Source organism: Myodes glareolus, chromosome 9 (assembly GCF_982192425.1).
Source record: "Myodes glareolus chromosome 9, mMyoGla1.1, whole genome shotgun sequence".
Classification (NCBI taxonomy): Eukaryota; Metazoa; Chordata; class Mammalia; order Rodentia; family Cricetidae; genus Myodes; species Myodes glareolus.
In genome coordinates, this window is record NC_142034.1 from 103584146 (window position 1) to 103655576 (window position 71431).

At 48.6% G+C, this 71431-nt stretch overlaps 1 protein-coding gene and 2 long non-coding RNA genes across 3 annotated transcripts in view; 1 reads left to right on the plus strand and 2 right to left on the minus strand.

The window, feature by feature from the left end:
* Window positions 1-19252: 19252 nt before the first annotated feature.
* On the minus strand, window positions 19253-54585 carry Litaf (lipopolysaccharide induced TNF factor). Its single transcript, XM_085694553.2, has 4 exons — window positions 54459-54585; window positions 27182-27406; window positions 23351-23507; window positions 19253-21061 (listed from the first exon to the last, which is right to left on the minus strand). The coding sequence occupies exons 2-4, from the start codon at window positions 27399-27401 to the stop codon at window positions 20953-20955; spliced, it is 486 nt and encodes a 161-aa protein (XP_085550679.1). The 5' UTR covers window positions 27402-27406; window positions 54459-54585; the 3' UTR covers window positions 19253-20952.
* LOC146892816 (uncharacterized) lies at window positions 37855-43253 on the plus strand. The gene is made up of 4 exons (XR_015003479.2): window positions 37855-37947; window positions 38606-38717; window positions 41941-42328; window positions 42860-43253. It is a non-coding gene; the product is annotated as an uncharacterized LOC146892816 (long non-coding RNA).
* Window positions 54586-68518: 13933 nt separating the features above from the next.
* The window catches only part of LOC146892815 (uncharacterized), a 5441-nt gene continuing 2528 nt past the window's right edge, over window positions 68519-71431 (minus strand). The window contains exon 2 of the long non-coding RNA XR_015003478.2: window positions 68519-71431. This exon is cut by the window's right edge and continues 1023 nt beyond it. This is a non-coding gene — a long non-coding RNA (uncharacterized LOC146892815).

Consider the following 71431-nt stretch of genomic DNA (forward strand, 5'->3'; position numbering starts at 1 on the left):
GGAAGCTTGGACTAGGGGGTCTTGCTGGGGTGCAGAGGAAACTTGAACTGGGGGGTCTTGCTGGGGTGTGAAGGGATTGCTAGCAGGAAGAATGGGTATAAGAAATGAGATGTCTGAAATTTTCTAAGCCCACCTGACAGGAAAGTGAACATTCTATTGTCCAATGTCACTGTCATAGCTTCTGATCCCCAGGATGCTTCTCTGTTTCTCACCAATTTGCTCCTAGACTTTTCCGGTCTGTTCCTTCCCCAAAAGACAAACGGGGTGTAGGGCCAAAGGCAGTTATCCACCTGGGAACCGCAAAGCAGAAGGAGAGTATGACTCGGGGCTGGGGTGACTTGCTATTGGAAACACTGCGTGGGTGGCTTGGCTGTCCTCCCACTGGTTTCTGGGAGCACAGCCAAAGCTTCTACGCGGCTGTTCTTCGCCCCACCTTGCAGCCCTTCCATGCTCCACATCACCCTTGCTCTGGCTCTGTCCCAGTGGCCTAAGACTCCTGGTCAGAGGTGTGACTCAGTGTCCGTGGGAGATGCACTCTCCTTCGCAGGCCACCTTATAGGATGTCTCCTGCCCAGCCTGTGAGTCTGCAGCTTCTGAAAGCACAGTCAGAACCAGGGCAAGGTTAGGAAGAGGCATGGGATGGTGCCCCGCCCTGTGGGCCACCCACCTGCTGAGGGAGAGGATGAGACAGAGGGGTGAGGACAGCTCTCCAGCTCCTAAGCCTCTGACTAATCTGCCCTTTGCTAGTTTGGACGCCAGTACCAATGCCCCTGAGGGTTCAAGCAGGTGGGCCAGGAGGGCCTGTGTGTCTCTACTTTTTTCATCTGCCACAGTCCAAGTCTGCTGTATCTCTGGGTTCTGTCAATTCCATCAGCTGGTACTAGCCTTCCTCCCTCCCTCTACCCTTCTCTCCACCCACCTGCCCACCCATCCACAGGGCCTCGGCTCCTGGACCATGGCTCCAGCAAAGCTACACCTTCTCTTACCAGGAGAGCCCTCCACCTATCCCACGGCCCCCGGGAGTTCACATCAGTAAAACACAAGTATGAATACTGGAGTCTGGATCCCAGAACCCACACAGAAAGTCAGGCACCGTGGTGCAGGCTGGTGATCCCAGAGAGAGGAAACAGGGTTCAGGGATTGTGGACAGCCAGTGTAACCTACTTTGTGAACTTCAGGCCAAATGCAAAATGCTAACTCAAAAAACAAGATGGATGGTAGAGAATGACACCCTACACACACACACACACACACACACACACACACACACACACACACACGCACGCACGTAGCATGCACGCACAGGGAAGTGTGTGTGTGGGGGACCATTCTCCTTTCTCATAAAATCTCAATCACAAAGCCAGCCTCCACCACCCCTCTGGCCACGCCCACTGGCTCTCACCCTCTAGCCACACTGGTGGTTGCTCTGCCTCTGTCTAAACCCTATGCCTTCTGTTCTCTGAACAGAGCCCCCTCTGCCTAGAGAAGGTTCCTCCCTGCCCTTCTCTGCTTCAGCACTTTGCCCACAAGTCTTGTTTTTAATTATTCTGATTTAGTTAACTTTGTAGCCTTCAGTTTCTGGAAAAGAACTCAGCACCCAGTAGAGAATGGAAAAGTGAATGAATGAATGAATGAATGAATGAACGAATTCCAATCAAATTATATATTCCACTAATCCCATCTTTCTGGCAGCCAGCAAAATCCGCCATCATTTAGAGACAGAGGCCTTGAGACTACAGGGATCTTTGGCTAACTCATGGCTTGTCAGCAAAGCTGAGCCCATTTCACAGGTTTGTCACCTCTCTCCTGCAGATGAGAGTAAGTAGGGGCCAGCGAGATGGCTCAGTGAGGAAGAATATGCTCCCAAGGACATATGACCTGAGTTCAAAACCCAGAAAGGGATGGTGGAAAAGCCCCAACTCTTGCAAGTTGTAATCTGACCTTCACATGTGTCCCATGGAGTGCAAGGCCAACACGTATGTACACACAAAATAAATACAATTTAAATATCTTAAAATAACTATGCTAAATTTAGGAGAGTGGCTGGATGAAAGGGACGAATAGATGGATGGAAAGGAGGAAGTAAGGAAGGACTGAAGGAAGATGGACAGGTGGATAGATACATGGATGGGTAGATGGATGAACGGGTGGGTGGGTGTATGGGTAGACAGATTAACCAAGAAAAGCCAATGAACTGTGTCAGACAGATGTTGTCATGGCCCAGAAGAAGACATGCTGATACATGACACAAGTCACCGTCATGACACAGAGGAAGACATGCTGACATGACCTATGTCACCATCATGACAGAGAAGACATGCTGACACATGACACAAGTCACCGTCATGACACAGAGGAAGACATGCTGACATGACCTATGTTGCCATCATGACAGAGAAGACATGCTGACACATGACACAAGTCACCGTCATGACACAGAGGAAGACATGCTGACATGATCTATGTCGCCATCATGACACAGAGACATGCTGACACATGACCCATGTCTCATGACACAGAAGGCATGTTGACACATGACCTATGTCACCATCATGACACAAATGACATGCTGACACATGACCCATGTCGCCATCATGACACAGAAGACATGCTGACACATGACACATGTTGCCATCGTAACACACATTGCCGTCTTGAGACAGAAGACATGCTGAGTATGATCAGATACAGCACAAGCTATGTGCCTCCCAGCCTTTATCTCAAGATGCTGGAGACACCAGGAGAGCCCCAAACCATTTCTAGATCAGCATCCTATCCCCTCATTCCACCAGTCCCTCCTCTTCCCAGGTGCTGTCCATGCCCCTCCCTCCTCCTCCCAGGTACCATCCATGCCCCTCCCACCTCCTCCCAGGTGCCATCCATGCCCCTCCCTCCTCCTCCCAGGTGCCATCCATGCCCCTCCCTCCTCCTCCCAGGTGCTATCCATGCCCCTCCCTCCTCCTCCCAGGTGCCATCCATGCCCCTTGTAGCCAGGACACATCTGCAGCCGCCTTCCTACAGTGACTTCTCCAGAAGATCACTTTCATCCTCAGCCCCCAAGGTATCAACTGTTGATCATCATACACTCCGCCCACGTGATCCCTCAGGACACACCCCACATCCTCACAGTGCGAAGCATATTTCACACCGTTTCACTTAGACCTTACAAAGACTCCACATCACAGACTGTGGAAGAGTTGCCCCATCCCTGAATATGTTGATTCATTTACCAAAATCCTCTCTACAGTAAAGCAGAATATTGGTGAGGGGAAACCCATCTCTGAAAGACACCGAGGGCAACTGATTTCCTCCCCACTTGCTTCAAGGCTTTGATAACTGGGACCCATCCACGTTAAACCATGCCCCAAGTGTAAAATCTATCCCAGATTTTAGAGAATGAAAAAATCTCAATGCTTTTCAGTACTGATCATATTTGCTAATAGTAGTTTGGCTATATGGGGTTAAGAAAATGTTTATTTGGGGAGTGGGTCGAAGGTGTGTGTGTGTATCTTGTGTGTATCTTGTTGCCTATGTGTCCTGTATTTGCACATGTGTGTGGAGGCCTGAGGTCGACATCAGGTTTATTCAATTGCTCTCCATTTTATTTTTCATCACTGAACTGCCTGGTCTACCTGACATGGGAAGTCCCTGGGGTCCTTCTGCTTCCAGTTCCCAACTGCTGGGATTACAGGTATGTGTCACCACACCCAGCCAATATGTTATAAGCATTAACATTTGTTGTTTGGAGACAGCCTAGTATGTAGCCCAGGCTGGTTCTTCTGCTTCGGCCTTATAAGTGTTGGGATTGCAGAGGTCCATCACCACACCCAGTGATTGGTTTTGTTTGTTTGGTTTTGCTTTTTTGGGTCCCAGGGGAGTAGATTTGTGGGAAGAGAACCCAAGGCTTCATGCCTGCCAGTCTAACAGTCGGCCACACCCCAAGTGCCTTTTAACGACATTATTTCAGGGACACAAAACCTAACACAGTTCTGCACAGTTGCTCAACTCCTCCTGCGCACAGCTCCATGCTTGTAGCCATGACGGACAGTGTCTCCATCTGCTTCCCTGCCACGCCACACTGCAAAGCCGGGATGAAACACCTTGAACTTCCAGAAGGGGCACATGTTCCAGGAACCCTTCCCACTCCTCAAGCACTTAAAAACAAAACACACTGTCTTTTCACAAGAATGTTTCTGAGAATGAAGCTCATTGGGTAACAAATCCATGAGAAGTAACCAAGAAGGTGAAGGCATACGCAAGGCAAAACTTCATCTGGATTCTACTTTTTTATTTTACGTGTGTGTGTGTGTGTGTGTGTGTGTGTGTGTGTGTGTACATGCGTGTGCTGCAGCACATGTAGACATCAGAGGAACCCTAGCCAGAGCCAGCTTCCTCATCTACCATGTGACCTGTGTCACCATCAGACTGTTTGGCTCAGTGGCAAGCACCTTGACCCTCTGAGTTTTCCCACCAACCTCATCTATTTATCTGGAAGCAGGGTCTTGCTACACGTAGCCTAGGCTGTCCTAGAACTTGTGCTTTTCCAGCCTCAACTGGTGTGCTCCAGCAGGCCTCGTTCACACTCACTCACTTCTGAGAAGAGGTGTGAAACGGACTGAAATCCACGTGTGTGGATCCGCCAGTTTCTACTCAGTCAGTCAGACAAGGCTTTGCTGAATCTCCAGTGAAGAGAGGGGAGCTGCTACTGCCCTATGCCCCACTAATCAGTCACCTCTGGCTTCTGGGTGCTTGAACCCTCACTGGTGTACGAGAAAGTTTAATTAATTAAAACAGAAATCTGATACGCAATTCAAGTATTAGAACATTGCCAAACATGTTAGAAACCATAGTGCTTGCCTCCTCCCTAAATCTAAAGACAAATCAAACATTTTTCAATGAAATTTTAGTGTCCCAATTGAAAAAACTTGAATGGTCTAGTGGTGGTGCACACCTGTGATCCCAGCATTTAGAAGGTGAAGGCAAGCTGATCTCTGTAAGTTCGAGGCCAGCCTGGTCTACAGAGTGAGTTCTAGAATAGCCAGTGCTACATAGAAAAAATCCTGTTTCAAAAAACAAAAACAAACAAACACCACTACCAACAAAAAGAGTTCAAGGTAACAGAACCTGACTACACAGTGGGTTTGAGGTCAGCCTGGGCTACGTGATACCTTGTCTCAAAAACCAAAAGTTGAAAAAGCACCAAATGGAAGATGTATATCAGATTTCAAAAGATGGATAAATACAGACATTTGATGCATTCTAATATTTATTTTGACAATCTCTTGAGTTTAAAAAAATATAACGAAATTAATTCCACCTGCTTTCATATTTTTTTAAAACGTAAGATTGGGAAAGTCACTGTTCCATTTGGTCCCATTGTCTTCTACCCTAGTACTATTCTGTATGCCCCAGCAGTCAAGTAAAATGCACAAAAAACAAACAAACAAACAAACAAAAAAACCCTGTTTCAGCATCCTCCAGAACTTCACCCCTGCGTGGAGAGCAACTATACCCCCCTGCACGCCACCCTCCTGCAGGGTTTGGGTCTAGTCCCTAGCTTCTGTAAACCCTACCTTACCTGCTCCAGGAAGGCAAAAGAGAGTGAGGAGAGACAGGGATTTGCCTTGAGAAGTTTAGCTCCTCTCTCCCGCAGGGAAACGAAGAGAAGCAAAGGGGTTGGTGAGAGGGACAAGGCATCTGGGGCAAACCCAACTCCTGCAGAGCAGGGTGGTTGCCCTCTCCGTGCCACCCAGACTCAGGAGAAGAAAATGCAGGAAGCTGCATGTTTACTTCCACCCCAAAGTCCCCCCTGCCTGTGCCCAGCAGGACCAGCACTAGGAGCCCTGTGGGCACCAGCATCAGCATCCTTCAAGGGTAGGGACAGGGGAGCCCACAGATCTCAGCTCAGCTCCCTCCAGACCAGGGGAGAGGGAGTGAGGTGGTGGGCATAGACCAGCCAATCAGAAGCCTGTGGAGACACTCCTAGCTCCCTGGAGTGGGGGAGGAGGGGGCTTGGGGTCACTAGGGGGAAAGCCCTGTTTTGCCTTGGGAGAAGCACTAGGAACCAGTGATGTCTCGTGCTGGCCTTATCGTGTAGCTGTGTAACTTTGTTGCTGTCTTTAACATTTATTTGTGTGTGTGTGTGTGTGTGTGTGTGTGTGTGTACACGTGTGTCACAGCATGCATGTGGAGGTCATAGGACAACTTGCAGGAGTTCCCGTGTGGCGTTCGGAGATTGAGCTCCAGCTTGACAGCAATCTCCTTTACCTGCTGAGTCATCTCACTGACCCTGTGGGGTTTTTGTTTATTTGTTTGTTTTTGTTTTGTTAGAATCTAATATATAAGAAATAAAAGTGACTGTCTCAATGCATTTAATTCAGTGGCCTTGGGGGCATCTAAGCTATTGAGCCACCATCACCACCTGATAGGCCATGGTCAGTAGATGGTTTGGCCGTACCTCTGTTAGAGGAGACAGGTGACCGTGAGGCAGATCTACAAGGCCTTGGGGACGGCAGTGTCACAGTGCTGGGAAAGCAGGCCCGCTTACATCATCTTGTACTCCCCATGCTGGCCTCAGTTTCCCTCACTCCAAGTTCTCTTCACCTGAGTCTTTTTTCCTGAGCTCCAGGTGCCAAAGCCTGGCCTCCAGGGCAAGTCCCTGTGGCAAATACCGTCTTTGTGAACTGCTCGGTTGAGGTAGGACATCTCCAGTACAGTCCCGCCACTCAAAGTGGGCAGCCCCAGGCTGGGCCAGTGACTCAGAGGGTAAAGTGCTTGGTGCATAAGCATAAAGATCTAGTTCAATTCCCAGCCCCAGCTCATACCTACAACCCAGCCCTGGGGAGGGCCAGACAGGGGGTCCAGATCGGCTGGCCAGCTGGTCTAACCCACATTAGTGAATTCAGATTTAATAAGAAACTCAGTCTCAAAAACTAAGGTAGGGGGTCTGGAAAGAGGCCAGCTCCCTGCACACATGTTGGGCAGCCCACAACTGCCCGTAACTCTTGCTTCAGGAGCTCTTCTGGCCACTGTGGTCACCCACACACATGTGGTACATGAGCACATGTGCACACACACATGCATGCACACACATGCACACCAAATAAAATCTTAAAAGGAAATGAATGACCAAAGACTTACCTGATATCCCCTGGTCTCCACATGCTCATACGTGTGCGAGCACACATGAACATACAGAGGACAATCTGCTGCGTGTTAGTGTGTACACGGAACTGTGCACCCATCACAGCAGACAATTTTGAGCTATTTTCATTACCTTGGAAGGAAGCACTGTCTGGGTCTCTGGCCTTTGCCTCCACTTTCTATTTTTACCGGCATGTCTCCCGGAGAGTTCACATAAACAGAAGAGCCTGACACGTGGTCTTGGCATTTGGCTTCTTTTTCAATCAGATGATGTCCCCAACTCAGACATCTTACTGTCCAGAACCCTGACCACAAGGCTGAAGACACAGCTTCTGGTGGGTCTATGGTACTTTCCAGGGTGACTGCAGGGAGAAGTGGGAAGTTGAGCCCCAGAAGGCTAGCCTGAGGGTGACAGGCCCAGCGTGGGCATGAAATGCATCTGCAGATGACACTCACACAGACACAGTGCTGGGCAATGATTCTCTTGGGGGCAGCTTACGAGGAGAGCTTGTGTGAGCTCCCAGAACAGAGCAACCACAACAGTGATAACGGCACTGCCTTCAGGAAGCTCTGACTGCCATCAGTGAAGCCCTCACATGGGTTATTTCCTGCTCAGCAGTTCCTCAGAGAGGGTAAGTCACTCACCCAATGTCCCACAGCCTCTGAGGTTTTTTACCCACTCTGAAGGAAGAAGCCTGTCTCTTTTAACTCTGGTGGGATTTCTGGGCCTTTCTCCACCTTCTTCCCTGGGAGACTGCATCTCAGTCTGTGGCCTGGATTCTCCCCAGTCAGGAGATTGAGCCAAAACCTTGCCATCTCTGTTGTGCGGTCTCTAGGCAACATGGCAATGTTGGCAGAGTGGGCATCCTACAACTGATGCCCAGGCCCCACTTCAGAAACAACCACCAGGGTGGCCCTGCCTCCCTTCTCCTAGCCATCGGATGCCTCACAGGGTCTGCTGTCACTCTAGGCCACTGTGGTCTGCCGGGCAGGAATCTATACCCCTGGCCTCACCTCTTCATGTCTATAGCATCCTAGGCCAAACCTTGGCCAACTGGCCCCATGGAGCTCAGGATATGGGACAGCATTTACGTAGGCCTTCCTGACAAGTGCCTCCCATGTGTCTCTCCTCTACACTCCTAGAGATAATGTGAAGTTGTTTCGGCTCTCTGCACCATGACCAGAGCCTGAATTGGGCCAGGACTATTGGAGGTCAGAAGTCCTCATCTTTCTGAGATGTTTGCTTTCTTGGTTCTGGGGACAGAACCCAGGGCCTTGCCCATGTGAGACAAGTGCTTCCACACATCTGCAGCCCTAGTCTGACACTATTTTGCATTGTTTTTAATTTTTGTGTTTCTTTTTAGTGAGTGTTTATTATTTTGTGTGTGTGTGTGTGTGTGTGTGTGTGTGTGTGTTCCTGAGTACACACAAGTGCAGCCCATGTGTGGCACAGAATCATGTGCCAAAGCCCCCGGAGCTGCAGCTATGAGCAGTTGTAAACCACCCCAGAGTAGGTCCTAGGAGCTAAACTCTGGCTCTCTGTAAGAGTAGTAGCATGCTTGACTCTCCATTGTGGAAGGTCCTTCTGTCTATGTGTTGCTTTTATTGGTTAATGAATAAAGAAACTGTCTTGGCCTATGATAGGGCAGAACCTAGGTAGGTAGGGAAAACTGGACTGAATGCTGGGAGAAGGAAGGCGGAGAGGGAGACACCATGGATCCGCCACCGGAGATAGATGTGCTGAAACTTTGCTGGTAGGCCACAATCTTGTGGTGATGCACAGATTAATGGAGATGGGTTAAATTAATATGTAATAGTTAACAAATAAGAAGCTAGAGCTAATGGGCCAAGCAGTGATTTAATTAATACAGTTTCTGTGTGATTATTTCGGTTCTGGATGTCCGGGACAGACAAAGCAGCCTTCTTCTCCAACAAGGTTTGTTGTTGCTTACTTTTCATTTTTTCTAAGACAATATCCTTGTTCATAATTTTAGGTTCACAGAAAATTAAGGAAAGCTAGGGAGGGGTTTCTCATCCATCCTGCTTCATGTCTCTAGCCTCCGTACACTACATAGCCTACACCACAGAGTTCCAGTTGCTAAGATGACTCTGCCAGTTGCTAAGATGACCTGCCGACACACACCGTTACCATCAAAATACGAGACTTACAAAGGGGCAGCTTCTGAAATGGATGTGCTGTGCAGTCCTATTGTCTCAGAAACTCAGGAGGCTGAGGCAGGAGGATCAAAAGTTCAGTACCTGCCTGGGTGATACTATGTCTCAGAAAAGCAAAAATAAACAAAAGAGGAGATGGTTTGTTGTGTATATGTTTGTTGAGATAGAGTCTTATGTAGCCTAGACTGACCCAGAAGGGCTGATCCCCCTGCCTTCCATGTTCCAAGTGCTAGGATTACAGTTGTGAATCACCGTGTACTGCTTTATGGTGCTCGGGATTGAACAGGCTCCCCTCTTGCTAGGTACATGCTCTGCCCACTGAACTACATACATCCCTAGTATTTTTTTGCAGAGATAGGCATGGACGTGCCATGGAAGAGAAAAATTCACCAGTAGGGGGCCCTCAAGCTGCTGGAGTGGGGCTGTCTGCAGAAATGCTGCCACATCTGCTATCTTTGAAATAAAGGGGACAGGGAGAAATCTGTCCCCTGTTCACCAGGAGTGGGGTTGAGATGGGGATGGGGGGTGACTCGTTTCTGTTGACTTGTTCCGTGAGCTGTCTGACATTTGAAAATCAGTTTCCTGATCTCTTTGGGCTCATGAACTTACTGGCAAAATCAAAGGGCTGGAAGTCACAAGCAAAGTGTTTCCTTCTGGGTTTCAACCGAGAATGAAGGCCAGAGAGGAGAGAGCCCCAAAGCTGTCACATGATGGTTTTAGACTTGGTGAAGCCATCAGACAACAGTGGACCAACACCCTGTTCACAGCAGGCGGCAGAGATCTGTGTGGCTAAAGCTGCCCAACTTTGGGCACAAGGCAATACAGATCAAAGCAAGCAGTCATGTGTTTCTTCACAAGCACATCTACCCTGGGCCCTGGCCATGACACTCCCAAGTGTTTACCCACAAGAAGAGAAAGCAAACACTGGGCCAGTGAGCTGGCCCAGCTGGTAAAGGTGCCTGCAATGCCCAGGACCCACATGGGGGAGAGGACAGACCCTTGAAAGTTGTTCTCTGGCCTCCACAGATTCACTGTGGTGCGTGTGTGTCTGCACGTTCACACACCCAACAAATAAGTGGGGGTGCAGGAGTTCACTTGGCATGAATGTTCGCAGTAGCTGGGGTATGTCCGTGATACTATGCAAGGACAAAAAGGTGCAAGGTCTAAGGGTCGACATCATCCACACTCTCAGGAAGGGCTCACTAGGACCCGGGTTCAACAGCTGAACTCTGAGCCCTGCAGTATTTTCCTCTATTAGGGAAGGAGATGCTTGCCAAACAGCAGCAGAATGTTGCCTGTTGACACTGTCCTCGATGCTGATGTGGGGGTGTTGGCATGACCCTTAATGACAGTCTGACACCCACAAACATGCTAACGAACCCTTACTCATTGTCAGCTGATATAATTTCCCAATCAGAGGCCAAATTCCTGATCCTGCTGCCACTAGGACCTCAGCCAGGCTGGAGGAGGGCACCACACAAAGCTGGCCCAGGAGAGCAGCAGGTAGGAAGGCAAACACATGCCTCACTGTGACACGGGCTGGAGCCCCTATGGGACACTTCCAGGTGTCCAATCATCCTGGAGTTGAGTGGCTCGCAGCAGTCACATGGGGAGGTGCCTAGGTATGGACAAGTACCAAGTGCAGGGTCCCAGACAGGAGAAAGGTCTAGAAACATCTTTCCTCCTTCCTCCCATAAGAAGGTCTCAGTAGCGACATGTGAAAAGAGTGGTTGCCCGAGACCTCAGAAAGGCACCCCAGAGATGGAGGCACCAGGCTAGTGATAGAGTTTTTCATAAGAGCATAAACTGTCGGGCTGACCCTTGACCCTGTCTGTCCCTTTCGCTCTCCCAGGCTGTGCACCCTGACTGTAAGAGGCCACCCACACCCCTGTATATGGGAAGCCTGGCCCTCCTTCCCCAGGAATGGGCTCCCCAGCTGTGCTCCTCGGGATGAGGCAGTTCAGGGCTTGCAGCCGGTCCAGGGAGAGCATTGCACGGCAGGCTGATGGCAAAGACCCACTCGCTAGTCTGGCGAACTCGTGCTTTGGAGGGCTCTCTTTCGGCTGTAGTTTGAGATGGGGTCGCATTGTAGCCCAGGCTAGCCTGGAAATGCTGATCTTTCTGCCTCTGCCTGTGAAGTGTGAGAATCATGGGTGTCCCTCACCGTGCCCCATTTCACAAGCCGGCTAATTATAACTTTCCATCTGCAATCGCACCCACATGGACTTTCCAAAGAGTACCAGGAGGACGCTAAGCTATGTAGGGCCAGGCTGCAGCTCAGTAGACAAAGTGCTTGCCTGGCGTGCATGAAGCCCTGGGTTCTGCCCCCAGCACTGAATACAGAAGGTATGGTAGTGCATGCCTGTAAACGCAGCACTGGTGAAGTGGAGGTTTAGGTTAGCCTCTGCTATGTAGAAAACCTGAGGACAATTGGAACTACTGAGACCCTCTGAAAACAAATAAACACCACCATTTGAAAGTGTATATTCATTTATTTCTGAGTAGCCCTTACGGAGAGTAGCGGGTTCTAGAAGCACAGGCTTATTAAAGATGTTGAATAGAGAAGGCCCACCCAGACTGTGGAATATGACATGCCTGTCAAAAAGAAAGGGGGCAATGTTCAAGCTATTGTTATAATTTAAAAAATGCATGCGCAAGAAAGGAGAGAGTGAGAGAGAGAGAGAGAGAGAGAGAGAGAGAGAGAGAGAGAGAAATGGGGGGCGGGGTTTGTCTCTTAAAGTGGGGGGCTTAGCGCATATGCATAGACTATGTAGTGACATAGCAACCACAGGACCCTGGGCTGGCCAGGGTTCTGCCTGAATGCAGCCTTCCAGGTGTCAGGGGACAGGACAGCATAATGCCTGAATGAATGCTAACAGCTACAACACAAATGAACCTCAAAAATATTAAGACATCCAGACACACAGAAAAGTCCAGGTATCATGTGACTGTTTCAAGAATAAGCAAGTCTACAGAGACAGGAAAGAGATTAACTGTGGGTGGAGGCACACATGACTCAAGTTCCTTCCTGAGGTGATAAAATGCTAACAACACTGTGAATACGCTCAGAACTATGCACTGCATTGAGGGGCTTGGGGCCTTGCATCTGCCATTCCAGCACTTAGGAGGTAGAAGCAGGAGATTCAGGAATTTGGGGGCAGCCTGAGCTTCATGACACTCACAAAAAAAAAGCATCAATACTTCAGGTGAATTTTGTGCAGTGTGAATTAAATTAAATTAAATTAAATCACGCTTCACAGTCTCTGTAAAGATGAATATCTTCCCAAGGCTCCAGTAGGTGACTGTTGACAGTTCTTTCCTTCCTTCCTTCCTTCCTTCCTTCTTTCCTTCCTTCCTTCCTTCCTTCCTTCCTTCCTTCCTTCCTTCCTTCCTTCCTTCCTTCCCTTCTTCTTTCCTCCCTCCCTCCCTCCCTCCCTCCTTCCTTCCTTCCTTCCTTCCTTCCTTCCTTCCTTCCTTCCTTTCTTCCTTCCTTCCTTTCCTTCTTCTTTCCTCCCTCCCTCCCTTCTTCCTTCCTTCCTTCCGTTTCTTTTTGGAGACAGGGTCTCAACATGTAGTTCTGGCTAATCTGGAACTCGCTATGGACCAGGCTGACCACAAACTCACAGAGATTCTCCTGCCTCTGCTCCTGAGTGCTAGGATTAAAGGCGTGCTGCGTACCACCGGTTCTTGGTCACTGTTCTTAGTGAGCCCCCTCTGATCTTTTCATCCTAAATCTATCCGGCATCACTTGCTCTAACCTGGCAATGTGCAAGGTTCCCAAGATGCTTACCCTGATGCTCTCTAATTCCACTTCCAGTTTACTCCTTAGGGTCTCATACTGTGACCCAGGCTGACCTGGAACTTATGCAGGGATTACGTGTTGAGCCTGAGAATGCACAAACTCTCTCTCTCTCTCTCTCTCTCTCTCTCTCTCTCTCTCTCTCTCTCTCTCTCTCTCTGTGTGTGTGTGTGTGTGTGTGTGTGTGTGTGTGTGTGTGTGTGTGTGTGAAGGGCGGCAGAGGATAAGCTTCAGTGTTGTGCCCCAGGCACTATCTACCTAATTTTTTTGAGGCAGGGTCTCTCAGTAGCCTGAAATTCCACAAGTAGGTTAGGCTGACTGACAAGCAATTCCCAGGATCTGCCTGCTTCTGTCTCCTCAGTCCTGGGGTCATAAACACACACTACCAGGATGGTTTTATTTAGAAAACATGGGTGCTGGGATCCAGACTGAGCCTCTCACCATGGACTCCTTGAAAATGTTATTTAAGTGATGGCTGAAGTCTCTTTATACTTGTCAGTGATTGTCATTTCACTTAAATACCTGTTTTCATTTCTCCTGCGTTCACTTCACCCCACTCCATTATGTTAACAGTTACAGTAAATTATAGGACTTGGCATATTTAGCACAGTTCTCAGAGAGTAGGGCAGTCTGCCCCTCTTACCCAGCTCCAGACATTCCTATCGCTGCCAAGGGACACCCACATCCAAGGAGAGTGTTGCTCTCTCTTGCCTCCCCAGTGCTGGCCTCTGGTTTGCCTGTCCTATGTGTGTGCCTTCTTTTTTTCTTTTTGACAGGGTCCCATGTAGCCCAGGCTGACCTCATGTTTTCTATACATCCAAAGGGAGCCTTGAATTATGATCTTCCTTCCTCCATCTCCTGAGGGCCCAAGTTTCAGGTGTGCACTGTGTGGTGCTAAGAATGGAACTCAGGGCTTTGCGGGTGCTGGGTAAGCTCGCTGCCATCTGCCAGCTCTGCTCAGTACATTTCAAGAGGTACATGGCCCCTTACATCTGGCTTCTCGTTGCAGCCGTGCTTTTGAGGCTTATCCACACCATGGGGTGTGGGTACTTTCTTCCTTTTTGGGCACTTACCATGCTTTTAACCACAAGTTCATACCAGCGGGAGATATCCAGTCCTAAATGTATAAGGGGCGGCTGTGGGCCCTGCACTTTGCTGGGGCTCTGGAATGATTTTGTCCCCTGGGGGGCACTGCACAATGTCTGAAGATAATATATTTTTTAACCACAGCTGGTGGGAGACTATTGGGTAGAGACCCAGGAGGCTGCTCACAGACACCCCAACATCACAGAATGAAGCTGCCACGGTGCCGACCTGTAGGCTGTGTAGCCGGGGGTGAATTTTAGACTCTGCAGTCCCTCTGCTGTGAACAGTTTCAACATTGCTTACCCAGCATGCACAGCTACTTCAAGCCCCTAGTTTTATTCATAAGTGCCACTGAAGACTGCCTTTGCTTTTGGAAGCTGAGTTCTTGGCAGGATTGACGGTGTCTCAGGATGCATTTACCAACGAGGTTGCTGTCATCATGGAGTGAGGTGGGAGTGATGACATTCTTTTCTAACACCCTTTCGTTCCATTTATGTGTTGTATCTGTAAGTCTGTGCCATAGTGCACATGTGGAGGTCAGAGGAGAACTGGCTGGAGCTGCTCTCTTCCCTCTCCCTTGTGAGTCCAGGAACCGAACTGAGGTTGTCTAGCTCAGCAGCCCTGAGCCATCTCTTGGGCCTGTGGCTTTGTTTGGATGGCACAAGAGCCTTCCCTCATATTCACTGCTGTGTCCTGGAACACAGCACATACCCAGGCAGTGCTTATAGAACGGTCCATGCCCTGTGAGCCCTAGCCCATCCCAAACAGGAGTCAGCCACGAAGGGCTGGACATCAGTTTGGTTGTTGGGTGCTTGCCTAGCATGATTGACGCTTTAGTTCCACCTCCCACACCCATAAACCTGGCAAAGAGGTGCACACCTGTGTCCCAGCACTGTCCCAGCACTAGGGAGGTGAGGCGGGAAGGTGAGAAGTTCAAAGTCATTCTTGGCTACAGAGCCACATGGCTGTTCGTGGGCTACAGGACTGTTCCCTGTGAAGGAATCAGGCCCAAGCAGGACTTCTGTCATCACACATGCTGGCGCTAGCTCAGCTCTTCCGCTGTTGGGAAGGCTTGGATGATCATATTTAGGCATCTTCACTTCTAACAACAAAAACAATACAATGAAAGCGTTTCTGTGGCCGCTAGCCCACACTGATCATGGGAAACCGAGACAGGAGCCAAGTTGCTATTAAGAAACCACATTGTTATACATTGCTATTAAGTCTCCATGCCTTACAAGAATAAGTTTTTGTTCCCTAAGCCTAACTATCCTGCAATGTTTTCCAACCTACCACGAATCTGTGACCCCATGATGTGTGCCCACGCCTTTGCCTTGTTAAACTCTTGAACATCTATGATAACTCCCCTTCCACACGGTACGCTCTGCACTCATCTGCCCCACAGGCAGCCCTAAGTCCTGAGCTCCCCACTCTTCGGTCCAGCTGCCAACGGCCAAGTATCTCAACAGTTATTCTATCAACCCTAACCCTTCCCCATAAAAGGGACCTCAAAAGCCAATGAGGAGCTGCTCTCTGAAATCCTGACTGAAGGGGAGGCAGCAGTCTGGCCAGTCCTTGTGCACGTCTAAATACAGCCTGCTTTAATCAGAAGCCATGGGAGTGGCTTTCCTCTCGGGTCTAACACTAGAGGGTACAGGGCCCCCAGGCTCTGTGTAGGACAGAGGCTAAGAGACTCATCTGGCCCAGCAAGTCTTTCCCACTATGTCACGCTGTGCTAGCTTAGTTGTATTACCAGTAAAGACCCAGGAGTCAGATATAGGGGTGAAAACCTGATAATTCAAAGAAGCAGCAGAGGATCGGCCAGCTGACCTCTCTCCACTTCCCAGACCAGAAAGGACTGATCTCCAAGTCTTTCCCTACTCCTTCTGGTGCCTCTCTATCCATATCCTAAGGCCTCTGCAGTCTCTATGACTAATTCTTGTCAACTAGTCTCTGGCTCTGCCCCCTGATACAAGGTTAACTTTATGTCACAGTGAGATCAACTATCCCGCGACAGTGCCATGCCATGGGGTGGAACTCTGGGTTATACTGAGTGACTGAAAGTAGGGAAAGCCAGGAGCATGCACAAACATCCCTTAGTCCCCACATCAGCAAGGCATCCTCCCATCTTCTCTCACGGGTTGGCCTTTAGATCCAGAGCAAGCATTCCTGCTCCAGCCCCTCCACACAGACGGGCAGATAAACAGACACACAGACTCCCAACTGTTTTAAGTTGAAGCCTGCATCGACTCAATGCTGTCAGGCCCACAGCAAGCTGCACATAAAACAAGAGAACATGACGTTAGGGCAGCGGCAAAGCAGAGAAAGCGAAGCCAAATCGACCACACAGAATGGCTCTCAGTGACACAGGGAGGACCCTGTCATTATGTGCCAGTGGTCACAAAAGCTGCTGCTGCTGAGCTGGCCATGTCATGGTCACCAGAGACTCTCCATTGCGACACACACCCCTCCACCAAAGCTCCCGGAGCACAGGGCTACACTGTACACGTTAGAAAAGCTTAGATAACAGACTCTACACCCAGCGCACACACCTACACGTATGCACACAGCCAGACACACATTCATGACTCTCTTAGGTCAAGGCCTAGGGGAGGCAGAGTCCCCAGCCACCACCTCCCATTTGGCATGGGATGAGCATTTTTCCTACTGCTTTAATTTCAGACACAAACACAATGCAAATTACAACTTAGGAAGCATTCTCAAGTTCCCCCACCCCCACGGCCTTGCCATGTGCCCTTTCCTGTATTCTAGGGTCTTCCAAAGAAGCCAGTGGTGGTGACGCCTCTCATCCAGCACTGGGGTTATGGGAGGGGTAAGATCCCAGTAATGGGGTTATGGGGGCAGGGGTAAGGTCCCGGCACTGGGGTTATGGGAGGGGTAAGGTCCCGGGACTGGGGTTATGGGAGGGGTAAGGTCCCAGTAGTGGGGTTATGGGAGGAGTAAGGTCCCGGTACTGGGGTTATGAGAGGGGGTAAGGACCCAGTAGTGGGGTTATGGGAGGGGTAAGGTCCCGGTAGTGGGGTTATGGGAGGAGTAAGGTCCCGGTACTGGGGTTATGAGAGGGGGTAAGGACCCAGTAGTGGGGTTATGGGAGGGGTAAGGTCCCGGTACTGGGGTTATGGGAGGGGGTAAGGTCCCGGCACTGGGGTTATGGGAGGGGTAAGGTCCCGGCACTGGGGTTATGGGAGGGGTAAGGTTAAAAGCTCCTCCCAGAGCTCTCTGCCATCTTGAATTTTGTGCCACAATCCAGTTCAAAAGCAAAACAGAAAAACCAATAAATGGTCAAATCAAGGGCCTGAGATGTCACCATATAAATGAAATCCTTTTAGTGAGGACATAAGCAAGGTCTACCTCTGCTCCCAAGATCAAAACGATAAATCAAGGCGGGACTCCAATGTGAGTTTACTAGACTCCTTATGACACAGGTGGGGGCCTCCTACAAGGGTGTGGGTGCTCCTCCCCATAAGGGTGCAACAGGAAGTCATTACTACACAGGGGGAGGTTTTTCCCATAGGAACATTGGGGGGACACCCCTCCCCTAGTCTTTTTGGGTCTCCAGAACTCCCCGAGGCAACAACAGGAGGTAGGGAGTGACCATCAGGCGAAGGTCCCATGACCCTTCCTTCCCCTCCAGGGGGTGAGGGTAGTCAACCCACCCAGCTAGGGGAGCCTTCTGTACAGTGCGGCAGAGCTCCCCTGGACTTCAGTAGTCTGGTTTAGGACTGTACAAAGTGCTTATCTGGGGTGGGTAAGGCCCTGTGTTCCATCCCCAGTAGTAAGGGAAGATAGGCAGGAGAGAACAAGGAAGGAAACAGCGGAGGTCACGTGATGGCACCCTCAGAAAGAGGCTTTCACACCCACACAGCCGTGCATGCCTAGGGCAGTGGTCTAAGAACAGAAAATGCCTGGAAGCCACAGTCAACAAGGCTTCCTGCCTCGACCTCCTGGCTGTGGCCATGGCTTCATTTGGTCTCTCTTCTCCACCAATAGACTGACCAGGAAATACCCACCTCTCCATATATGAAGGCAAGGCAGTGAACACTGAGGACAATTGAGTTCAAAGCCCCTTCTTGGAGTCTCTGCAGAATCTCCACACAGGTCCTGTTAGGTCTCACACACAAGGCTGAAGTGCCTACTGAACATATCCCAGCATCCCAGAGCCCCCCAGCTGTTACCGCGTGTGGCTGGTATACTCCACTCTCTGCCCTGAAGTCTGCGACCCAGGGCTGGGCTGTCCTTCCCTATATAGTCCAGGCATTTTGGTTACCTAGTCCCTCCTGTCTACTCTTTGGGCCTCCTGGATGCTGCACCTGGTCCCCTTGGCTCCCGTCCCCTCCCCGACTCCTCAGGCAGCTCAGGGTCAGGTGCACTCTGGACCCTCCCAGATGTCCCTGCCTCTGGCTATGCTCTCCCACACAGCTGTAACCTCGACCCCCACCACACCTAGGAGCAGTCATGCTGTCCTTTTTCTTGTCTTTGTCCAGACTCCATCCTGATTGTGGCAAGAGGAAGCCTAGGCTGTATGGTGACTGTGTCAGCCAAGAAGCAGAGGCTACCTATGTGGACCTCTGGATCTCAGGGGCTGGCTAGCCTAGACGAAGTCTGTAGCATCTGGCAGTAAGCTCCGTATTTTATAGTCCTTGTGTATTTTATAGTCCTTGACACAGGGTCCTTGTTTGGAAGACTGCATGTGTAATTAGTACCAGCCTGTGATCAGTTACACATCACAATGACAGCCAAACTGCTAACTGCACAGTGCCGAACTTGACCAAATAAAAGAAAACCACTCAACTGAAATCCCATGAGCAATGATTTCACAAGAACACAAATAGGGTTTCGATGGCAATGTAAGCCACAACTAAATGACTCGATCCCCCCAACACCTTCCAACTTGAAGCTGTCACCACAGGTAGAAGAAAGGAAGGGGTGGCCCCCGCACTCCTCGCTTGGCACCCCCCTCCCAGCATCCCACAGCCACCCCGGTCAACGAACAAGGACGGTTTTGTTCAGAGAATGAATGAGAACAGCTTCCTCCTTGGCATTTTATTAAAACTTGAAAGCCGTGGCTTGCTGCCATCGATGACGCCTGTGGGCTCCCCACAGCCAAACCTTCAAATGCCACTCGTTAGCAACGGTCATCTTGCGGTGGCTGAATATTCAGCAAGCCTGAGGTGTGGGTCACGAAGGATTTTCTAGAGTAACAGAGCAACTCGAGATTCTTTGGGCAATGCCTGGAAACACAACACAAGGCCCTTCTTCATAGTAGGTGAACTGAATAGCTCACCGAGTGACCAACATTTTATTTGTTTAAAAGTAGATAACACCAAAGTTATATATGGTACCCACAATTCACGGCAAAAATGATGGCCAGCGTTTCTGGATCACTGCATGAACAGCTCAGACAATGGTTAAGACTGTATGTTAACCACCATGCAGTTCGGGGTCAGGCTGACTTCACACACTATTGTTTGCAGCAGTTCCTGCGTGGGTTTAGGATGGACACTGGCTGGACTGGGCCAGACACAGTGGTCACCCTAGAAGGAGCCCTGACTTGTCTTTGGTGTCCTCCCATCTGGTCCGCTGATACTGAAGACCATGCTGGTGCCACACAACAAGATCATCTCTAAAAAATAAAATCAAGCTTCAGGTTTTCTTGAGGGAGTTTAGGCTCTCAGCACTGGAGCATGGGCTCAAATAGGGACACCCTCATTCCCGCAGAGAGGCCCCACAGAGAAGAGGTTTTCAAAACCACACCAAGTCCAGGTAGGTAGTAGATGAGATCACCTATTTTTTTTAAAAGGAAAACAAACCCAGTAGGTGCAGTGGCGTGCGTCTAGAGCTCTGGGTATTTGAGAGGCAAAGACTGAAGGATCAGCTAGGAGGTCAAAGCTGAATTGGGCAACAAAGCCAGACTGTACATCAAAAACGAAAACAAAACCAACCAAAAACACACCAGCAAATGGAAAAATGAAGGGTGTATTATGATCACAAAAGTTATTCTAGAAAGGTCTCCCTGCCAAGGAACTCCCACGTGTTTTAAGAACAAAAATTCGCAGAAACCACGAGGAAGAAGATGCCTGCGCCCACGAGTGGGGCTGAGGCAGGAGGAGATGCGATTAAACCCAGCCTGACTGCTCGTTTTATTTTGAACTTGTGACCTTCTCCATATGTGTCTGGTGGGTGTCAGCAGCCCTTCTGTGCACTCAGCAAACAAAACAAAAACCTAGGAAGTTAAAGCGATTCTGAGGGCCAGAGAGCCTGCGATTACAGAACCACAAAGTCTTTAAGGCGAGGTCTTTGCCATCAGGGATGGGGAGAGACAGAAGAAATCAGGCCAGACAGCGGAAAGTAAGGCAAACTGGCTTCCGGGTTTGAGACCGCCACCAGGAAAGTCCACTGAGGAGGAAGAGGAGGCAGCGAATGGCAAATCAGTGGAGAGGTAAACGGGGTAATAATCACAGTTAGTGGGGTGACTTGGGCAGGCAATAAGCCCTTGAAACATCAAGGTCCATGTCTTTGCTTGTGCAGGGTGTGATTCCAAGCAGCAATTTCTGGGGTTTGGAGGCTTGTCACTTTTTTGACCTTTCCCACCCACCAAAAGACATGACGCTGGAGCCCAAGAAGAGATGAAATCAAGGAAGGTGTCTCTTCTGGGTGGGCTGGGCAAGGGTCAGGTGACTTCCGGTAACATGTATCTACCATCTCCCCTATGGCTGGCTGGCCAAGTCCTACAAGCGCTTGTAGGTGCCCAGGAGTGCTTTGCAGTTGGGGCAGTAATGGTCCACATCTTGCAGGGCATCTACGCAGAATGGGATGAAGCAGCAGCCAGCGATGCACCTGGGAGGACAGATACACATAAGGAGCATGTTACCAACACCAAGAACATGGATGGGCTCATACCCCCGTGCTGGAGCCTCCTGAAGGGTCTGTGGTGGGCTGGTATGGAGCTGAAGATCTGAGCTGGTAGAATCTGTCCCTGGAGGCACAAAGCCCAGCGTCTAATCCCCAATATCAGGTGTGCAAGCCTATAACCCCAACACTCAGGAGATGGAGGCAGGACAAGCAGAAGTTCAAGGTCATTGTTGACTACCTGGTGAGTTGGAGGCCAGCCTTAGATATATGAGACCCTGACTCAAAAAGGAAGGGAGAGGGTCTTTGCAAAAGTAATTAACTATCTTGACACAGGACCACCCTGGAAACTTGAGGTGGGCCCCTAACTCAAACACAGTATCCTCTCCTACAACTACGACATGTGGCCGAGCCAAGCATGGTGCTACACACCCGCCATCCTATCGCCAGAAAGACAGAGGCAGGAGTCAGCCTGGCTACACAATGAGACTCAAAAAGCAACAAAACTCCAGCACTCAGGATGTAGCTCAGTGGTAGAGCGCTTGCCCAGAATACAGGAGGGCTGGCTTTAGCACCAACACTAAAAAAAAAAAGTTAGGAGGAACATTCTGGGGCTGTAGCGCCCTGGTAAATGGCACAAAGCCCTCGTTCCCTCACTCAGGCAGGCCCTGAGCTGGTGATCCCCCTGCATCACCCCTGAGCACAGGAATGGCGGACCTGGTCACTGGAGCCTTTTCTGCCCAGAGGGTGGAAGTAAGAGCCCACAGTAGAGCTGAACAGGCAAGTCAGAGAAGGATGGGTGGACAGGCCTACATAGCCCACTTCTTCCACAGAGAACAGAGGCCCGAGGGCTCTCTCCACCCAGAGTCACAAGCAGAAAGTGAGGAGATGTGCGCCAGTCACCTAGCAGCTGAGGTCCCTGCTCTTCCAGGCGAATGCATGCAGCAGCGGCTTTCTAGGTGACGCACAGGCCAGAAAGGGTGAGGTGCCTGCTATTACCTGCTTTAGGAAAACCATGTATTTGCTTTTGCTCAGATTTCTCTGCCAGAGTAGAGACTAGCATTGCTTTTAGTGCAGACATAAATATTTATGTAATTCCCTGCTCTGGCAATGGGAAATCCCAGAGGTTGTAAGGGAGAGGCACGGCAGACGAGAGGCCTATAAAGTGTGTTAGTGCATGAAATGTTTGGAGCCTCTCTCGGGGTCATGCAAAAATTATTATTTAGGTCATGAAATTCTAGAAGGGAAAGAAGCCCAAGGGCCCCGCCCTCCACAGATGTGAACAGCTGTTCAGCAGTCTCTACATGAACACATCCGGCGATTTCCATGAGTGTTTGAGCAGAGTTCCCAGCTGGGGGCAGGGGTAACTTCTGGTGGCTGCCCTGTGGGGAGGAGGTGCTGTGAACTTCTAGAAAGCTGAGCCCAGCTGTGCTGCTCCAGGCTTTCATTTTTAATTCTGACATTCATTCATTCATTCATTCATTCGTTCATTGTGTATATGTGAATACCTGTGTCATGGTGCAAAAGTTGGAATTCAGGGGACAACTTTTGGGAGTCAGGTCTGTCTATGTGGGCTCTGGGGATCAAACCCAGATCGTGAGGGTTGGTGGTAAGCACCCTCACCCGCTGAGCCACCTTGACAGCCCTGTTTTGTGTTATTGAGACAACCATCCTTCACCTCCTCCTGTTGGTGCTGGAATTACAGGATATGCCACCGTGCTCAGCTTTACACATCCTAAAACAGGCTGAGGGTGCAGACAGGGAACTAACCTAGCATGCTGAGTCCCCTAAAAACAGAAGGAGGACAATTCCTACAGGTATCTGGGGATAACTCAGTCAGTGGGGAACTTGCCTTGCAAGCATGAGGACCTGAGCTCAGTTCCCATGAACCACATGGGGAAAGGAAAGAAATGACCACTGAAAGTTGTCCTCCGACCTCGACATGTATACCATGGTATACGTCCATGAACACATGCACGCACACACACGTGTACACACACACATGCACACATACACACAAATGCACATACACACAAACACACACGTGCACACACACGCGTACACACACACACACAAAAGAAAGAATAAAAAGGGAAGTCATTTTAAAAATTATCTGTGAGGTAGTGAGGAACCTGGGGTTGGGATTGTAGAGGAGTGAGATTGTCTTAATAGACAGACAAACAGCTAACCTTGGCCTTTCTACTCACACACACACACTCCTCCAATGCACAGGACAGCCCAGTCTGAATACAATCTCCGCAGAGTGGGTACACTCACCCCAGTAGACACAGACTGCCACAGGACAGCCAGGTGAGGGCGCCGGCATTGTAGGACAGCTGGGTCACGATCATCTTGCTGCAGGATGGACAGCACATCTGGACAGGGCGGTCGAAAAAGGAGACAGGCTGCTGCACATACACCGTCTGCACGGCAACTGATGGAGGAAGGTAACGCTATTCAGTGAACTCACAAAGGAACGCTTGCTGACGTCAACACATGAGAATTGGGGTTGGAGTGAGTACCCCAGAACCTAAGCTCATAAAGGTGGCTCCCAAGGACAAAAGGATAAATGCACTGTAGTTGCCTGGTCAACCACAGCTCAGCCTAAAAGGGAAGGAGATTCTGACAGACACTGAGTGAAATAAGCCAGTCACAAAATGACAAACACTAGGAGACTCCAGATGTCTACAGGAACCCACTTCAGTCATTGTCTGGGGTAGGGCGGTTGGAAGAGGGAACGTTCAGACACTAACAGTGGACAACATGTCTGCCTAACACTACTGAGCCATACTTTCAAATGTTTAAAGAGGTAGAAAGAACTTAAAGTCGGGAAGGGGGCAGCTAGCAGAGGGCAGAGGGATGTGAAAGGGGAATGGATATGATCAAGACTATAAATAAATATATATATGTATATATATGTGTGTGCATGAACATATATACATATGTATGCATGAAATGTTCTAAGAATAAATACAACTATTTTTTAAATGGAACAATTAAAGTAGTCATTTTTTTTTAACCATCTTTTGTGGCCATAAGATCTCACCATGTAGCCCACACTGCCTTTAAAACTGTGATCCTCCTGCCTCAGCAGCCTCCTCAGTTCTGGACGTACAAGAATGTACCACTATACCATGCAGCCAGATGATAGATTTTATGCTGTGCTGTATCTGTGTGTACACTGTTTAGGAAGGGATGGGATGAAATAGTCTTTCGATGTAGTCCTGTCTAGCCTGGAGCTTACTACATAGACCAGGCTGACCCTGAGTTTGTGGCAATCCTCCTGTTTGTGCCTCCTAAGTATCATGTATGTTTTAAAACACACATGCACAGAAAAGAAAGAGAAGGAAAAGTGATAAAGTGGACATAGAAACGGTGACAGATTTCCAGAGTTTCCTGAGGGGTTTTAAGTCTACAGAAAAGAGATGAAGACTTGTGTCCTGCTGGGTCCTTACTGAAGACACCGTGCCCAGGCTCTGGGCCTAGAGGTGTGACTCAAGCTCTGCAGATGGCTCTGCTGAGGTGGTTTGCAGAAGGATTACAGAAGCAGAGCATGCTGGGATTTAGGCCTGATTCTCTACAGCCAAGAGTGGCTACCTGGAGGTAAGAGGAGGAAGAGTGAGGTGGGGATATTCTGAAGGTGGTGACTGCCTTCAGTACAGCGCAGGGTAAACTTAAGGGCTTGTGAATTCCTTCTCTGCATAGCTGGAGAGAATTAAGTATTTTCTGCATGTTTAAGTGGAAGGAACAATTGCTATTAGGATTCTGCGAGACAGGCATTGTCTATAGTCTCTGGTGGCATCTAATGTGCGTTCACAGCCAACATTTCCCCAACACACGCACACAGGTACATGCACACACATGCACGCACACTCACACTCTCTCACACACACACCACGACTCCTGGTTAGACTCTGACACCTGAGGATAGTGGTATGAAATGTTTACCAATTGGGAAGCACAAACCCACAGCCAGGAAACTGAGCTGACACACAGCTCAAACACTGCTAAGAGAGCCATAAGCCATGAAACAAGACATTCACGGAGGTCAGGTGAACACAGAAGTTTCTGTCCTGCCTGGTCTCACAGTCACTCAGTCCCAAATAAACAAAAAGAGGCTTATATTAGTTATAAACTGGTTGGCCTATTGCTCAGGTTTATTACTAACTAGCTCTTACAACTTAAATTAACTCATAATTCTTATATATGTTTAGTCATGTGGCTTGGTACCTTTTCTCCGTAAGGCATTCTTACCTCTTCCTGTGTCTGGCTGGTGACTGACTCTCTGCCTTTCCTCTTCCCAGAATTCTCCTAGTCTGGTTGGTCTGCCTATACTTTCTGCCTGGCTACTGGCCAATCAGCATTTAATTAAACCAATATGAGCAGCAAATCTTTGCAGTGTGCAAGAACATTATGCCACAGCAGTCAGGACACGATCACCAGCAACAGAGGTCCTGAAGCTGCTTCAGTTGTGTTCCAGGGACTCCCTCCACTGCCAGGTCCTTGGAAAGCCATTTATACAAGCCGGAATTGGGGGACTAGGGACTACCGAGAATTAACTTGCTAGTACCAAGACCCTGCTTCCAGAAAGTAAGAAGTATACCTTACTTAGCTATACAGAAATTTGGATTAAGTAATTTTTGTTTTGGTTCAAGAATAAGTTATTTCTTGATCACTTGGTCTAAGAGACTAAAGTAGAGGGCTGTTGACATGGGCAACTGGCTGAGTGATTGTCTAGTATGTGCAACCCCAAGGATTTCATAGACTGGGCACGGTGATATACAGTTGCAATCTTGGCACTCTGGAATTAGAGGTAATAAAACCAGGAGTCCAAGGCTAGCCTGGTCCAGTGAGTTCCAGACCAACCAGGGCTACATAGTAATACCCTGTGAGCTCCCTCTCCAACCCAAGAATTCAGAACTGGACACAATGACCAGTTTTTTCTTTGTTTGTTTTGTTTTTTTAATCAGGTTATGGCTCTGGCTTGACCCAGGAAGTTAATTTTAACAGAATGACTCATAAACTCAGGGACATGCTGATGAGGAAATCAAGCCATTAGAAAGGTGAGTAAGAGAACTGGAGAGATGGCTCAGCCATTAAAAGCATTAGTTGCTCTTCCAAAGCTCAGGTTCTATTCCCACACCCACACGGTGGCTCACAACCACCTGGAAATTCATTCCCAGGTGACCCAAAGACTCCTTCGATTCTTTCTGGTTCCCTGTGTGTCAGTCATGCAACATGGCGCACATCCATCCATCCATCCATGCTAACACTTGTGCACGCGCGTGCGCGCGCACACACACACGCACGCACACACACACACACACATTCTATTTTTACAGAATAGAAGAAGGTGGCTAGCTCCTGCGGCTGACCTCTGGCCTCCACAGGTACACACACAAACAAAACTAAAGCAGAAGGGCAGGGCAGCAGCTCTGCTGGTCTGAGTCACAGGCCTGCTCTCTCAGATGGTTCTCATCAACTGAGTAGGCGCACACGCGCACACACCTGGCCATCAAGGACTCTGCAGAAGCTGTCCAAGGGTCCAGGCGAGACCCTGCCCCCACAGAGGGGCAGCAGCTTGGCCTCCCTTTGCTCACTCAGCACTGTGCCCACACCAGTTGGCCTCAGGACAGGAGTGCTCTATTCGCCCTTGGCTCTGAACTCAAAAACTCCCACTCCCAAGTTCTCTCGGGTAAGGGCAGTGGCAACTGCTATGAACCCAGCAGGAATGTGGAGGCTCCTATGTATTTTGCTGGTTTTGGTTGTTGTTTGTTTTGATTACATTCACTATTAATGTCTGTGCACATGTATGTACACACATGTGCATGCATGTAGGGATCAAAGGATAACTTTGGGGAGCTGGTTCTTTCGTTTGGGGAGAAAACTCAGGCATAGCAGCAAGCATCTTTACCCATAGTGCCATCTTGCCAGCCACTAAATAGATTTATCACAGGTCTCAATAACGGGATGTCTGAAATATCCTATGAGAGACCCAGGGTGGGGTGGACGTCACAGTGCTTGTCACTTGGCTTTGACACTTTAACACCTTGCTGTTGTCCTCTACCTCAGGGTCCACAGGTTTGGTGACTTGGGTGACATACATACTTGCATTGGCATTGGGAACGGGCAAAGGCTGGGTGTAGTACGAAGGTGGACTCATGCCCTTCCCGTCTGGGCCTGTAATGAGTCCTGTGGCTGGCCCCGGCATAGGTGCTGGGGGTGTTGGGTAGTAACTGTTGACACCCACTGTCTCTTCATAGGATGGGGGTGCGGTGGGCATTGCAGAAGGGCCTGCGGTCGCCTGGTAAGGTCCTGGAGCCGACATTTTACCTAAAGCAAAAACAGAAGACACCATAAGAAATTCAGCTAGGGAGGTGGAAGCAGACCTTCAAGATCGTCCTTCGCTATCTGACAAGTGCTGGAGACCAGCCTGGGTCACCTAAGACTCTGTCTCAGAAACAACACCAAAGGGGGCAAGGAGAAAGAAGATGTTCTCACGCCCACTGCCCATCCCATCCCCCACAGCACAAACTGAACAACCAAGGAAACTATCACCTTCACAAGGAACTTTCAAGTACAGACAGAAAGTAAGCTATTTACCCAGAAAGACCAAACCCTTAACAAGCTGCCTCTGATCTGAGGAGCTTCCCCTTCAGCCCACATGCTCCAAACCAGCATTTCTTCTATTTAACCAATGTGGTTTTTCACTAATTGATTTGAGTGTTAGAAATGATGGTAGCTTTTAGATGCCAACCATGAGAAGGTGCAAGTAAAACCAGGTGCCCCAAGACACATGACAACCAATACCAGGGGAGAGAAATCTAGAAGGGTACAAGAGGGGTGTTTTGAGAGGCTGCCATGCTCTCTTTTGTTACGTGGGTTTTTTCACTTTATAAAAATCTCAACCGAGACTGGACGATTTATGTTCTTCTGTTTGTTTCCCAAGTGAATGTGTGCGGGTATGGTGGCCCACACTGTAATCTCCGCGTTGGGGAGGAAGAGGACAGTCCCAGGACAGCCTGAGCTATGTAACAAGGTGCCCAGTGAGTTCTGTGCATGTATGAACACAGTGCCAGAAGGGGCCATCAGATGCTCTGGAGCTGGGGTGACAGACAGTTTTGAGCCACTTGCCATGGATGCTGGGACCCTAACCCAGGTCCTCTGAGAGAGCAATGTGTGCTCTTCAAACCACTACGCCATCAGTCGAGTCCTAGCGCCTCTGTGTAAAGAACTGCTCTTTCAGAGGGCCAAGGCCACACGAGGCTCACAGCTACCGGAACTCCAGTTCCAGGGGATCCAGTGTCTTTTCCTGGCCTCTGCAGGTACCGCACATATGTGAAGCCTAAACACATATGCAGGAAAACACACAAACACATCATTGTTTTATCTAAAAATGAAGCATATTAGTTGGGGGTGTGGCTCTGTTGGGAAAGGGCTTGCTGGCATGCATGAGGCCTCGGGCTCATTTGTAATCTCAGTACTTGAGAATTAGAGACAAGCAGGAAGATCAGAGTTTAAGATCATCATTGGCTATAAATCAATTCTGAGGCCAACCTGGGCTACATAGCAAGATCCTGTCTCAAAACAGCCCAAAAGTGAACCCCCATCACATTACTTCCCACTTAGAAAGTGGAGCCCCAGGGTAGGTAGGGACATGGTGACTTCAGTGAGGGAGAAGGTTTTCTGCCCTTGGCAGAACTGTTGCCTGCCTGGACTGCTACCCGCCCGGAATTATACTCAGGATCCAGGCTGTGCCCTGGCTTGCTGAAGCTCGGCAGTCATGGGGCAGCTGCGGGGGGACACAGGGCCCTGCTTTGTGTGGCTGTTTCCCAGACAGGATGGGCTCTGCAGCTTTAGAAGAGTTATTCAAGCTTGTCTTAGGAGACACGGGCAGCCAGGACTGAGGATCGTGTACCACAGCATCGGGGCTGGCCAGCCCTGTCACCTCCATCCACAGAAACCAGTTCCTGTTCCAAAATGCATGGGAAGCAAAGAGATGAAGGAAGAAGGCCAGAGTCCATCTTTAAAGAAGCTCTACTGGCCCCAAGGAGAGGAGTCTCCGGAAGTGTAGGAGGGCATTTCAAAGTGCGGAAGGAAACAAGGGGTTGGAGGTGGGGGTGCAACATCGAGAAATGTCATGACGATCGGTCGTCAGTAAGGTGGTTCAGGGGGTACGGTGGTCAGACAGTCAGGGGGCTCAGGGGTAACGGTGCTTCAAGCTGAGCGTGATTATCCGAGTTCGGTCCCCAAGATCCACATGGTGAAGAGAGGGACCCAGCTCCTGCACACTGGGCTTTCTGGCTCCCTCCACATATGTGTCACAGCGTGTGCGTCCGCCCCCGATGATAAGATAGTGTGCCCACCCTAATTAATTAACTAATGTATGCCCATCCCAATAAATAAATACACATAGATTTAAAAACTAACATCTGCCAGGAAGTGGTGGTGCACACCTTTAACCCCAGCACTCAGGAGGCAAAGGCAGACAGATCTGAGTTTGAGGCCAGCCTGGTCTACAGGGCGAGCTCCAGAACAACCAGGGCTATAAAGAGAAACCCTGTCTTGAAAAACAAAACAAACAATATCAATAAGATGTCGATGTGAAGTACAGCCTAGATTTTTAAAACTTACTACACAAAACTAATGTGAGACAGCCCATCAGTAACTTAACCACTGGTTATATGCTCAGTAGTACTAGTTACATATGAAATTAGATTAATTCCAGTTCCATCGGTGTTTGTCTTTCTTTCTGTCTGTTTGTCTATCTTTCTTTCTCTTTTGTTTGATTTTTCAAGACATGGTTTCTCTGTAGCTTTGGAGCCTGTCCTGAAAGCCAGCTGGTCTCCTTGAACTCACAGAGATCCGCCTGCCTCTGCCTTCCAAGTGCTGGTATTAAAGGCGTGCACCACCACAGCCCAGCCTCTATTGGTGTCTTTTTAAGAGCATAGCTACAGAAGAACTTCAGTGAGTGAGCTACATGATTCAAGATGAAGTCTGTACGCGAAGCAAACCAGGAATCCCAGGTGTGGGTGTCCAGGAGAAGGAGGAACCAAGTTCCCAAGGAGGGCAGGAAGGGGGTTTCAGAAGATCACAGTAGCGTTCTGTGAAAACCACTTAAGAGCTAAAAATAAAGACCAAAAGAATGAGAAGGGGCCCAAAAGCAGTTTGCGGTGCACTGTGGGCTTCCTCTGACAGGAAAAGAAATGCAGAGAGAGGCAAAGCCACAGGCAGACCCCAAATCAGCTGATCATCTGGAAGATGCCCCTACCCCAGCCCCACCTGCTTCGAGAGAGCCCTGACTCGGCTCTGCAGTGACTGACACCGCCCTGTGACGCCCTGTGACGGAAGGACAGCTGTGAAGGACGCACTGCCCTTCCCTGTTCAGAGAACAGCCAGCCCCAAACCGCTTCATAGATTCACCACGAAAATCAAGACTTGTAAAAATTACAAGATGGTGGTTCAGAAATTCTAAAATTGCCCCTGGCAGGGGGTGGGGTATGGGGCTGCAGTGCTGAAGGGCAAGAAAGGGCAATAGTATAGTTGTGAAAATGGCCTGTGGCCACCAGTTGAGCTGACTCCACACAGCTGGAGAGCTATCCTGGTAGCTGCACTTGGGTTTTGATTAGACAAGACTCCTATGTTGACCAGGCTGGTCTAGAACATATAACCTGCCGCCTCCTCAGCTCCCCAGTCTGGGATTACCGCCCTGCACCACCATGACGAGCTTTAATACTGCATTTTAAAAGAACTGACCTTTAGGTTTGGGGATGGGGTGTGGGGTTCTCGCCTTCTTCTTCAGAGGAAAGAAGGGAATAGACTTCCTGGCCTGGAGAGTAAGGCCTTGGACCACCCCCCACAACACACACACCCTCACGAAATCTTCTAGAATATGCAGATGAACACACTGTCTCTTTACTGCTTTTGGATCCAACAGACACATAAACACATTTATAATTCTACAAAAAAGAAAAAGAAGAAGAAGAGCAAGACCAACAAATGGCTCAGCAGAAAGGGCACTTGCCACAGGGCTGGTTCTTCCATCCACCCACACAGCGGAGGAAGAAAACTGACTCCTGGAGGCTGTCCTCTGACCGCCACACCAAAGCCAGCTATGGCGGAAGTGTGCCCTGTCCTTCACAAAATCTGTTTAAAGTTTAGCCTTGTAAGGTCTCTTTGGTGGCCCTGGGCAGTTGAGTGGTTACACTAGTCAAGTCAGGTGATCCTGACAGAATCTGGTTGTCACAGTTACTAGGAGCTGTGTGGAGTAACTCAAGCTGTCCCCTTTCCTATCACCACTGTTTAGCTATCATTAAGATTTTCAATTGAACTGGGCAGTGGTGGCAGAGGCAGACAGATATCTGTGAGATCGAGACCAGCCTAGACTACAAGAGCTGGTTCCAGGACAGGCTCCAAAGCTACAGAGAAACACTGTCTCAAAAAAAAAAAAAAAAAAAAAAAAACCCAAAAACCTCTTCTGGGATCGAAGGGCCCTTTCCCAGGGGTCTCCTAAGACCATCGGAAAACACAGATACCAACAATTCATAACAGTAACAAAATCACAGTTATGAAGTAGCAAAGAAAATAATTTTATGATTGGAGTCACCACAACATGAGGAACTGGATTAAGGGTCACAGCGTTAGGAAGGGGGAGAAACAGTGGCCTAGAGAGTCATGCTTGGCAGTGTCCCGGATGTGGCCACCCTAACTCAAGTTCTTGGCACTTTGAAGCCAGGCTCTGTGTTAGGATACTGTAGACGGTCTGGGGGTTACAGAACCAACTTCCGCCTCTGCTGCAGACCAGCACAGAGAAGTGGAGTCTGGGCCAATTCTGAGAACGCCCTAGTCCTGTCCAACTCATTACTTAAAATCCCAAGACTCTTCGTATCCGGGCCTCAGTGATCTGCTGTGGGGCAGATGGTATCTTAAATGACAGGCAGGAGAGGATGTGGATACATAGACACATAGACCGATAGTCATCTCTGGCCTGCAGGACTGCGTCCAGGAGAGACTCCCAGGGACCCGCTACAGCGAAGGTCTTCTCACGCAGGCTTTTTTCATCACCACCGTTCCATCCTTGGCAGAATAATTAAATTATATTTAACTCAATTAATTAATTTAAATATAATTTAACTTCTGCCTAACAAATTAAGAAGTAAGATTTTGTTGGGGAGAGCTGAGTTTGAGGTTCACACACTATTGTAATATTTACAACTTTGTTTTCACAGCCCCTCACTTGGTCACTCCCCTCGTGAGTGCACTCTTAGCCCACACGTGAGAGATGTCCCAGTACTGTCACGATGTAACCCTCCCAATACAACGTTAACCCTTCACCGACAGAACCTGGCTCTCCTTCCATCCAGGCCCTCCAGGACAGGTCACAGCACATCTGTAGAGACAGAGACACTTCTCTCCACTGCTCTGGGGCCAAGCACAACTGAGCTGGCTGGTGTCCACTTCCACCCTGTCACTGGGTCACTCCTCAGCCACCATCAGGCCCTTCAGACCCTCGTCTTGAGATTAACACTAAAAATGCTGGGGGAAGAAGGCAGCGCCAGATGGCACCCGACATTGCCATTTATTTTTTATGTGTGAGCTTGTGCCATGGAGGTCAGATGTCAGGTGTCTTCCCTCGCTGCTCTCAGCAAACCTGATGTTCAGTGAGGCTGGCTGACCTGGAGTCCTGATCTCCGTGTCTCCGCCTCCCCGGTGCTGTCTTACAGACATGCCTGGCTTTTGTGTGTTTTCTGCAGATCTGAGCTCAGGTTCTCATACTCCGTGCAGCGGGCACTTTGCCAGCTGAGCCCTACTGGGCATTTACTTTGAGGGCGCAAATCTCTTCCAGTGCCCACCTCCAGGATGGGGGCTTGGGATGTGACCTAGTGTTGGAGTGCTTGCCAGCATGTGCTCAGGTTCTGGGTTCCACCTCTAACGCAAACCCACCCTCTTACGTTACCTAACAGACTGATTCACCCCTTCACATGAGTCAGTGAGACAGAATATTATGGTTATTATCACCATCCCAATTTGTACCTGAACAAACGGGCTCAGAGGGCTAAGCTGCTCATTGGAAGTCACACAGGTAGGAAGGTGAGGGGCTGGGGCTTGAACCTCATTGGTGTAGGAGTTCCTTCTGTTTCTGTGTTGCTTTCATAGGATAATGAATAAAGAAACTGCCTTGGCCTAGTTGATAGGGCGGAACTTAGGTAGGCGGAGAAGACAGAACTGAATTCTGGGAGAAAGAAAGCAGAGTCAGAAACCACCATGGAGCCACCAGGTCAGACATGCTGAATCTTTCCTGGTAAGCCACAACCTCATGGTGATATACAGATTAATAGAAATGAGTTAAATCAAGATGTGGGAGTTAGCCAATGGGAGGCTAAAGATAATGGGCCAGGCAGTGATTTAATTAATACAATTTCTGTGTGGTTATTGCGGGTGTAAGCTAGCCGGGCGGCCAGGACAAACCAAGGGCCACCCTCTTCGTGCGACACCTCATCCACTAGACTCCAGGTCTCTTTATACCTTACCAAGCCCCTCCCAGCCCGGGAGAACAGCAGAAGTGACAGCCTTACTTTGCACAAGTTGCCCAGAAGCCAAGGTGACAGCCCCAAAACTGACTAGTAAGGGCCACTGCTTTCTCTGCCATCCTAACACTCAATTCATGATTTTTAATAAAAGAAGGTTTTTTTTGCATGGTAAAGTATATTTCCACACACCCTTACATGATATAAAAATTCCTCACCAAGTGTAGATTTCAACTATTTTATCACTAAACACTTCTGATTGAAAATTATCTGCTTTTCCAAATCAGGGGTCTGGACTGGTTGGGAATGGGAGATGCAAAATTCACAAGGCTGGTACCTCCCCACCTGCTTCAGAACAAAGAGCCGAAGACTTTGGGGTCCCTCATCTGAGTAAACTGAGGAGAAATGTCCCAAAATCCTGGGGAGAAGCTGCATTATCAGGCCCAGTGATCTTAAGCGTTCTGAACTATGGCCAGCAAACACAGGGTGCAGAGAGACACCTCACACCCAGGCAGATTTGTTTCTAAGGAATTTGTCTAAGCTCAGGAGAACCAGTTATTCCAGGCACTGCCCACAAACCCTAGATCTTCCCGGCCTATGCCCACAGCAGGTGTTCCTTCCATGTTGATGAAACCAGACTGGTTGTCCCCACACAGGTCACCCCAATTTAAAGCTAAAGACGAGGCTGCCAAAAGCCAAGAGGCCACTAGGTCACTAGCTTCTTGCCGGGCTCCAGCCATGGCTTGTAATGACCTTCAAAATCATTTTGCTAAGTTCAGAAACCAAAAGCTTCTGACCCTGCAGCCCAACTGATGCCAAATGCCCCAGACCCCAAAGGCTTCCAGCCCTGCAGCCCAACTGATGCCAAATGCCCCCAGACACAAAGGCTTCCGACGAACCTGATTGGTGCCAAATGCCCAGAACAGGTAAGTCCACAGATATGGAAAGCAAGTTGGCTGTGGCTAGGAACTGGGGGATGGCACAGGAGGGAAATGGGGTGCTTTTGAAGGTGATGAGATGTTCTGAAACTAGATGGAGGTGATAGTAACACCGTGTGAGGTATGAAAAGTCACTGTTGCCTTTGAATGGTTAATTCTTCCAGCTATGCTGGGATATGCCTATGAGCTTGAACTCAGGTGAATGGTTAATTCTTCCAGCCATGCTGGGATATGCCTATGAGCTCAAACTCAGGCAGTAGGAACAAGAGGACCTTAAATCCAAGGCCAGCCTGGGCTACATGGTGAGACTAACTAGGAGTGGGGCGGATGGCTCAGTCTGTAAGTTCCTGTTCACACAAGCCTAAGTGCCTGAGTTCGATCCCCAGCACCCACACAAAAATCCAGCTGGTGGGCATCTGTCACCCCAGCATTGAGAAGGTATGTAGAGAACAAAGAAGCTTGTGCACACAGAGAAGCCAGGGAAGGCAAACACGCCGTCACCTAGACAACGGAATGAGGTGCACAGCCGCTGTTCCTGGAATGCCAGCAATGATGCTGTTTTACAACCTGGTGATCCTTTGCTGTCTGATGGCACAGGCTGCCTTATCTCTCAGAATTTATGTTTGTACTTATCCAAGACCGTTTTCCCTAAATCTTGAGCGCTGCTTTTAGACTATAAACCCATCCTTATGAGTGAGGTCACGTGTACTTTACAACAGCCTAAGTGAAGTGACTTCTGTGTTATCTTAGGGCCAGGCCAATTCTGACACTCACAGGTGTTATGTTCACCTCAGCCAACCTCCTTAGATCTAAATCTTGGTCACTATCTCTGAGTCAACAGTTCCCATTCTTGTGAAAGAAGCCAGATGTGCTTCGTAAAGAATCTTAGTGTGAACATGTCAACTGTGCACTTGGGACTGAGTTAATTGTTATCTGAATACTTTTTTCAAAAATTGTGCTGTGCTTAAATATGGTTAAAGTAAAATGATCTGGGTCAGACTCTAGAAGTCCTGGTCCAGCACTGGCTACAATAAAATCGGGCTGAGTTTCATTCTTGTCTCTTCGTGGATCCCTCTTTTTCCCTGTGTGCTGTGACTCTGTCTTAGAAACCAGCATCCAAACTCTGGGGTGTGTTTTACTGTCTTCTGAGCACCTCTCTTTTCTCCTAGCCCCTGTGCTTAAGCATATATTAAAACATCTTCACTAAAATCTCCAACCCTGGGAGTAGCGGGGACATGAAGACATTGCCAGAACTTTCCAGGTACAGCTTCATATTTGGGGCTCCATGTTGGTACTCAGGCATTCCAAGGACTGAAGACCTGAAACCAAGTTAGTGACCACCCACCCCATGCCCTGATTAGGATGATCAATGTCCTGGCTTTCAAAGACCAAGAGAGTTCCCCCTTACTGCCCACGGAATCTCGTTTAATCTCTATCATCACTGAGAATGTCTGCATTGGTAGCCTTGCTTCTATGTCCCCAGGCAGACTTACTTTCTCACTTGACCTCCGTAGGCCTCCCTTTGATGACTGGGCCAGCCCCTCCTCATTCCCTATACACAGGCCTGCACTATGTGCCTTTTGAGAAGTCATTCTGGCCTTCTCCAGTCTCTCTACAAAGCTCAGCAAGGACACGGTTCACATCCAGGCTCCCATGCCCTGTGCATGCGACACTAGTGCATGGGTTTTCCTGCCTGTAAAAGAGGCAAACGGTTGGCACTTCTGGCTCTTTGAAGAAAAGAAGCCCATTTGAGGAGAACACTCAGAGCACACGGGACAGGCACCCAGCCTTAGCTGCCAGTGTCCCTATTTCTTCTGTCACGGGCTTCACCTTGCTTCCTACTACCCCGTGGGTTCTGTAAGAAAAAGAGCAGAAATGTGTTCATAACTGCTTCAGCAGCTAGAACCATGGCCAAAACGTCACAGTGATTCACAGGCGAGCCAGACCCCAGTTTACCTGGGGCAGAAGACTTCTCTGAATAGGGAACACTTTGGGCACAATCCCCAGAAAAGTCCCAAGCAACTCAGGACAAGAGGTCCCTCCTGGCAGCACCGAGGACACACTTGCAGAGAATAGTAGCCATGTTTAATTGCCACAGGACACCGTCTTTAACAACATCAAGGTCTGGAGGCAGAGAGTTAGGTGTGGTGGCACAGGGCTGCTAATTCCTGAGGAGACTGGGAAAGGTGGCATGCACTGGGGAGACAGATCAGCTGGTAACATGTTTGTCTGGCCAGCACAGAGACCTGAGCTTGTTTGTTTTTAAAGGTAGGCATAGTACTGCATGGTTGCAATAAACCACGGGGTGGGTGGGTGGTGGAAGCAGGCAGAGGTCCGGGTCACTGGTCAGCCCAGCCTGCTTGGTGACCTCTAGGTCAGTGAGGGACCCTGTTTGGATGACTCCTGAGGACTACAGTCAAGGCTGGCATCTGCCCTCCACACGCGTGCACACACAGACACGATGGATGATCTGGGGGGAAAGCCCTAACTTGGAATCTGAGAAGAGGAGGTGGTCACACAGGCACCGCCCTCACACTTTCATTCAGACACGAGGGTCTCGTTACAAAGGGGCAGTGAGGCTGGCCCCCTCAAACCGAGCCAGCAGCCCTTTGCAACCTCCAGATTCCTGAGGGTGCGATATGGCTTCACAGGGTGCCTTGGAATATCCAGGTAGGAGGTCAAGTCATGCCGTGGGGTGGATGGACATGGAACCGGGAAGTGTGGAGGCGGCAGAGCAAGTTGAAACCAGAGAAAGAAGAAAAGAAAACACCAGGCTATTAGACTCAAGGCTTTGCAATCCTTCACGAAAGCTCACGGCGACAGTTTCCAGCTCTGTGGAAGGGGCTTCTCCCAAGGTTTTGCCTCCACCCACTCTTGGTTCTAGGAAAAAAATAAGAAGGGTGGAGTGGAGAGTTGGAAAAGCAGGACTCCTCCTCTCTATCGCGAGGGTCAAAGGGACAACACAGGTTAAATGGCTCTAGAGGGCATCTGACCTCCCAGTGCCCTATAGGCCAAGCCTGCCAACAAGTCCCAATGTCACCACAACAGCCTGCCCTGAGCCCCACAGTGAGATCCCTTCAAAAGCTGGACTCATGAGGAGGTTCCTCCTGGTAACACCCTACTTGGCTGAGAAGTTCCTGACATTCTTGAATTGACCCTGCCTTTTCCTGGGGCGTAAGTAAATTCTTGAAATTTTAACTTGGTGTACTACACGTCAGAGACTCCCACAGGCAGTGTGTGAAAGGCCGCATGTCGTCACAAGAGCCCTTATAAAAGGAAGGCAGGTCAGAGGTTATACTGACACCTGAAATGTTGAGGAAGAGGCCACGGGACAAGGTAGAGCCCCACCCCATCCCAGAAGCCGGGAAAGCCCAAAGAGACACCTGAGGACACCTGCCATCCCTTACCTGTGAGTTATTTTTATTGTTGTTTTTAGGCAAGGTCTCATGCAGCCCAGGCTAGTTTCAAACACATTATGAATTTCTGATCCTCCTTGCTTCTACCCCTCTAGAACTGAATTACAGGCCTGCGTCACCACAGCTGGGTTACGAAGTACTAGGGCTTAAACCCAGGTCTTCGTGCACACTAGGCAAGCAGTCTACCAACCGAGCTGTGTTCTGAGCCCCCTCTGGCTTCGTTTTAAGCTCTGAGTTGGTTCTGTCTGTAATCAAGGCCCACAAGCTTCCAGAGGTCTTCTGGTACAACAGCGTCTGTCTTCCCAGCCAGGACCTCTGCCCAGGCCTCACAGGGGCCCACCTCTTATCTGTCACAGTGAAAAGGCCAGTTCTTGGCCTTGCCACCTCTCTCTCTCACAGGCCCACCTTCCACATGGACTTCCCTGGCCACATCCCCTTTCTAGCTTGTTTCCCTCAGGGTCTGAGCACGGGCTTGGGGAACCACACGGTGCTGGCAAGATCATGCCACACTGACCCACACTTTCTAAATGGGTCTCCAAGAACTTGGGATTCCGTCACTCCTCAACCTCAAATCTCACAAATAGAACACAATCCTTCTCTGAGCTTATGCATCTCCAATCTTCTAAGCTGGCCCCATTCCTCTCAAAACAGGGAGTTGCCAGAAGACAGAGTTCACAGGCGGGAGGCAGGCTCTGTGAACCTGCCACCACGGTGGGAGAGAATGTCACTGCTCCATTCTCCACACTTCTGGCCCATCTGGATGGTAAGACAGCCTGTCACGGGGAACAGAGCCAGCATGGTCAAAATGGTCCATCTCACAGCAAATGATCCAGAGACACCACTCTGAACAAGCAGCAGAGTGGACATGCCAACTAAATTCCATGTGGGTTCCCAGACAGGGCTGGGGGCACTGAAGCGAAATGTGGGGTCGGCTGAGAGCAGCATGCCCACGTCGTGTGTCCTGGAGAGGGGGTGTGTCCTGGAGAGGGGGTGTGTCCTGGAGAGGGGGTGTATCCCGGAGAGGGGGTGTGTCCCGGAGAGGGGGTGTGTCCTGGGGAGGGGGTGTATCCCGGAGAGGGGGTGTGTCCCGGAGAGGGGGTGTGTCCTGGGGAGGTGAGGCCCTAGCAACAGACAACACTGGGCATGAGCCCAACCTGTCCTCAAAACAGAGAGCATTGAAAACCTGGTCCCCGACTCCTCAGTTCTGGGAACACCCAGACAGCGCATTCTAGTGCGGAGGACCATTACAAAAGGCAACTTGGCGCCCTTTTCCCCTACCTCGGGTGGACTCACAGTTCCTGCGACCGCAAACCAATGAGTTTATTTTAAGTGCACCTTGTCCCAGGATAAGGATAGGGTTCAATGGGTAGTGCTTGCCTAGCACACAGGAAGCCGCAGGTTTGAGCTTCAGCACCTAAACAAGGGGTGGGTAGGGGGATGGGAAGTTCAAGGTCATTTTCAGCTACACAGGGAGCTCCAGAGATTCATGGTGAGGTTGTTTCTAAAAAAGAGAAAGGAAGGGAGGAAGAGAAGAAGGGAGGGAGAGAGGGAGGGAAGGAGGGAGGGAAGAAGAGAAAAGAGTGAAAAGGAAGAAAAGAAGCTTTTTAAAAATAGGATTAGAAGAAGTCTGGTGTGATGGCACACCCCTTTAACACCAGTACTTGAAGGCAGAGGCAGAGGGATCTCTGTGAGCTCAAGGCCAGCCTGGTCTATACAGCAAGTTCCAGGACAGCCAGAGATACATAATAGAGGGACCCTGTCTTAAAACAATACGTAGAGCTAGAGCTAGGGCTCAGCCGTGGCTGCGTGGCCAGCATGCACAAGCCCTGCGCTGGACTGTTTAGTACAGGGTCCTCCTACTGTAGTCTACAGACCGAGGACTGAGGAGGTGGGTGCTGCCCTAGTGGAGCAGAGTAACAGGCCAGCAGCTGGGGATAGGGGGAGGAAGGGGAACTTCTGAGTGCGACCATCCTGAGTCTCCAGGGCAGCAGCCGAGAGGCCTGACTAGGAATTGTGTGTGCCCTGCCTGTTCTAAAGTAGCAAAAGCCGGGCGGAACCATGGGCATGCCCTGAGGAGCTAGGGGAGGCAGAGCGAAAGGGCCACATTTGGCAGAAGACGCTGAAGCGCTATGTGACTGCTTTTAAGCACATTTAGCAAAATGAAGAAAGAAATGACTTAGTGGAATTCATAAGTGAAACGGAAATCTCAGTCTGGCTAGATAAACACACAATGTCCCTAGAGGGACGAGGGTGTGGCCAGGCGCCCATCCTCTGAAGAGAAGAGCTTAGAAGGGGTCTGTGAACAATGACAGAACGCAGACATGTTGGAGACCTCCTAGACAAGCTGGGACCTCAAGGCCAGGTTTCCAGAAAAAGCCCAGAAGACCTTAAGACCACCCCACCCAGCTCTAGAAAGGAGCCCTCCAATCTAGCAGACGCTGATTAGGGTGGCACAGAGCTTTCTCCCACCACACTACCCACTACTACCCAGGCAGAGGCCTGTCATAGAGGAGACACCACTGGGAATCCCCATCAGGTTGACAACTGGTGGAACCACAGGGGTGAAGTCACCGGACAGCAAGTCTGCGAGAGCTGCTCCCTAGGAGAGCAAAGCTGGGGAAGTGGGAAACATGGCTGTCCAGGGCTCCAGGAGCTGGCACATGGAAGGAAAGAATATTCTGCCAGCTGTGGCAGTGCTTTCTATAATCTTAGCACTTGAGAAAGGTAGAAGAAAAAAAAAAGGCCATGCATGGCAGGGGAGAATCTCTGTGAGTTCAAGGCCAGCCTGGTCTACAGAGTTCCAGGACAGCTAGGGTTGTTACACAGAGAGACCCTGTCTCAAAAACAACAACAGCAAAAGAGAAATAAAGAAAAGAAGGAAGGAAGGAAGGGAGGAAGGAAGGAAGGGAGGAAGGAAGGGAGGAAGGAAGGAGGAAATGCAGGGGGACTAGGAGTCCAAGGCCATTCTAGGCTACATAAGACTATGTCTCAAAAATAGAAAGAAAAGTACTTTTTTTCATTCTTTTTAATTTAAATTTATTTATTTATTAAAAATTTCCACCTCCTCCCCACCTCCCATTTCCCTCCCATTCCCCCTACTCCCCCCCCCTCCAGTCCTAAGAGCAGTCAAGATTCCCTGCCTCATGGGAAGTCCAAGGTCCTCCCCCCTCCATCCAGGTCTAGGAATGTGAGCACCCAAATAAACCAGGCTCCCACAAAGCCAGTCCATGCAGTAGAATGAAAACCCAGTGCCATTGTCCTTGGCTTCTTAGTCAGCCCTCATTGCCAGCCACATTCAGAGAGCCCAGTTTGATCACATGCTCCATCAGTATATTTTTTTTAAAAAAAGAAGTCTGGGGTATGAGCCTATGATCTCTGAAATCTTAACTTTCAAGGGGGAGAGGCAGAAAAATAAAATCACACGTTCAAAGTCAGCTTGATATATAGCAAGACCCTGTCTCAAAAGGGGGTTGGGGACTAGAAAGATGGCATAGAGGTTATAAGCAGTTACTGCTCTTGCAGAAGACCCAAGTTCAGTTCCCAGCACCCACATCAAGTGGCTCACAGGTGCCTCTAACTAGCTCTAGATGATCCAACACAGGCGCTGGCACCAGGGCACTCATACACACCTATAATGTAAAAATAAATGTAACAGGAAAAAAACCCACAACTTTTGGCTTGGCAGAAGATTCATCAGTTAAGAGTTCAACATGCAAAGGACCGGAGTTCAGTCTGTGCCGTCCTGTGGACAGAGGAGGATGGTCCCTGGAGCTACTGGGCAGTTTAGTTAACCCGGGCATGAGGAGGAGCAGGGGTCAATGCACAGACACGGATTTAACACCCTGTCCTATCAGACTGGCGCTCCCTCCTTCTTGCCCGCTCCTCTCTGAGGGGGTGTCCTCCACTCAGAACCTTTTTCATGGCTTGTAGCTGAAAGAGAATTTGCTGAGTTTGTGTTCCCAAGTCTTATCCATATCTGACTTCAGGGAGACCCTGGCCTGTGGCCTAGAGCGGGGCTGAACTAGACTCCGACACTATGGGAACGGAATGGACTTCACGTGTGACAAGGACATGTGAGGAGCCAGGAGCAGAAGACTTTGTTCTGAATGTATTTTGTAACACACACCCACTCCCCACAAGGACTCTGAGAGGACACAGTGAAGAAAACCCTCACTAGACACCAATATCTTGCAGTTCAGCCTCGAGACCCAAGCGGACATGTTTCTGTATGTTCCGATTCACTTAGCCGCTTACAAAAGTGAAGTGAACTAAGGATCCACAGGAACTTTCTGGGCTAATCTGGTGGCTTTCCTGTAAATCTGAAGCGATTCCAAAGTACAGTATCTATTTAGGGCAGGAGAGATAACTAAACAGGTAAGACCTTGTCACTACAGGGACTTGAGTTGAATCTCGGGGGCTTCGGGGCCAGCACAGAGGGTGGCGACATTCATTTGTAACTCCAGAGGTGGGGGGCAGACAGGTGAGTTCCTGGAACTATTGCACAGTTTAGTTAACCCGGATCGGGAGCTACAGCTCAGTGAGAGACCCTGTCTCAGGCGCACACATGGGAGCCCAGCACTGGGTTCTCCGGCAAACCAGTCTTTCCTCTTTGGTAAGCTTCAGGCTACTGACGCTATTTGAAAAAGACGTGAGCAGTACCCGAGGAATAATACCCAGGCTGTCCTCTGGCCTCCACTAGTGCACACACAAACATGAACACACACAATAAAATAAAAAGCTTATCTGGGAAGAAAAAAAGATTTAACCCACAACCTGGTTAAAGCTCATGTGGAGTAGCTGGGGGGCAGATACACAGACCTCCACTGATGGTAAACTGAGGCTCACGGCCAAAGGTCAATGTGCACGAGTCTGTGGCGCTGAACCTGGCATGGTTCTGACCACCAGGATCCAGGGTTTTCCACAGAGCTGCTGAACGGGGCCGTAGCCTGCCCAGCCACCCTGCCACAGAAGGACATGGTATGCAGTCATCAAAGAAGAACCAGGACATTCTGAGTGCAGAAACATGCCTCTGAGAAACGCCATGCTGTGAACAAGCCGGAACAGCAACAAGGTACCACCATCTGCTTTATCCATAGGTCCTTCTACACAGGCATTACAAACCTGGGCGGACACACAAGGGATGATGCTGTGCTCCTGCAGGAAGCAGGCAGGCAGTGGAAGGAAGGACCAACCTTTGCCAGGGCCATAGTCACATCCAACAAATAAATCCTTTCCTTGGGAGAAAACAATGTCCTCAGCCAACCTGTCTGTGCCTGTCGCCACTCCCAGGCATCTCTCATCTTATGCTAAAGTAACATGACCACAGCCCTTTGTCCTGTGAACTGTGTCTCAGGTCCCTCCTGTTTGCAGAGTGTGGAAGGCTCTAATTACAGGCTGGGGAGACCCTATCTGTGGTGTCCACATCCGCACAGTCAGCCAAGCATGGACTACAGACATTTGGAAAACACCAAACCAGCTGCACTAAGTATGCTCACACTTTATTATTCCCCAGACAATACAGTAGAATAATTATTTATCTATTGATACACTGTTCTAGCATTTCTTATTTTGGATTTTTAAAAAAGAATTAATTTTTTTTTACATGTATGTATATGTATGCATTCACACATGAGAATAGTTGCCCACAGAGATCAGAAAAAGGCCATTGATCCCCAGGGGCTGGAGTTACAGACACTTGAGAGTCACCTAATACGGTTTCTGGGAATTGAACCTTGATCCTCTGCAAGGCAGGAATCCCTCTGAACCACTGAGTCACCTCTCCAAACTCCTTCTTTTGGCATTTTAGGACAGTCTTGAATCTGGTCCTTTTGCCTCAGCCTCCCAAGAGCTGGGATTATGGGCAGGTGACACCACACCTGATTTTGTTTTAGGTCTTATAAGTAATTATTAGAGATTTCTGGGGTGGTTAACAGTATGTGGGAGAATCTGTAGGTTCAACATAAACACCAAACCATCTTTGGGGAGGGTAAGGGGCCAGAGCACCTATAAATTTTGATGTCCAAAGAGTCACCGTTAAAGGGCAGTTTTATCACTCAGCAAGAGGACTCTGATGCTATCGTTCCCCCACTGTGCAGTTTCTTTGCTGGATTGTTGTTTTTGTTTTTGAGACAGGATTTCACTGTGTAGCCCTGGATGTCCTGGAACTCGGTCTGTAGACCAGGCTGCCCTTGAACTCAGAAATCCACCTGCCTCTGCCTCACAAGTACTGGGACTAAAGGCATGTGCCACCACCTCCTGGCTCTTTGCTATTACAGCCCATTCTCATGCAGAGACTTCAGGAGGCCAAGGGTGAGCCAGGCATGGGAAGCTGAGCACCCTTCCTGGCTGGCCTAAGATGTCTGCAGGGAGGCAAATTCTAGCCAACAGGCCCAAGTAGACACAGGAGAGGTAACTAAGTCCACCTTCTTGTAGCGTGTGCAAGTTTGGAGGATGGGAAGGGCAAGAAACAGGGTGGACATCTGCTCAGAGGCAGGACTATCTGTGTCCTGTGCTGAGGATGAGCAGACAGCAGGAAGATGGAGGGGGGGTGAAGGCCAGTTTCAAGGACCTTCACACCAGGAGCCTGTGAGTCTGGGCCTCTGGAGGATTCAGCTAAGTTCCCCAAGGCATTTAACCCTTATCAAGAAGGGAGTTCAGAACCTCAAAATAACCTCCAACCCCAGAATGCTAGGAGCCACCCAGCAACTCATGACAACACAAACACACAACAAAAGCCACCCACAAAGGCAAGAGTCCCAGGCCCCAGACCTCTGTAAGGCCATTTCAGTCCCGCCCTCAACTGTTTCCACAAACAGTATCTTTTAAAAAGATTTATTTATTTTACTTTATGTGCAGATGTTTTGGCCTCATGTAATGGACGTGCACCAGATGAATGCCTGGTGCCTGCAGAGGTCAGAAGGTGGCACTGGGTATCCTAGAACTGGAGTTACAGATGGCTGGAAGTCTCTGTGTGGGTGCTGGGAATCAAACTTGGGTCTTCTGCAAGCGTAGCCAGTGTTCTTAGCCTCTAAGTATCTCTCGAGCCCTGAAATAGTATCTTAACTTTTCTTCTAAAATTGATCCCATATTTCTTTCTGGGTTCCTTAAGTCTGGGAGAGGATGGGAAATAAAAAGATGGGAAGAAGCAAGAGAGTGTGTCTGTCTGGACTTTTTGGTCCTGATTCATCCCTGGATATACCAGGGGCCAAAGCAGCAAACCACCACCACCACCACCACCACCACCACCACCACCACCACCACCACCACCACCACCACCTTCTCCAGCATGCACTATGAGCTTCCTGAGGACCTGGACTCCATCAGAACGAACAGGCAGGAACTCTTTATTATATAAAGAGTCACCAGTATTGTGACTCAAAAAGCTAATGCCTCAGGGATGGAGGTGTGGCTTAGCTCCTACAGGGATTGTCCTGCATGCATGAAGCCCTGGGTTCAATTCAGAAACCCTAGTGATGCAGGGGACTCCATGTTCTCTTGAGTTCTCTAAGAGCACAGTATGCATGTGTGCATGCACACAAATTAAGAAATTTACCCCCAAAGCACAGCTCTTTGACCTAAGGGAGTTTCAGGACTTGGCCTTTTCCATGGAAGCAGAGGGAGAGTGTTCCATCGTCCTGGCCCTCTGCCAGAAAGGTTTCTCACCCAGCAGGCTCATCCTAACAGCTTAGGAGAGATGACAAAAGTCAATACCGTGTGTGACTGGACTTTGTCACAGCCTAGCTGCCAGCTATTACACAGACTGTCCTCCTGCAGTCACGTCGAGAGAACATGACTAAGTTTCTAGATGTTGTCTGTTCTTTCCTCTCACGATGCATCTCCCGACAGAGCGAGCTATCCTCCCACCAGCAAGAGCTGTTCCTGGGAGTGACAGAGTCAGAGGGGCCATCTGCTCCTGTCATTAGGATCGCTAGTCCCCTGAAATCATTCAGCCAAGGGTCCAACATTACGGCACACACAGGAAATCCCAGCAAGTCTGCAACCAGCAAAGGCTACACCACGACTCAGGGCTGAGGAGCATGTGGGCCACATACATACACACAAGATAAGTACTGAAAGGCTTAAAAAGAACCCAGACAAGACAGTGTCACACAAGACAAGCAGAACTTCTCACAGACAGAGCATTCTGGGATAAGCATGAGCTAACAATGGCTGAGGAGACCACGTTCCACATCTGCAGACTTTGTATTCCTTTCCTTTAAAAAAAAAAAAAACTTTATTTTGGAACGGTCTTGCTAAGTAGGCCTGGCTTGAACTTTCAGTGATCCACCTGCCTCTGCTTCCCCAGTACTAGGATTACAAGTGTGCATTATCACACCCATCTTCTTTCTAAAGGTTTGTTATATATACAATGTTCTGCCTACATGTGTGCCTACAGGTCAGAAGAGGGCGCCAGATCTCATCATAGATGGTTGTGAGCCACCCTGTGGTTGCTGGGAATTGAACTCAGGACCTCTGGAAGAGCAGTCAGTGTCCTTAACCTCTGAGCCACCTCTCCAGGTCCCAAATCCATCTTATTCTGAAATCTCTAGAACACACAGCTTTTTAAAATGTATTTTTTATTATTACTGGGGGCAGGAAACAGAGCTGGCGTGGAGGAAAGAGGACAGCTCTCTGGAGTCCGTTCTCTCCTTCCACTTTATGCGGTTTCAGGGATTGAACTCAGGTCGACAGGTTTGCACAGCCTTTACCTGATGAGCCACCTCACCTGTCCCAGAACCAACGGCTTTTCCTGAGGCACTGTCCTGTCCACGTGACTGACAGGCCTATCTGGAGTATCTTCTAGCACACAGTTATCAGAAGGCTACTTCTAACTAGCCTGCTGGAGAACACCTTGCTTAATCCCAGGCCTCAGGAGACGGAGGCGTCAGGCTGTCTTGCAATATATTAGACCCTGTCAAGAAAGCAAAGAAAGAAGGAAGGAGGGAGGAAGGGAGAGGGAGAAATAAGGGAGGAAGGAAAGGGGGAAGAAAAACAAAAGAAAGAGAAAGAAAGAAAGAAAGGAAGGAAGGAAGGAAGGAAGGAAGAAAGGAAGGAAGGAAGGAAGGAAGGAAGAAAAAAAGGAAGGGAGGGAGGGAGGGAGGGAAAGAGGGAGGGAGGGAGGGAGGGAGGAAGGGAGGAGAAGAAGGAAGGAAGGAAGGAAGGAAGCAAGCGAGGGAAGGTTGACTTAGAATCCTGGAACCGTGTTTAGGAAGTTATCTAGTAATGGCCTTCCAGAGTCAGATAGAACTCGGGCCCATTCTTCTACCAGTAATCAGAATCCTGTGTTTTAGAGTCTGTTTACCAGGAGGGAGGGTCCAGCTACAATGTCCCCCAGCCTATAAATATCTAATAGCTCCCTAATATTTGAGGTGCTGTGGTATCTACTTCCTAGCCCAGTTCTGTAGGCGGCCAGCTGAGGTGGCTTTGCGAACTTAGGGTCATGCAATCCCCTGCGGCAGGCACCCAGCATTCTCTTCAGGCCCATCCTACTTCCCAGGGCCACCCCCACACAAGCAGCCCTGATGGCATGTGACTACCTTCTGGACCCTAATTGCTTCCCATTCCAGGCAGGTTCTGCTTCAGCAATAGGACTGTATTATGCGGCTGGAAATAAAAGCCCACTTTGATTGGATTCCCAACTCCAACATGGCAGCTCACAACACTCTGTGTAACTCCTTTCCAGGGGATCTGATGCCGTCTTCTGTCTTATGTGAGCACCAGGCATGCAAGTAGTACACAAACATTCAGGCAAAACACTCATACACAAAAAATAAAATTAAACCAGGCAGTGGTAGCACACACCTTTAATCCCAACACTCAGGAGGCAGAGGCAGACTGATCTCTGATCTCTAAGTTACAGAACAGCCAGGGCTATTGTTATACAGAGAAACCCTGTCTAAAAAAAAAAAAAAATCTTAAAGCCATTTTCTTTAGCCCAAGCAGGAGGGCTAATACCTGTAATCACAGCTCTTGGGAGAGAGAGGCAGGAGGATAATGAATTTGGATATTCAGGGAGACAGGTATAGTCTGAATGTAATTGGCCCCCATAGATTCACAGTGAGTGGTGCTAATAGATGTGGCCTCATCGGAGGAAGTGTGTCATGGGGGGTGGGCCTTTGGGCCACCCTTGCCCCAATACACTCAGTACAAACTCAGTTCACTTCCTGTTGCCCATAGGTCAAGATGTAGGACTCTCAGCTCCTTCTCTAGCACCACGACTACCCGCATGCCACCATGACTCACATGATGACAACGGACTAAACCTCTGAAACTGTGAGCCACCCCAATTAAATGTTTTCCTTTATAAGAGTTGCCATGGTCATGGTGTCTCTTCATAGCAATAGAAACCCTAAGACAAAGCTACACAACAGAGAGATCCTGTTTCAGAAAGAGAGAGAGAGAGAGAAAGAGAGAGGAAAAGAAGTAAGGACTGGAGGGACATCTCAGTAAGGAGAGACCTGCCCTACAGGTGTGAGGACCAGAGTTCAGATCCCGGAACCCATGTAAAACAGGCAGGCATAAGCAGCTGCCTGTAATTCCAGCATTTCATAGTCAGGCACGGGGTTTGGGGGGCAGGGGCAGCTGGCTAGCTAGACTAGCCAATGGGGAGCTCTGGGTTCCGCACAAGACCCTGCCTCAGCAGAGTTAAAGCAGAAGTCAACTGAGGAAGAAATGTGACAACTTTGGGTGTACACACTCACCCATATATATGTGCACCCCTACACATGTGAACAGAAATTACATGCATACACTCACTCACACACTCACACACACACACACAGAGAGAGAGAGAGAGAGAGAGAGAGAGAGAGAGAGAGAGAGAGAGAGAGAAGCCAGGTTTAGTGGTGTATTCCTGTAATTCCAGAATTAAGGGAGTGGAGGCGGGAGGATTGGGAGTTCAAACCAGGAGCCAGACCTGGGGAGTTCGAGGCCAATCTGGGCTACATGAGACTGTCTCAAAAAGAGAGGTGGGGGGAGTTTAAAATAAGCTTAAAAGAGACGACCCTAGGATTTAAGCAGGACAGTTTTCGAAGGCATGTCCAAGCTGAGCGCTGTCTCCTGGGCTTCTTGTCAGCCACATGTGTGGTACATCTGTGGGAAATACAGGCTCCACACGGGCTCCCTGGTAGAGAATGGCTTCCTATATTTAGGTATCAGACCAACACACAAAGGGCAAGGCCTTCACAGAGATAAAGAGCTTTTTAACAACCAACGTAATCCCTAAAATCAATTCTTCCAGATAGAAAAGGAATTCTTCATTTCCACTCCTATGCCCACCGCCCCGCCGCCCCACCCCTGGAAAGGAAACACAGGCTGGGAAGCGTTAATATGGAGATCATAGATGGGGAAAGGAGCTGGCGTGTAGATGGAGGTGAGCCTTAGAAAACGGCCTTTTTCCGTCTTTGTAAACAAGAAAGGGTCTTCTCCGCCGGTCTTTGAGGTCTTGGAAAAGGGAGCGAAGTATCCCGTAGGATAGTGTGTGTGTAAGGGACAGGCTGCACTGAGCCTGGGACTGCCTGCCCCTGACCTCAAACACTGCTTACAAAGTCTTAAGTTCGGAGCCCTGGCCACAGTCTGTAAAACACAGAATGGGCATCAGCTCCATTGCCGTGATGAAATTTAACCTGCAGATGACTCTGGCAGCCATTCAGGGAGAATGAATGGGGCTTCTCAAACGCTACGAGAAGGAGGAAGCAGGCCTAGACAAAAGGGCAGCCTAGGACCCTCTATGGTTTAGAGGCTAAGGCTCTCTGGAGAAGGAAGAAAGTTTTTGTAGGGTGGGTATCTGGCCGTCCTGACAAACTTGATTCCATACACCTTGGGGAGGAATTCAGAAGCTCTCAGTAAAGTATTTCAGAGAAATGTTCTCAAATTCCATCTTCTAAATTTCAGTGGTTTTCTGCAGGGTCATATGTCCCACAAGTCAAAGATAAAGTTACCACGAGCTTAAAGTCAGGTTCAAATACAGCATAACTACAAATTACATTGATTTGTGAAATGGGAAATGCTTCCACGGCAGTGGAGTTCTGCCCTACAATCAGGGTGGACCCCTTCCCTGGGGATCCGGGGTGAAACCACATCCCAGGCTCCCCATGAATGCCAGCTTTTGATGAAATGGCACCAAAAACATCAATAGGCCTGCACCAGGCTATCAGATCCTGTGTGTCCTGATTGGGGGGGTGGGGGGGCTCAATGACAAAAGACAAACAAAGAAAATTGGTATCCACTTCATATCATTGTTCAAACTATGTCTGATTTCATCTTCCACATTTCCTGAAATCTTGCTGGGTTTATTTTTATTTTTTTTAAATTGCATTTATTTAGCTTATGTGTATGTGTGCCTATGTGTGCCTCCATGCAAGTGTGGAGGTCAGAGAAGAAGTTAGAGAAGTCAATTCTCTCCTTCCACTACACAAATTTTGATGACTGAACTCTTTACCTGCTGGGACATCTTACCAGCCATACTGTTGGTTCTTAATATAAATTTTTCAAATATCAGTTCATGGTCCACAAGTTTCACTGGAATCAGAGTTGAGCAGGTCAATGCTGTTTTCTGTTGATGTTTTAGGTTTTATTTTTATTTTTGCTAGTTTGGTTCCCTGAGACAGGGTCGCACTATGCAGCAGCCCAAACTGGCCAGGCAACAATCTCCTGACCTTCATCTCCTGAGGGCGGAATGAGGTGTGTGGTATTGTGTCCAGCTAACACTGAACTCCTAACCTCCAAGGTCGAGTAGGAGGCTCCATGGGCCAAATGGCTTAAATTTTCCATCGTTATTTTTCTGAGTCTTCCAGGTGCATCCAACCTGTGTTCTGCAGGCCATTTGCACCCCAGGGGAAATAAGACCCAACATAATTCTCTTTTGTAACCCGATTGCAGGGTTCTCCCATGTGAGCTCTGTAGATGCTATCAGTAATGATGCCAGACACGCTGCTGGGCTTTGGACCCTGGGGAGTTAGTTCTCTAAGGGGATTAGGCTGTTGCCCATTCACCTACTGGTGCGCAGGCAACCAAACTGACAAGGACAACACGCAGCATACTGGTGACTGAACAAAAGGGACAAACTGGGCCACGGAAGCACAGCCTCAGACTTCTTCCTGCCTCTCTCCCCAAGGGCAGGTAAAGGAAGTAGGAAATCATCTCTCCAAGGCTGTCGTAGAACCTGGGGCTACTAACCTCACCCTGCAGGAGCCGCCTGGCAACAATGATGCTGTGTTAGCCTGAGGACCAAGTTCAACATCCAGGGCCCACAGAAAAAGCCAGGTGTTGTGTGTAGCATAAGCTTGTAATCCCAGTGCTGGGGAGACAGACTTCACAATTTCCGGTACTCACTAGCCAGCCTGTGAGTTTAGCTAGTCTAAAACATCAAATCCACTCCAGAGCCACGAGAGCTCCTGCTTCAAAGGAGGTAGGCAGTACTCCAGAAGACGACCCTAAGTCCCAGAATTGTCCTCTAGTCTCCGCATTCACGGTTACATGTACCCACCAGCACTTCAAAGCTTCTTTAAGCTTTACTGTTAATTACGTATATGAGTTATGTGTCCAGATGTGGGTATGTGCACAGGAGTACAGTGCCCACAGAGGCCGGAAGGTTCCCTGCAACCAGAGTTTCAGGCAGTTGTGACCCGCCTAACATGGGTGGTAGAAACTGAACTCAGGTCCTCCGGAAGGGTAGCAAGTCCTCGCTCCAGTTCCCATACACATGAATTTAAAGAAAGAGTAGAGGAGGAAGAAAAACACTCCTATCTTGCCTGATTATAGTTGTTAAAACCTGGGGTCCTACTCTAGCCCGAGGAAAGAGACACTCAGAGTACCGGAAAGACTGAGCAGACAGACTTGCCTGTCCCCACCACCTGTCATCCTTGCAGGGACAAACATCTCAGGGTCTTTGGTCTTCATGTGTGAAAGCTCTTGGACTTGTTATATTTTTCTATTGTTGTCTTTTGTTGAAGGCATTTTGGATGTGGCTCTTAGGTTGTTGAGACAGCAACCATACCTTTCTGTGCTACAAACCTAATGAAAGACATACATGTCTAAAGACCTTTAGCCAAGTGACAACTTCAGTGGGTCTAACGCTGTCATCACTGTAGATGACATCCAGAGTGTCAATGAATGTTCAGCAATGAAATGAAGTTATGAGGACCCCTGGAGAGCTGCACTTGACCTCAAACACCAATTCGATGGCAAGTAAACACCAGTCATGTTCAGTGTCAGCCATTGGTGGCCAATGGGCTCCAAAGACAGAAACACAGAGTTGAGTTTATTTACCTGCGGATAGAAGCCACCTGGCTCCCTGGGCTATTTTCATGGCAGCAGAAAGCCAAAACAAGCAGAATGTAAGTGGCTGGTGCCAAGACTCCACGACTTCCTCTTACTAGTTCCTTTCCATTCTCACGGCACTTCGGGGAAACTCAGCAGAGAGTTTGACGTTGCCGAGGTGGAAAGAAGTGGGAGGAGGGGTCCTGCCCGTCCTGCCCACTCTCACGGTGGCATCAGGCCATGCCCAGATCAGCGGGGATGACTGGATTAGATTAAGGTAGCAAAGCAGGAACATCTTATCTTCTTGGCCAGGATGCCTGCCAGTTCCTTCCTCTCAGTGGTTTCCCCTTTGACCATCTTTGACCCAGGACTTGTCTGCACCTCCACTGCGGTTTTGCTGGGACCCTTCTGCTAATGTGTAGTGTGCTCAGACCTCAGTTTTCCCATTTAACCATTAAATAATAAATAATTAAATGGTTTCCCAGTTAACCATTTTCCCATAACCATTAGGAATGCCTCCCAACTGCCCTAGCTGGGATTCCGAGCTGAGCTCTGAATGTTTCAACAGCATTTGAAACATACCTACTTTTGACCCATACCATTTTTTTTTTAACCAGGAACCTTTTTTTTTTTTTCAGCACCTTTACAGAACACTGTGTAGTGCTTTCCCCTCCCACGGCCAGCCCACAAGGAAGGACAAAAGAAATGTATGTACCAAAGACATGGGAGCTACTTTAATCAAGTATTTTAGAGGTTCTAGAAACTGATGGTAGGCTTTTAGAGAAACCACTGGGTCACTTAATTCAGTAAAACATCACACATATTTTTCCAGGCAGGAATAAAACTATTCATTATTAATGTTTTTAGTGTGACAGGAAAGGGAGGACCATGGGCCTCTCCCACAGTAGATCCACAACAAACATTTCTTAGCTGGCCTTGGCCTGCACACTTTTTTTATAAGGCAGTACAAGGACTGGCTGAGGCCAGAGCCAGGTAGAGCAAGTGACACGCCCTCAGGATCCTGATCCAGCTGATAAGACAAACACTGGAGGAGTTCCTGATACCACCCAGAGACGTTCACAGTCCCCTACATTAGTTCTCCTTTAACAGAGTCCATCTGAGAAGGCCGGAGTGGAGCGCAGAAACGCAGACAAGAGCCCACTGGAAGAAACAACTTTCCTTCAAAGAACTCCAATATGGAGTTCAGGAGTCCCTGAACCAACTCCAGCTCACTACGCCAAGGGGAGTGCAGCTAGATTTTGAAAAGGCTGGCACAATCCTGTAATCTCAACACCGTGAAGGCAGAAAATCCAGGAGTTCAAGACCAGCCTCGGCTACATATGGAGTTGGGATTCCAGCCAGGACTACATAAGATCCTGTCTCAAAACAACAAAAAAAAAACTGATGGGAGTTCAGAACGCCCCGTGACTCCCACAAACTATTTCCCATCAACTACCGCTCAGTCCAGCAGTGAATGACATCAGCTCCACTATCCGGAAGCACAAAACCCGACAAAATATTAGGGAAAATCCAAGCGGCCTGATCACTGGAGCTCCGCCTTCCTAGAACACACCCAATGCCCCTCTCACCCATTCCCTCTTAAGCCTGAACGGAAGGAGTGGGCACGACACCGAAAGACAATTAAGCGCACCGTCTGAACCCAGGCTGACCTGGAAAGCCCTGGGAAGCAAGAACTGGGCAGGCTTGTCAGGCAGGGGACACGTCCACCTTCGTCACCGGTGGCCGCCTGGGTTAGGAGCTCTGCGAACGTACCGGATCCCCTGCGCACCGGCACGCCCGCACCCTTCTGGGAACCCGCGTGAAACACACAGGGATAAGAGCAAAAGTGACCACGCGTGGGCCCGGAGCAGCCACGGAGCATCTGGAAAGTTATCTTACTTTTTGTCTGTTAGCTTTTAGTTTCGAGTCCGCGAGCAATCGCTCTCCAAATAGCAACTTAGATTTTAGAGGCTACTAGAGAAAACCGCGCCGTTTCCTATAAGCCCCAGGGACAATCATCCGGGGAGGTTCCGATGGGAGTTGGGCAGCACCGGCCTGCGAACCAAAGACTACTGGAGCGCGGCTGGAACCCCTCGCCCTAAATCCCGCCCAGAGCGCGCCACCCGCGGAGAGCGCGGCGCCCCGGGGCTCTAGGCAGGTGCCAGAGCCCGGTCCCCGCCTCCGAAGCCGCCCTGCGTCCCGCGCCCAGCGTTCCCCACGCAGCACCCAGCGGCGCCACACTCACCGCCGCCAGCACCGCCTGTCGAGCCGGGAGGTCTGCACTGGCCGCGCGCGCGGGCCGGGAGGGCTCCAGGGAGGCAGGGCGAGCTCGGGGCGGGGATGTTTCGGGGCGTGGCTAGAAGGGGGCAGGCCGCACGGGGAGGGGCCTGGGAGGGGCGGGGCGACATCCCGGAGGCAAGCGGGGCGGGAGGCAGCTGCGACCTAAGAGGGCTCGGGAGAGGCGGGGCGCGGGGAGGCGGGGCCTAGAGGGTCGGGCGGGAGGCGGACTCGTGAGCCACGAGGCCTGGGAGAAGGCTGAACAAGATTAGTCTTTGTTTCTAACATTCCCAACTACACATCCTCCGGAAAAAGGCATAAAACAACCTACAGAATGGGAGACAATATTTGTAGGTCATGTAGCTGATGAAGGTCTAAAATTCAAATTATATCAAGACTGTACAGGAGATAAAGGCATATATTCGAGGTCAGCCTGATCTACAGCAGAGTTCCGCGCAAACTAGGGCTCCACAGTGTCACAAGAACCCAAACACCAGCCAGAACTGCTCAGCTAGTAAAGGGCTGGCTGGCATAGCGTGCAAGAAAACCTGGGTTCATCTACAGTGCCTCATAAAAGAGTACAGTGACACAGGCCTGCAACCCCAACACTGTGGAAGGCCGAGAAAGTTTCTCAAAAAGTTGAGGCTGACCTGGGAGACACAGGAAGTTTGAGGCCAGTCTAGGATACACAGTCAACCCATCCCACACATACAAAAAGAAAACTCTCACAGTATAGATGTCTGAGTGTGTGTGTGTGTGTGTGTGTGAGAGAGAGAGAGAGAGAGAGAGAGAGAGAGAGAGAGAGAGAGAGAGAGAGAGAGAGAAGAGAAGAGAAGAGAAGAGAAGAGAAGAGAAGAGAAGAGAAGAGAAGAGAAGAGAAGAGAAGAGAAGAGAAGAGAAGAGAAGAGAAGAGAAGAGAGAAAGAAAGAATTTCACTGTGTAGCCCTGGCTGGCCTGGAACTCACAGAGATTTGCCTGCTTCTGTCTCCTTTGTTTTGTGCTGGGGCTAAAGGCGTGTGTCACCACACCTGGTTTATATTTGTTACCTTTGCTTCACTATGAACACAAGACCTGACAGCTTAAGGAAGGAAAGATTTATTTGGATCACAATTTCAGAAGGTTTTAGTCCATCGTCATGGGCAAAATCTGGCAAAGCTGCTGAGATTATGCAGCCAAAGCTATGCAGAGCTGTTCACATCACAGTGGGCCAGGATGGAGAGAAAAAATCAGGATCCAGGACCAGCAATAACCTTTGGTGGTCCACCCCTAGTGACTTACTTTTACCAGCTAGGCCCTGCCGCCTAAAGATTTGATACCTCCCAAAGTGGACCAAGAGTTCAAAACATAAGTCTGGGGGGTCAGAGGGACTTCAGATTTAAGCTATAACACACTCAACAACAAAGAGACAACTCAGGTGGGTTTTTCTTTTTTATTTGGTTTTGGGTTTTCTGTTTGTTTTTTGAGACAGGGTGTCTCTGTTTAGCTCTGGCTGTCCTGGAATTCACTCTGTAGACTAAGCTAGCCTCGAACTCAGAGATTGGCCTGCCTCTGCCTCCAGAGGGCTGAGATTAAAGGCGCGCCCCACCACCACCTGGCCCAAGAGACTACTCAGTTTTAAATGGGGCAGTGGGATCTGCTGTGATGGTAGACATCTATAATCTCAGAATGGGGAAGATGAGGCAGTTCCTCAAGTTCAAGACCAGTCTGTTCTGCATAGAAAGACTTTGTCTCCAAAAACCAAAGGGGCTGAGGGAGGGAAATAGAACCAAGGAGATGGCTTGGTGGGTGGAAGGACAAGCCTGAAGACCCGAGTTCAGATCCCCACAACCCATTATTTTTTTTAAAAAAAGGCTGTATTTAGTGGCATACATCTGTATCCTAGGACTCCCACTGTGAGAGGAACAGAGGCAGGAGAAAGGCCCTGCCAGGGAGCTCTCAGGCAGCAGCCTGTAGTAGGCAGCTGAGCAGAGGCAGGAGAGTCCTCTCAACAAGGTGGACTGTGAGAAAAGAACCCCCAAACTGGACCCTGACCTCCATATGTGTCTTTCTCACGTATGCCACAACACCCACATGCTCAAACTCACACATACACAAATAAATATTTTTAAATTATATTTTAAAATAAATTTAAGCCAGGTGGTGGTGGTGGTGGCAGCGGTGGTGCATGCCTTTAATCCCAGCACTCGGGAGGCAGAGACAGGTGGGTCTCTGAGTTCGAGGCCAGCCTGGTCTCCAGAGCAGGTTCCAGTGAGTTGTAATGCTACACAGAGAAACCCTGCCTCAAAAAACAAAAACAAAAGCACAAACCCTTTCCTCCCCGAGTCGATTTTATCATAACCTACAGACAAGCAAACTGAGCGTATGAAAATGCCTACAGGCACGTGGAAAACTGTCCAGGTTCCTTAGTCATCAGGGAAACAAGATGAAAACCACAATGAGAAGCCGCTTTACCCAGTGAGAGTCGTAGAATGTTTTGTCAGAGAAAATAAATGTGGGGATCACAGGAAGATGCTCAGTACACAAAGTGTTCACCATGCAAGCATGAAAACCCGAGTTCACTTAACATCTGGGCGAGGCTGAGTGAGTCTGTGACCTCAGAGCTGGGACTGGAGAGGCAGGAGGATGCCTGGGGTTCACTGGCAGCCAGCCTGGTGGAACTGGAGAGCTTCAGATTCAGTGAGAGATTCTTCACACACACACACACACACACACACACACACACACACACACACACACACACACACAATGTAGCGGAGTACTTTCCTGGCGAGGGAGTTGGCATACCATGGTCATATGACTGCTTTTCCCAGGGTAAGACTCATTCACTGTATTCTAGGATTTCCCCAAACATGGGGACCAGCATTGCTGGATTTATGGTGTGAGGCTAGTGGTGGGGTGGGGAGAAAAAGTACAGACTGTATTCAAACTCTCCCGGAAGACAGTTTTTAATTAAAAAAAAAAAATAAAAAGATGGAAAGCAATTGAGGAAGTCTTGCAACACTGGTTCTGGTCTCTCTATATGCATCTGTGCACGTGTACACATGTGTGCTCACACGCACAGTAAATAAATAAATGTGTTGGAAGGGAAGAAATTAGCCCTCCTGGTGCCACAATGGAGACAATGCTGGGTGCAGCTGCTGTCCTGTTTCTAGGGAGCACACAAAACTGAAAACAACCTGTACGATTGTTGAGGGCAGTGCTATTCACCAAAGTCAAAGGGAGTAAACAGCCAAATGGCCAACAGACCAATGGACAAACAAAATGTGTTGTATCCACTCAGGCCTACCACAGCCTGAGAGAGACCTCAAAACACTATGCAAGGCAAAAGAAGGCAGACCACAAATGATCATCTTACCTATGGTCTCATTTACATAAATTATGCCCAGAACAGGTAAATCTGTGGACAAAGCAGATTAGTGGCTGTTTGGACTGGAAAGACCAGGAGGGAGGCAAGACCACTGACAGGGATGGTAATAAAATTGTCCTGGACACAGATAGTGGTGATGGGCACACAGCACTGCACATTTTAGGTACAACCAGTGCACAGTTCAAAAACGGCTAAAATGCTCAACTTTATGGTATGTTATGTTCCTTATTTCTTTCCTTTCTTCTCCAGACAGGTTTGTAGCCTGCTGGCTTCTATCTCACAGCAATCCTCGGCCTTAGCTTCTGCAGAGCTGGCATCCTAGGCATCTGCTGCCACACCTGGCTTTATCTCACTGTGTGTTGGTGGAGTGTACACATGTGTAATTGTTTGTCTCTATGGGTGTGTATGAAAGCAGGTGCACCTGCCTCTCTCTCTCTCTCTCTCTCTCTCTCTCTCTCTCTCTCTCTCTCTCTCTGTGTGTGTGTGTGTGTGTGTGTGTGTGTGTGTGTGTGTGTGTGAAGAAGTCAGAGGTTGACTTAAGGTGAAGGACAATCAAGGAAGACACCTGTTTTGAGACAGGGTCTCTCACTAGAACAGGGGCTTACTAATTCAGCTAGGGTGGCTGTCCCATGGGCATTAGGGATCCACCTACCTCTGCCTCCCCCAGTACTGGGGTTGCATACCACTGTATTTGGCTTTTATGTGGGGCTGGGCATCCAAACCCAGGTCCTCAAGCTCAAGCAGCAAGCACTTTACCTACTAGGCCATGTCCCCAGCCTCTCAATAGCTTAAAAAACAAAATCAGGTGCATTGTACAGGCCCCAGTGAGGTTTAGACAAGAAGAGAACAAGGCAGTTGGCTGGTATGGTGTAGTCTGGCATTTCTCTCCCTGTTCCCAATTACTCAGCAGCAGCTTTCCATATTACCACACAGAGGCTTTTATTCATTGTAAATGCTTGGCTGATAGCTCAGGCTTATTACTAAGTAGCTCTTCCATTTTAAGTTAACACATATTTATTATTTATGCTCTGCCATGTGATGGTACTTTTATCAGAATGGCAGATTCATCTCTTGCTCCCTCTGCGTCTGGCTGGTGACTCCTGACTCCTCCCTTCTCCTTCCCATCATCCTTAACTTTATCACCCCACCTAAAGTTCCTGCCTGGCTACTGGCCAATCAGAAATTTATTAAACCAATTTGAGTGATAACTTTTTACAGTGTAACAGAGGATTATTCCATAGCAATGTGGGAAAGACACAAAAACCACCCCCTTCAGAAGGTTTCACAAACCCATGACAAACCCAGTCTCTCTCTCTCTCTCTCTCTCTCTCTCTCTCTCTCTCTCTCTCAACCTATGGGTCAAGATGTACCTGTCAGCTAGTTCTACAATGCCTGCTGCCTGCCACCATGCTCCCTACCATGATGACAATGGACTAAACTTCTGAAACTGTAAGTTTTCTTTCACAAGAGCTGGTCGTGGTGTCTGTTTTCACAGCATAGAACAGTAACTAAGACATCCCCAAAACAAAAGACCTTTACGTCTTTTCAAGGGGCGGTAGGAAGTTCTACACCACATGATTTCAACATGGCATATGCCACGTGACAAGAAGCATGGGGAAAACAGGTCCCGGGCAGCGCTGTAAACTAGGGGCTTCAAAGTCACACAGCATATCTCAACTCTCTGGCCTAGCCTTTGGAGAGACAGGGTTTCTCTGTGGAGCAGAGAGTCTCCTGAAACTTGCTCTGTAGTCCAAGCTGGCCTCGAACTCACAGAGACCCACCTGCCTCTGCCTCCCGAGTGCTGGGATTAAAGGTGTGAGCCACCAGTGCCCTGCCAAGTGACCAGTCTCTTAGCAGAGCTGGCCCATGACCTGATACAGCACAGCAGAGCCCACCAGCACCTCATGATTCACATGGGTGAGGAAGGATCCACGCCTCCGATCTCCTCCAGGACTGCAGAAATGGTAGCATCAGTCAGGGGAGAGAAGCATGGTGCCTGACAGAACGCAGAGCCATCCTGCTTTGTCTTTCGTGTTTTAAATAAAAATTACATAGATACACATCTGGGAGGGGCAAGTACATAGACACATGTGGAAAAAGGTTCTCAAACTTTCTCAAGGATAAAGGAGACTATAAATAGTGGTATCTGTGTGATATAATTAAACAATTTTTTCAGATGTTTTATGAGAAAACACAAATGGTTTGTCTAAAAGTAGCAAAAACAGGAACTGATGAGACGGCTCAGTGGGCAAAGGCACTTCCTACCAAGCCTGACCATTTGAGTTCGGTGCCAGCACTCGAAAGGCAAGCCTTTGTGATTTGAGATCAGCCTGATCTACAGAGCAAGCTTTAGGCTAACCAGGTTGGCATAGTAACACTGTCTCTAACCCCGCACATGCCTTTAATCCCAGCACTCAGAAGGCAGAGGCAGGTGAAGCTCTGAGTTCAAGGCCAGCCTGGTCTACAGAGTGAGTTCCAGGACAGCCAAGGCTACACAGAGAAACCCTGTCTCAAAAAGCAAAACAAGAAAGGAAGGAAGGAAGGAAGGAAGGAAGGAAGGAAGGAAGGAAGGAAGGAAGGGACAGAAAGAAAAACAACTGGCAGAAAGAGTCTGCAAAGGGGTTCGTGTCACCCACAGCACCAAAGCCTGGAAACTAATGTTTCCATAGCACTTTTCCACATCAAAAAAAAAAAAAAATAGCCAGATAAAAATTAAAAAAGAAAAAAAAAAGAAAAGAAAATCAGGACTAGATGACTATCCAGCAGATCCCTAAACCCAATGCTAGGGATCCACACACTCAAAGAAGAGAATCAACCCCTGAAAGTGGCCCTTTCACTTCCTTGTGTATGAACGCATGTGTGCGTGTGTGTGTGTGTGTGTGTGTGCGTGCATGCGTGCGTGCATGCGCGTGTGTATGTATTGGGGGTTGCAGCACTGGAGAGGGAAGAGAAAGAACAAGAATGAATAAAAATGCTTTGTAATAGTCTAGAGGCTGGAGAGGTGGCTCCACTGTAAAAAGTACTTACTCTGCCCGAGAATCTAATTTAAGTTCCCAGCACCCACGCAGGGGATATGACACCCTCTTCTGACCTCCGTGGTAAGCACATGCAAGTGAGCCCACAAACATACACCTAAATAAAAACAAATTGAATAAAAAATACCTTGGTATGGTGTTGCGTGCTTCAATCTCCATTGTGAGGCTAGCCTGGGCTACATGAGCTCCTGCTTAAAGCACGCAAAATAGCAATAGGACCATTGGGTTGAGAGAGCCTTAGGAGTGATAGCTCAAAGTGGGAGAAAAGACAGCCATCGTGGGCCACTCACAGGGGACCTGGGAGGAGAAGCAAACTTCAGAGAAATCCCTCAAATAAGGGGGTCTCTGACTTTCATAAGTCTTCTGGGGTTAGTGGGAAATTCCACATCATTTAGTCTAACAAAACCTGCCTGACAAGAAGCCAGGTACCAGATAGGACCTTCAAAGGAGAGGGCTGAGGAGCACAGTACAGCATGGAGAGAGGAGGGAGTGGGGGAGGGAGGGAGAGAGAGAGAGCACACAAGTGAGTACTGAGTGACTTGTGGAGCTGCAGGCTAACATTCTGAACCCCACCCTGTGCCTCTCTGGTGTGAAGGTGTTGTTTATTCTCACTTCCCCGCTACACACCATCTTTCTCACAGACAGAGAAGGTTGAGACGGTACACAGGAACCAGAAGAGTTCCTGAGGATTTAGCTCCAGACCCACCCAGCATCAGCAAGACATTAAACCATAAACTCCTGTCCCTTCCTTCTCCCTCTCTTCTCCCTCCCTCACATCCTCCTTCTCTCTCTCTCTCTCCCTTTTTCCCTCCCTCCCTCTGTCTTTCTCCCTCCAACCTAAGTCAGACCAAGCCCCTGTGGCCCTCCCTGGCCCTCCTCATCTCTCTGGGACACAGAATTGACTAACAATACCACCACAGGGATGCCATGTTCCTGCAATTACAGGTTCAGGGTCCCTCCTATTGTTTGCCTCACTGCTCCTTGGTACATGGGCCAGGTTCCATCACACAGTATGAAGCTTGCCAACTCCTGTGAGACCCCCTTTGTGGGCTGGAGAGATGTCTCCGTGGTTAAGTAAGAGCACTGGCTGCTCTTCTGGAAGACCTGGGTTCAATGCCCAGCACCCACATTGTGGCTCACAACTGTCTGTAACTCCTGTTCCAGGTAATCTGGTACCTTCACACAGACTTACATGCAGGCAAAACACCGATGTACATAAAATAAATAAATCTTTGCTGGGTAGTGGTGGTGTATGCCTTTTATCCCAGCACTTGGGGGGCAGAGGCAGGTGGATCTCTGTGAGTTCAAGGCCAGCCTGGTCTACAGTGATAGTTCCAGGACAGCCAAAGACACACAGAGAAACCCTGTCTCAAAAAAAAAAAATTAAAAAAAATTAAAAAAAAAAGAAAAGAAAAAAAAAAAGAAATCCCCTTTGTTCTATGGATTTGAGAGGATGGTGCCCTCTCTCCTTGGGGCCCCACAGTGGCTGTCTATTTAGGAACCTGTGTCCATCCTAATGGAGCCTCGCTTCAGACCTGAAAGCCTGCTCTGCCCCTCCAGGCCCCATGTCCTAATTGTCATTCTGAAGGGTGACCTCATGACAGTTCCTGTCTGTGAACTACAACTTTCTTCTAAGCAGAAGGAAGAGTTCAGAGTGGCTAGAGAAGCGGAAGAGGGCACTGAGGCCAAGAGCCACGGCCTTTTCAGTGGAAAGAGTCCCGGAGAACCAAAGCCGGCACTGCCTGAGCATTTGAGCTTCCTGGGGCCTAGAGGCAGACGCCGCCGCAGACTGGAAGCGCTTTCTCCCACTTAAGCACACAAAACTCTGGCTAAAAGACAGCCTCTAGTTCACAGGGTCTGGAATTACAAGCCACGGGGTGTGAAAGCTCACAAGAAGCCTGCGACGCTAAGAAGTTAGAGAAGCCTGTAGTTTTATCCAAAGAGCAGGAGGACCCTCTCTGCTCGCAGGTACTGGGCAGCCTCTACTCCAGCTGCCTACAGGGCTGAAGCCAGTGAGCTGGGGCCAGAGGGAGGCAGTGGTGAGAAGCCTCCCCTCAACCCCCATTCAGTGAGTCCATAGCCCTAGCACAGCCACAGAGCAGCTGTCTCTGGGTGCAGAGCCAGGGAAAGAAACAAGCCTACAAATGGGACCAGAGCCAGGGGACACTTTCTAGGTTTGGGGACAAAGTGTCCGTAAACTTTGTACCCAAACCCAGAGCTGGAAGAAAAAAAGTCCCCAGACCCTTTAATCAGAACACACTAAGCCACTAGATTCAGAGCATACCATACATGCTGGTCCCAAAAACAGAGTAAAAGAGGTAAAAAGAACCAAAGAAAGAAACACGATTTGGCTCCAGAATCAGAGCCATCGCTCCCCAGACACAAAACCAGCCAATCCCTGAGCAGGGAAAATGGACCAATCACTGAGCCCCTAGAGGCTTCGAATTCCTGACTGGCAAATGGAAATTCCACTCAGGTATGGCAATCCCCTTACATCATAGGGAGCAGCCAATCCCAAGCTTGAAAGCCTTAAATTCCCCTCACCCCACTCAGGGGCGGTCAATCACAAGCCCAGAGACTTGGAATGCCTCAAGCCTCTTCCCCTATATAAACCCCCTTTCACTGCTGGGGTCTCTCCTGCTCGGTTCCTTCTGCTACTGTTGCTGCTGCAGCAGCTTCGGACAGACAGAGGGACCCAAGTTAACTCACAATAAAGACTCTTTGATTTTGCATAGGATATGGTTTCTTGTTGATGTTTTGGGGATCCAGACTTTGGACATAACAGTGGCACCCAGGGGTCCTTCCCTGACCACAGAGTTTGTGGGCATGACTCTGTCTCTATTTAAAACACACACACACACACACACACACACACACACACACACACACAGAGAGAGAGAGAAATCATGGCACAGGATGTAGTGTGAGCCCCAAACAAGAAGAAAAACAATGGGGGCGGAGGCACGAGGGAAAAAGATGTGAATTCTTCTCCTGGCGACAATCCCCCCTTTATACAAATGAGGAGAGAGAAGGAGGCCCAGAGAAGTTAAGCACCATACCTGAGACTCACAGAAAGGTGGTGGCTGGAGATAATGCTTGAGCCAGGTGGAGTGGGCTGATTCTTCTCTCTCAGATATCCTCTCTCTCTCTCTCTCTCTCTCTCTCTCTCTCTCTCTCTCTCTCTCTCTCTCTCTCTCTCTCCCCCCTTCCCTTTCTCTCTCCTGTCCCTGCCCTCCCCAACTGCTTTTTGCTTATGTGTCTTGGGCCCTGAGCTGTACGTCAGGGACTAGAGTGAGGGGAACTAGAAATGTCACTGTCCGAGTTTGCTTTCCACAGCTCTCATAAGCAGCATGACCAGAAGCAGCTTGGGGAGGAAAGGGTCTGGGCAGGAATGCAAGGCAGAAACCTGGAGGTAGAAGCAAAGGCCACGGAGGATCACTGCGCACTGGCTTGCTTTCATGGCTCGTTCAGCCTGCTTTCCTAGGCAACCCAGGACCACCTGCCCAAGGACAGAACTGCCTTCAGTGGCCTGAGCCCTACACATCCATCAAGAAAATGCTCTGAGCAGTGCAACTGGCCAGGTCAGGCCCTCAGGAGAAGTGTGGGCAGCAGCACAACAGGCCAGGCCTGTTGCACAGCAACGCAGTGGGACATGACAACAGTGGCCTCCGCAAATTCTGACCACAGTAGCCCTTCAGCCTCAGCCCTGCCAGCACCAGGAGGAGCAATCATGTGAGTCTTGGGCCAGTAGGCACCTGGAGGAACAATCACCGAAGGTTCTCCTCTGCCCACACCTGAAGGAAAGATCAACAGAGCCACAGCCCCAACTATACCAATTGGAAGAAAAGGGACCCCGCTGAAACACAGTCTCCGTCTGTTCTGATGGGAGGACAGCAGGGTAAGAAAGAACACACACACTGAACCACACAAAGAGCTCCACGGCACCGCCAGAAACTAGTGACTCCACAGCAGCAAGACCTGGCCATCCCAAAGCAGATGACACAGAAAAAAGCGACCTTTATGAAGATGATTGAGGCCCTTAAAGAGGAAGTCAAAAATTTCCTTAAAGAAATGGAGGAAAAGACGACCAAAAAAACTGGAAGAAATCAACAAATCCCTAAAAGGAAACAAAGAAAAAAACAATCTAACAGGTGAAAGAAATGGTTCAAGGCTTAAAAACTGAAATAGAGGCAATAAACACACACACACACACACCAAGGAAATTTGCTCAACTATGTTCATAGCAGCATTATTCATAATAGCCGAACCTGGAAACAACCTAGATGCCCCTCAACTGAAGAATGGATAAGGAAAATGTGGTACATTTACACAATGGAGTACTATTCAGCACTAAAAAAATAATGGCATCTTGAAATTTGTAGGCAAATGGACAGAACTAGAAAAAAAAATCTTCAGTGAGGTAATCCAGACCCAGAAAGACAAATATCATATGTACTCACTCATAAGTGGCTTTTAGACATAAAGCAAAGAAAAACTGGCCTACAGGCTACAATTCCAGAGAACCTAGACAACAAAGAAGACCCTAAGAGAGAAATACATGGATCTACCCAGAAAGGAGAAAAAGACAAGATCTCCTGAGTAAATTGGGAGTATAGGGGGTAAGGTGGAAGGGAAGAGGAGAGGAAGGAATGGGGAAATGTATAACCTAATTAAAAACAATAAATAAAATTTAAAAATAGAATTTGGCATTAAAAATAAAAGAAAATGTTCCACAGGCTACCCCACAGGGACAACAATGGGAACATTTTCTCAGTTGAGGGTCCCTCTTTTCAGATGACTCCGACTTGTGTTAAGGTGACTAAAAGTCAGCACAATGTCCAACTGACCTAAGGAGTTTCTATCCTGGTTTGCATGAGGGGAGGTAGATCCAAAATCAATACCAAAGAATGGCCGGGGCACGGCTTAGCAGGGTCCCCTTGCCTGGCATGTGTGACACCCCGACTTGCACCCCTAACACAGCAAGACGTGAGCAAATAAGTAAATGAATGCTGTGTGACTTGGGGTCACCAGCTGACTCCTCCGTAGCTTCCAGGAATCCGGCATCCCACGGTCCAGCTGAACTTCATTCTCTGAGTTCCAGTCTAAACAGGAGCAAGTTTGAGGGGGTTAGGGGTGGCTGAAGCATGACTCATGGAAACGTGTTTATTTCATGATCAGTTATGTGATCCATCACACACTGCTGTCCCAACAACCCCACAAGAGAAATAGAACTCCTTTCCAGGGTTAGCAGTAGAAGCCCAAAGAGGCTTGGGAAATTGTCAAGGGCCACACGGCTACTCCTTGCTAGCTGTGGGATTTGAACGCAGCCTCTCGGTCTCCACATCCATAGTTAGCCATCAGCTTGTGGAGGGCTTGCTTATCAGAGCTTATGGGTGGTCCAGACCTGTGGCTATCGGGGCACATGACCTCAGGACCTTTCCCTGCAGTACTGTCTCACCCATGGTCCCAACCTACAGAACAGAAGGAAGCAGTTTGGCATATGGGGGCCGAGAACTAGCTAGCCACAGCTGGGGCCCAGAAAGGGGACAAATGTTTTGACCCATGATCAGTGTAGGAGTTGAGAACACGCTTCAGCACACTTGGGTCTTCAAGGGCCAACAGTCTCCGAGGGCCTGGACTTGTTTCTCTGGGGCGACCCCAAGCCAGTCTTACAGAGGGACATTCATTCTAGGGCTGTCTCTGGGACATAACTGGCTGAGCCACGTCACTGCTATGCCTTTTCAGATTTGATCCTAAATATCAGTGTTTGTCCTGGGGCACCTGCGGCTGGAGGTTCAAGGCTAGTCTCTATTTCAGAGGCCAGAAGAAGCACAGGAGGGGACAGGCAGAGGAAGGCCTCACGGTGTCTCATCTCCTGGGGCAGCAGCAGGCTTCTGTGGATTTAGGAAGAGGCCCTAGAAGTGACTTTGGGGGGGGGGGTCATTGACAATGCCCTCCCACTGTTACTCAGGCCAGGCTCCCTTAGGCCAGCCTCATGCAAATTTGGGCAGGCACTCTACCAACCAAGCTCATCCTTGGCCCCAGAGATATTTTCTTATTAAATGTCTTTTATAATTCCACTTCAAAAAAAGAAAATGATCCCAGGCAAGGAAGCCACCCACCTCCACACCTCACGATTTAGGTGTCCCCTAGTGGGAGAACTATGAACCACCAGCCTCCTGTTTCCTCCCTGCCCCCATCACCCTAGACATAAGCACTCTACTCGGCTGTGTGATATTTTGTTTGCACTCTGACGCTCCCAATAAGGCTTACTTGAATCAGAGGGCAGAGCCGACCAAAATTAGCCATAGAGGTTTTAAAAGAGCAAGGACATACAGGGAGACACAGGGGCTTAGAAGGTTCTTAGCCCTTTGGACTGAGGAAGGAAAGAGAGAGGAAGTCCATGGTCACTTCTCTGCCACTTCTCTGATCCTTCAGGTTCTTACCCTGATATCTGACTCAGAAGTTTTTATTGATAAAGAATGATAAGATAAATGCTTCATCTGGCATCCAGCGCAGAGCACGAGGTCACAAGGCAGCCACTCGTGGGCAGCTTTGCAGTCACCAGACTCACCATCGCAGCTGACTTTCCTGCTTCTTCCCCCAGGCCCTCCATGAGAGAAACAATTCATAAATGGAACCTCCTGAAACTGAGAAGCTTCTGTAAAGCAAAGGGCACGGTCAACCAGACAAAACAGAAGATTACAGAATGGGAAAAGATCTTCACCAATCCCACATTAGACAGAGGGCTGATCTCCAAAATACACAAAGAACTCAAGAAATTTGTCATCAAAAGAACAAGTAATCCAATTTAAAAAACCATAGAGTACAGACCTAAACAGAGAACTCTCAACAGAGGAATCTAAAATGACTGAAAGACACTTAAGAAAATGCTCAACGTCCTTAGCCATCAGAGAAATAAAAATCAAAACAACTCTGAGAGTCCATCTTACACCTGAAGGGTGGCCAAGATCAAAAACACTGATTACAACCTATGCTGGAGAGGATGTGGGGTAAAGAGAACACTCCTCCATTGCTGGTGGGAGTGCAAACTGGTACAGCTGCTTTGGATATCAGTATGATGATTTCTCAGAAAATTAGGAAACAACTCACCTCAAGATCCAGCAATACCACTTTTGGGTATATACTCAAAGGATGCTCAATTGCACCACAAGGACATGTGCTCAACTATGTTCATATCAGCATTGTCTGTCATAGCCAGAACCTGGGAACAACCTAAATGCCCCTTGATCGAAGAATGGATAAGGAAAATGTGGTACATTTACACAATGGAGATTTACACAGCAGAAAAAAATAACATCTTTTAATTTTCAGGGAAATGGATGGATCTAGAAAACATCATATTGAGTGAGGTAACCCAGAAAGAAAAATATCATATGTACTCACTCAGAAGTGGCTTTTAGACATAAAGCAAAAGAAAAAAATAAAAAAATTCACAATCCCAGCGAACCTAGACAACAATAACAACCCTAAGAGAGACATACATACATGGGAAGCAGAAAAAGACAAAATATCCTGAGTAAATTGAAAGCATGAGAAACATGGGAGAGAGTAGAAGGGGAGGGGAGAGGAAGGAAGGAGAGTAGAGAAAAATATAAAGTTCAATGAAAACAACGAAAAAGGAAGGTTTTAATTTTAACATAGCAAAATTACATATAACAAAACAGGTATCAAACAGGAATTATAGGTACATTATTTAGTCCATTTACATTTGGCAAATTAAGGAAAATACTCCATCATCAATCCTATTTTTGTGAGTCTAAAGTTTTATATCTAATTTATCTTTTATAATTATAACTATTTTTTTTCAACTCCATCAAAGGCTTCAGAAGAATATAAATATTACCCAAGTGAACAGGAAGTGTATTGCAAGCAACTTCCAAAACTCTAGAACTGACAGTGACATCTTGCTTCCTGGACAGTCACCCAGAGTTCTTTTGTAACATTGGGGCACCCATCTTCAGCCTACAGGCCTATAGTATCTGGCGGGCTATTCCATGAAACAGGAAATTTTAAAAATAGTTCTGCCTATATTGGCAGTTTGTCAGTCACTTTCTTCTGTGTACTGTAGAATGTCTGGCAGATTCTTTCATGAAGCAGGAACACCTTCTTTAGGCAACTTTAGCAGTCATTTTTCTGTGGGTCCTGCATGTCCAATTTACCATCAAGCAGTCCAGATAAGAGCAGTTTCTTGCCCAAATGGCTAACAAACTCTATAAGGAGTCTCTTCGATGTCTATTATCCCCTTGAAGTAATTGGTGTTACCTGAAGCAGACATGTCTCATTGTTGAGAAAAATCTATGTTCTTAAAACATTTAAATGCCATATTCTGTAAGTCTTTGAAAGGTTTGAAGAATACCTATCCATCTGATATACAACTCTGTACACCTACAAAACATAACTAATATGACAACAAGCTTGACTTATATGGACAACTACCTATTAACCTGTATTTCTTAATATACATTACACTTTTAAATGAGCTGCATAAACACAATACCTTAATCAAGAGAAGAAATATATATAACAAAATTGACTTTAAATATTTCTCAATAAACCAAGATCCATACCAATGCAAAGTATTTATCTCTATATTGTATTCTCCTTTAAATGTAAACAAATACTTATAAACAGTATTTGGGAATTTGGGCATAGTTCTCTCTAAACTGCTTCCTGCTTTTTGTTGGGCAAAGTGTCTGTGGAGACTTTTCAGGGGTCTTGTTCCATCAAACCACATTAGTCTGGAAGGAATCCACTGGTTCTCACCCTCTTTGGAAACAGAACTTCTTTTCCAACATTTCCTTAGACCCAAATTTTGAAGTCAAGATACCTTTAAAGTATATATGTTGGCTTAGCTTAGCAGCCTGTACAATACTTAACTGTACTTAGCTCATTCACAGTCAGAGAATTCAAAGAAAACATAATAGTGTACATAATCCAGATTCTCTGTGTATATTCCATCTTTACCTGCCTTATTTTTTTACTCTATTAGTTTTTCCACAAGCTTAATACTTATTATCTTTATTCTTTTAATCTATGACTGTCTGTACTCTTTTATATTGCAACTATCTATACTCTTTTCCTCTCTCCGAAGCCATTTAGAGGTTTATTTCTATCTGAATCTTTATTGCATATCTGTAATCATTTTCTGACCAGGAGTGTTTTTAAAATGGTAAGCAGCTTGGTTACAACAGCCCTGGATGCTGGCTCCACCTCTCTCAGCCTTTTAATATGGTGGAGTTACCTTTACCACCAGCTCTGGGACCGCCAGATAGGAGTTCTGCTTACACCTTAATTCTGGGAAGTGCCATGCAGTACATAAACCCTTTTTATCTGAGTAAAAGCTAAGTCTGCCATGCAGCACACTGCACAGCCTAGAAATATCTCGTGTATGGTGGTGGGAATCTGTCTTGCTCTCTTGTCTGTGCATGCTTAGCAGACCTGATCCAGCTGCTTTCCCAGGCAGGGGTACTGAGTGGCTGGCACGCTCTCAGCTACTTTCCTCCTGACTCTGAGTGGACATAAAAACACCGGACCCAAATTGTGTGGTTGGCCATGTGGGTTAGCTCCACGTTGGCACATCATTTTGTAGGTGGAGGGTGTTTGTTTCCTGACCACTCAGACCCAAAATAATCACACAGAAACATTAATTAAAACACTGTTTGGCCATTAGCTTAGACTTCTTATTAAGTAACTCTTACATCTCATATTAACCCATTTCTATTATTCTGTGTATTGCTATACAGCTGTGAATTACCAGGCAAAGTTCTGGCATCTGTCTCTGTTGGCAGCAACATGGCATTTTCCTGACTCTGCCTACTCTCTCTCTGTATCTTTTCCAGCCTGGCTGTACTCTGCCCTGCTATAGGCCAAAGCAGCTTTTTTTATTAGCCAATGGTAATAAAACATATTCACAGAATACAGAGGGGAATCCCACATCAGGCTGGCATTAGACTAATGGATAATGGATGCAGTTCAATATGGGACAGGAAAGGGAACTCTTTGCCATTGAGAAATGCCTTATGGGGCCTCTTTCAGGCTTCCATGTCAAATTTGGTTCAATCATTCCCTATCAACATTGGGGAAACTCCTCCACAGAACAATTAAAATACTTAATGCCTATTGTTAAAAGCCATACTGTTCTGGATGACATAACAGTTCATTAGACAAAACAAAATTTTCAGGAAAGACAATAAAACAAGTATTTTGGCAAACTGCTATCAGAGACCAAAGATAAAAATACAAATAGAAGGTATTGAAGTTGAGGGCTTGGTAGACACAGATACAGATGCAACGATAATTTCACCCAAATCTTGGCATCCAGGTTGGCCTCTCCAGGAGGTAAATATTTAGCTTTTAAGGATTGTTTCTCAGGTAAAACAAAGTACAAAGTGGGTTGAGTGTATAGGGCCAGAAGGACAAATGGGAAAATTAAAGCCATCTATGGCTAACACAGCAATAAATTTATGGGGATGTGATTTGTACACAGTGGAAAACCCAGATTAACATTCCTCCAAT

What these genes read in the sequence shown, in the direction of transcription:
- Litaf (XM_085694553.2), bottom strand. Translation starts at nt 27,401, where the DNA reads ATGTCGGCTCCAGGACCTTACCAGGCGACCGCAGGCCCTTCTGCAATG. An exon ending in CGTTCCCAATGCCAATGCAA is followed by an intron (nt 23,508 to 27,181) that starts GTATGTATGTCA and finishes TTCCTCCATCAG; the next exon opens with TTGCCGTGCAGACGGTGTAT. An exon ending in GGCAGTCTGTGTCTACTGGG is followed by an intron (nt 21,062 to 23,350) that starts GTGAGTGTACCC and finishes CTGTCCTCCCAG; the next exon opens with GTGCATCGCTGGCTGCTGCT.